The sequence below is a fragment of the Pinus tabuliformis genome, chromosome 9, assembly GCF_031772625.1.
Source record: "Pinus tabuliformis cultivar Carrire ecotype Pingquan chromosome 9, CPIR1, whole genome shotgun sequence".
NCBI lineage: Eukaryota > Viridiplantae > Streptophyta > Pinopsida > Pinales > Pinaceae > Pinus > Pinus tabuliformis.
The window spans coordinates 1843168653-1843240741 of record NC_142307.1 but is presented as its reverse complement, the minus strand read 5'-3'; positions in this window follow the sequence as shown (position 1 = coordinate 1843240741).

Below are 72089 nucleotides of genomic sequence, written 5' to 3'. Positions count from 1 at the left end.
TATTCAGGAGAAGCATGCAGAGTTTGACTTTAAAGGTGGAGCTGACACAATTGCTCACCATAAAAGTGTTGCTGTAGAAAAACTTCCTTCGAAGGAATGTGATGGAGCACTAAATCCTGAAACTGATTTCAAGTTGGATCAGTTGTAATATTCTCAGCAAGCATAATATAGAAATTTTGGAAGAAGAAATAAAGACAACACCAGTACGATCTTCTACAAGGACAGTAGGAAATACATTCAAGTATAGACTTTTGGAAATGATTTCTCACAGAATGCTAGTGTTGCTATTCTGAGTTGATAGATTTTTAAAATTTATCCAAATAAATTTAGATGTATTGCATGATAGATGAGAAGAAATAAGAAAGCATTGTATGGTTTTACTTTTTAATGTTTTTGTACTTTCACTAACCCATGTTTGCATATTCTCCTTCTAAAGATGATATAGACAGCACAGGAAATGATTCTAGTTCATCAGACTCAGGACAATCATAGCAAGCAAAGAAATAGAAAGTGAATCTTAATATTAGCACTGCACTTGGTAAGTTCATGCCAGATCTTCCCTCACATAATATTGCCTCAGCAACTCTATAAAGCCTCATACATTTTTGGAAAGGAACCCTAAGTCTACTTGTTTAGATCAAGGCCATTGTTGTAGTTGAAACCACTTTTGGCTGGAAGAACTTATTATTTTTCTATTTCATGCGTGTTCCATTTTTTGTTGATGGTTGGTATACACAAACAAAGTAGTGGATCATGTCATCCCATCCTATGTTGCAAGAAACATATAGTAAGAGACCATACCAGGCTCATTTCTAGAAACACGTGTTGTACAACCTTGAAACATGTTTTCAGCCACACAAGCGCATCCCACATGTTGGAAACATGTTTCATTGGCTGGAAATGCATTTCTCGGGCCATACCAGCGATTGTATCCATAGTTCCAACACTAAATTTTTCATTTTGACTTGGTTTTTACCTATGTTTGACCAAAAATGCCTGTAGTTATAAGTTTAGCTTAATAGTCCGTCAAACCTCATACCAAAGCTGCCCTTCTGGAAGTCCCTGTTATGCACTCCAGCCTTATATTAAAAATATTTAAGAACATAAGCTTTTGAAGTGTAAATTCTTCGTGTATTACTTCTCTCAAGTATATCCAACAAAATGAAACAAAGTATTGTTACAAATAGGAAGTAAATACAAAATTAAACCCACAAGACATGCAAAGGAGTGTTGCAGAGAATTTTAGATTAACTGGTTGCGTGGTTATTTAGGAATAATCAGAAAATCTATTTTCATCTCCGCAGAAGGGAACCCAATGGAAATTATAATTTTTTCAACCATATCCAACAAAACGAAAGAGAGTCTTGTTAGAAACACAAACTAAGTAGGAAATTAAACCCGGAAAAGAAATCGAATGAGTATTACTCCAAAGGAATTGTAAACGAGTATTGCAGAGAATTTCTATATGAACAACTTACATGGAGATTGAGGACTAATCTCAAGAATTATTTTCCTCAGTAGAAGGAAACCTCGTTGAAAATATAATTTGTTACGAGAGAAGCAAAAACTAAAATAGAATAAAAGTTGTCTGTGAGGACAACTCACTTACAAGGGGAAAATCCAGTGGAGAGCGCTCTGTGATTTTCTCTTCATCAAGTGCCATATGAACAACCAACCTTCTCCTGGAAGTAAGACCTCTACTATTCTGTAATCTCATCAAAGGTGTTACTGAACATGTATGACATCTAGTACATGAAGGTTTGTGAGGACATGGGGAGTAGTAGAGTGAGAACAAGAGCGAAGAAGCCATGGCTATGGCCAGGAAAAGGAGGAACTTGGACACTAATCTTCTACCCTTGCAGCCATATCTCTTCTAACTTTGGCTTATTGCATTTAATCAATTTAGTTTTTATTGATATAATTTCAAAATTTAAATGTGGAGTTATATCAGTGTTTTAATAACATTAAGTTACTTAGTGGTTTATAAGATGGTAAATTTTGAATTCTAATTCAAAATAGAGGATCATAGTTTATTATTGAAAAATTCTTGGTTTGTGCTTAAATAATATTGACAAGAAAGTTAATGTTGTGTACTGATATTATTGAGATTAAATAATTAGGTTGAGATATCTTTATGTAGTATTTAACTTTGGTGTATATGAGATTAGTATTATTTTTCACAAAAAAACCATTGTCTTGTTATGCTATAAGGCATTCCCTCTGGGAAGAACTTCCCTCGATGCCACTTTGCACCACTTTGTAGTGTTAGATCCATTGTTAGATGACTAAACAATTCTTTACCCTCGGATTAATAAAGTTTCAACTATTCACTATCGAATTCTCAAATGCCCACTTTGGCTATTGTGAAGCCTACAACCATGGCATAGTATTTTCATGCTCTGTAACCATTTTTTTGGTCAAAGTGAACGATGATTTTTAATGGATTTGTGTTCATCAGTAGCAGCTATTGTTGTTTATGTGATGTTGTAAGCTTCCATTTCATTTCATTCTATAGGGGCTACACTCTCTTGGAAAGGGGGATAGATCTGCGTTTGAGTGAATTTTCCCTCTATGGCATGCTTTCATAATGAGAGTAAGGGTATTTCAATGTCACAAATTTGGAGCTCATATGATGTATGTGATTTGAATATTGAATGTTTGTTGTATTAGGTGAGTTAATGGTTTGAGAAAACTAACAACAACTGAGTGTAATGGGCCAGGGAAAAAAATTGTATAATATGTGGCTTTCCCTTAATTTTGAGTGTGTCTGTAAAAATTCATTTCTTGAAAGTTGTAAATGTTGGCATTATGAGATAAGTGTTGTCCTTGATGGAAAACCTCACTGATGACAAATCATAGTACAGAAGGTCAGCAGCAAGGAATTGATGATCAGACTATAAGAAGAAGAGAAAGTTCATACACGCAGGTTCGTTAAGCCCAAGTCGCGTGTACACGCAGGTTGGCTTCAGAAAAAGCGCGTGTATGTGGAAAAGTACCTTTGGTCCATGGCGGTTAGTCCTTGGAAGTTGTGCCTATGGTTTCGGACCATTGTGTCTCGACGGGCGTGTCGATCCCTAGTTTTGAAGTTGATGGTATTGGATTTCTATGGTTTTGGCTCTTGGTATTGAACAAGGCGTAAGGCTATATAAGGAGAAGGAAATCATTAGGCAAGTGCATCTGAAATGTCTTGAATATCTGATGAAGTATTAGATCCAGTATGCAGGGTTATGGGTTGATGATGCATTGCTTGATCTGAGCTAAGGAGAGATCTCACCGGTTGATGGAGAACTAGATCTAAGGAGAGATCGGGATCAAATGGTTTGAAATGAACTATCTTTATGATGCTTATTCTAGATCTACATACTGACGCATGTATTGTTCTATAAGTGTTATGAGTATGACTGATGTCTGGTACAGCTGCAAGTTATGAGAAATTATTTTTAGATCTGTACGCGGGATGTCTTTGGCAAAAGCGCGTGTACACGCGGGTTAACTTAACTGAAGTTGCGTATATGTTTCTGAGTATGAAATTGAAAAAGTTTTATTGATCTGATAATACTGATTCACCCCCCCTCTCAGTATTATTTCCAACAATTGGTATCAGAGCCAAGTTCTTTGGTAGAAGCTTGATCGCTTGAAGGAGATCCGTGGAACAATGGGAAAGAAGCTTAAGAAGAAAGCTCATAAGAAGAAGAAGACATCTCAGAAGATCTATGACAGTGGGAGAGTCGATTGGGGATTAGGTATAAGAAGCTCTTCAGATTCAGAATCAGATTCAGAATCATTATCAGGTATGAATGTGTTATCCTCTGATGTTCCAGCTATATTTCCTTGTGAAAGTGATGGAAGTGATAGTGAAACTACTGAACATGCTTTTATGGGTGAGCAAGAAAAGTATCAAATAGAGGCAGTATTTAGAAGGCTTACAGACAAAGTTAAAGATCAACAAGATCTATTGAACAAAAGGGAATGTGCTTTCAAAGAAGAAGTTACCAAACTAAAGGCCCAACTAGAAGAAGGAAACAAGGTAAGAAAGCTACTCAAGGACAAGGAAGACCAATGTCAAAAATTGCAGCATGAAGTGACATCATTAAGAAAAGAAGTCAACGAAAGAAGCACAACCATCAAGAAACTCAAAGATAGATCCAGCTACTATGAAAATCTTGAAGCTACGATCCTCTCACTAAAGGAAGATCTTGAAGAATCCAAGAAGCAGAATGAAGATCTACACCAAGCAATTGAAAAGCAAGACAACGAAGTAATCAGCTTAAAATCACAGTTGGAATGTGCCTTCAGAGTTCGTCAAATTCAGCAGGATCTGTATGAAAAGCAAGAAAAGGAGATACTCAATCTAAGGCAACAAATGGAAGAAGGAAGAAAAGATGGAGAAGACATGAAGAAGCAATGTCTAGAAAAGGAGGAACAACTTCAAGTTGAGGTAAATATCTTGAAAGGTAAATTAGAAGAAAAGGATAAACTTTTGAGATTTCAAGATAGTACTAAAGCCTTGGATGATATTCTTAGTAGTCAAAGGTCTCCTGCAATCAAGACTGGTCTTGGTTTTCATGAATCTGTTGAAGGTGAATCTAGCTCACAAGGTGAGGCAAGGAACTCTAAAGAGAAATTTAAAATGATCAACAAGGAGATGAAAGGTCAACCCCATCAACAATCAAGGAAAGAGACTCCTCAAAGAAAATCTTTTACTCCTCCTATGAATAATGTTGAATGTTATGTATGTCATAATCTTGGACATGTTGCAGCTAGATGTGGAAGAAGAAGGGTTCAAGACCATCATGTAGAAAGATCATCACATTCAAGGTACTTTAATGGATATTGTTTTGCTTGCAATACGTTTGGTCACAAAGCTGCTGATTGCTACAGGAGGAACATGAAACATGTTAGATGTTATGCATGTAACAAGCTTGGACATATAGCAAAGGAATGCAGGAACAAAGGATGGACATCACACCAAAAGAAGAAAACCTCATCACACTTGAAGATATGGAGGAAGAAGGAAGTACAGTCAGCACAATGTACTGAGACACAGCACAGCACAGACATATCAGACTCAGGGGGAGCTGAAAGTGTAAAACTTCAGTGTTCTGAATCCCATACGCAAGTTTCTTAAAGGGAAATCGCGTATATACGCGAGTTAGACACTGCAAAGTCGCGTATATGTCAATCTGAGGAAAAGCAGTGGGGACAGGATCAGAAAAAGGATCTGATATGATTCAGTCTATTATTTGCTCTATTGGTTACAGTCTGTTGAGGATGTGTGGAAATGTTTTGTTACTTGTATGATGTCTAGAAGTGTTTTGATCCTAACTTGAGGATGATGATGTTTTGATGCTTATTGTTGATATATGCATGATCAGATCTAACAGATGGTACTGGTTGAGGGGGAGCATATGCCTTTAGAAATTCATTGTTGGCATTATGGTTAATAATCCTTGGTGATGATTCTTATATGGCTAAATGATATATCTTGCTATGATATGATGTTGTGAGTTGTCTATGATAAACTCTCATATGATTCTTGAAGTTACATAGTAGATGTTCAGATCAGATTTATGGTTGATCCTTTGATGGTGCTTACATGCTGATCTTCATAAGGACAAGGAGAAGTACAAAGCTTGAAAACACATCTTCCTCATTTGATGATGAGTCACTTATATACTGCTGTTGTCATATGCATAAAGATCATACAGTTATGATGCAGGCACTCTTGTGGACAAGGATTGTTGCTGTTGATGATATCAAGAAGTTTTGTCAAAAGAGCTTGAACTCAAGATACATAGTGCTGATACATGGATGACTACTCAAAGTTGCTTTGTTGGAGACATGGTGATGAGTTCATATGATGATAGGTTGATACTTACATATGTTGACTGATGCAGATGTTCCAAAGTAATGATACTTGGATCATGTAGATCTTGACGTTGATGAAATGGCTATGGTGGTTTCACATGTAATGTGAATGATTTCATGATGATGTTTAAAAGGAGGAGTTGACATCTATGTTCAGACATACCTTGCTGCAGGACATTTACAGGTTGCTGATATGAAAATAGTTGTACGCGAGTTTCATGAGGCCTATCCGCGTATATACGCTTTTTTATATGAATGCAGGCGCGTATATGGATTTTTGAAGGAAATCAGCAGGGACAGATGTTGGTTGCAGAAAGTCTGATAGGGGTCTGACAGAGATCATCTGGCACAGGTTCAGGGGGAGCAGATAATCTTTCAATGATGCATTGTTGGCATTATCTTAAAGCCTTTTGGTTCTAGTTCACATTCGTTGTTGATCTCAGGTGGAACAAAGGCGAAAGGAGAACAGAAGGATCTCTTGGTTGCTGATCTGAATGGTGATTATCAGATGCTGCTAGTGACTTTCATAAGTCTTGGTCTAGTTCTTTCGTCTCTATGTCATATATCTCTTTTGTGGTATCTCTTTCATGGTGTCAAGGTCATGTAACGGCCTATTTTGGTTTCCCCACTATGCCTGGGATGATTGATGCAATGTGATTGGTTGTCATATGTAAACTTTTGATGTATTCCCACTTGGTTGGGTGGATGAGTCAATTTTTGTATATCCTCACTTAGTTGAGAGATGGATGTATGTATGAGTCTTTGGTGATAGGAAGGTCTTTTATGATGTATAGAGTCATGTTCTTCTTGAAGAACATCTTTTGCAGATCTTGCCTACAGTCAGGAAGAGCATGAACAGCACACTTCAGAAGGACAGAGATTCAGCATGCACTCTGAGGGAGCATTGACAGATTGGTACACCTTGGCATATACAAAGGGGGAGATTATTCAGAGATTTCAGCAGGTACTCAGGGGGAGTATGGACAGTGGAATGATTCAGCAAAGGAAGAGAATATCTTGGCCCACCCTTTGCCCTTGATGTCAAAGGGGGAGAGTGATTTGGTGTTGTTGCCATCAAGTCCAAAGGGGAGATTGTTGGCATTATGATGCATGTGTTGTACTTGATGGCAACCCTCTCATAGAAGAATATCTCACTTATGTATAACTGGGTGAATCTTCAGAAGAGATATCAGATGTGACTGATGGAGGACAGCTCAAAGGAATCAGATGATGAATCTTCAGAAGAGATATCAGATGTGACTAATGGAGGACAGCTCAAAGGAATCAGATGATAGTTCTAAGTGTGACAAGTTAGCTTTGCCATCAAGTCCAAAGGGGGAGATTGTTGGCATTATGAGATAAGTGTTGTCCTTGATGGCAAACCTCACTGATGACAAATCATAGTACAGAAGGTCAGCAGCAAGGAATTGATGATCAGACTATAAGAAGAAGAGAAAGTTCATACACGCAGGTTCGTTAAGCCCAAGTCGCGTGTACACGCAGGTTGGCTTCAGCAAAAGCACGTGTATGTGGAAAAGTACCTTTGGTCCATGGCGGTTAGTCCTTGGAAGTTGTGCCTATGGTTTCGGACCATTGTGTCTCGACGGGCGTGTCGATCCCTAGTTTTGAAGTTGATGGTATTGGATTTCTATGGTTTTGGCTCTTGGTATTGAACAAGGCCTAAGGCTATATAAGGAGAAGGAAATCATTAGGCAAGTGCATCTGAAATGTCTTGAATATCTGATGAAGTATTAGATCCAGTATGCAGGGTTATGGGTTGATGATGCATTGCTTGATCTGAGCTAAGGAGAGATCTCACCGGTTGATGGAGAACTAGATCTAAGGAGAGATCGGGATCAAATGGTTTGAAATGAACTATCTTTATGATGCTTATTCTAGATCTACATACTGACGCATGTATTGTTCTATAAGTGTTATGAGTATGACTGATGTCTGGTACAGCTACAAGTTATGAGAAATTATTTTTAGATCTGTACGAGGGATGTCTTTGGCAAAAGCGCGTGTACACGCGGGTTAACTTAACTGAAGTTGCGTATATATTTCTGAGCATGAAATTGAAAAAGTTTTATTGATCTGATAATACTGATTCACCCCCCCTCTCAGTATTATTTCCAACAATTGGTATCAGAGCCAAGTTCTTTGGTAGAAGCTTGATCGCTTGAAGGAGATCCGTGGAACAATGGGAAAGAAACTTAAGAAGAAAGCTCATAAGAAGAAGAAGACATCTCAGAAGATCTATGACAGTGGGAGAGTCGATTGGGGATTAGGTATAAGAAGCTCTTCAGATTCAGAATCATTATCAGGTATGAATGTGTTATCCTCTGATGTTCCAGCTATATTTCCTTGTGAAAGTGATGGAAGTGATAGTGAAACTACTGAACATGCTTTTATGGGTGAGCAAGAAAAGTATCAAATAGAGGCAGTATTTAGAAGGCTTACAGACAAAGTTAAAGATCAACAAGATCTATTGAACAAAAGGGAATGTGCTTTCAAAGAAGAAGTTACCAAACTAAAGGCCCAACTAGAAGAAGGAAACAAGGTAAGAAAGCTACTCAAGGACAAGGAAGACCAATGTCAAAAATTGCAGCATGAAGTGACATCATTAAGAAAAGAAGTCAACGAAAGAAGCACAACCATCAAGAAACTCAAAGATAGATCCAGCTACTATGAAAATCTTGAAGCTACGATCCTCTCACTAAAGGAAGATCTTGAAGAATCCAAGAAGCAGAATGAAGATCTACACCAAGCAATTGAAAAACAAGACAACGAAGTCATCAGCTTAAAATCACAGTTGGAATGTGCCTTCAGAGTTCGTCAAATTCAGCAGGATCTGTATGAAAAGCAAGAAAAGGAGATACTCAATCTAAGGCAACAAATGGAAGAAGGAAGAAAAGATGGAGAAGACATGAAGAAGCAATGTCTAGAAAAGGAGGAACAACTTCAAGTTGAGGTAAATATCTTGAAAGGTAAATTAGAAGAAAAGGATAAACTTTTGAGATTTCAAGATAGTACTAAAGCCTTGGATGATATTCTTAGTAGTCAAAGGTCTCCTGCAATCAAGACTGGTCTTGGTTTTCATGAATCTGTTGAAGGTGAATCTAGCTCACAAGGTGAGGCAAGGAACTCTAAAGAGAAATTTAAAATGATCAACAAGGAGATGAAAGGTCAACCCCGTCAACAATCAAGGAAAGAGACTCCTCAAAGAAAATCTTTTACTCCTCCTATGAATAATGTTGAATGTTATGTATGTCATAATCTTGGACATGTTGCAGCTAGATGTGGAAGAAGAAGGGTTCAAGACCATCATGTAGAAAGATCATCACAGTCAAGGTACTTTAATGGATATTGTTTTGCTTGCAATACGTTTGGTCACAAAGCTGCTGATTGCTACAGGAGGAACATGAAACATGTTAGATGTTATGCATGTAACAAGCTTGGACATATAGCAAAGGAATGCAGGAACAAAGGATGGACATCACACCAAAAGAAGAAAACCTCATCACACTTGAAGATATGGAGGAAGAAGGAAGTACAGTCAGCACAATGTACTGAGACACAGCACAGCACAGACATATCAGACTCAGGGGGAGCTGAAAGTGTAAAACTTCAGTGTTCTGAATCCCATACGCAAGTTTCTTAAAGGGAAATCGCGTATATACGCGAGTTAGACACTGCAAAGTCGCGTATATGTCAATCTGAGGAAAAGCAGTGGGGACAGGATCAGAAAAAGGATCTGATATGATTCAGTCTATTATTTGCTCTATTGGTTACAGTCTGCTGAGGATGTGTGGAAATGTTTTGTTACTTGTATGATGTCTAGAAGTGTTTTGATCCTAACTTGAGGATGATGATGTTTTGATGCTTATTGTTGATATATGCATGATCAGATCTAACAGATGGTACTGGTTGAGGGGGAGCATATGCCTTTAGAAATTCATTGTTGGCATTATGGTTAATAATCCTTGGTGATGATTCTTATATGGCTAAATGATATATCTTGCTATGATATGATGTTGTGAGTTGTCTATGATAAACTCTCATATGATTCTTGAAGTTATGTAGTAGATGTTCAGATCAGATTTATGGTTGATCCTTTGATGGTGCTTACATGGTGATCTTCATAAGGACAAGGAGAAGTACAAAGCTTGAAAACACATCTTCCTCATTTGATGATGAGTCACTTATATACTGCTGTTGTCATATGCATAAAGATCATACAGTTATGATGCAGGCACTCTTGTGGATAAGGATTGTTGCTGTTGATGATATCAAGAAGTTTTGTCAAAAGAGCTTGAACTCAAGATACATAGTGCTGATACATGGATGACTACTCAAAGTTGCTTTGTTGGAGACATGGTGATGAGTTCATATGATGATAGGTTGATACTTACATATGTTGACTGATGCAGATGTTCCAAAGTAATGATACTTGGATCATGTAGATCTTGACGTTGATGAAATGGCTATGGTGGTTTCACATGTAATGTGAATGATTTCATGATGATGTTTAAAAGGAGGAGTTGACATCTATGTTCAGACATACCTTGCTGCAGGACATTTACAGGTTGCTGATATGAAAATAGTTGTACGCGAGTTTCATGAGGCCTATCCGCGTATATACGCTTTTTTATATGAATGCAGGCGCGTATATGGATTTTTGAAGGAAATCAGCAGGGACAGATGTTGGTTGCAGAAAGTCTGATAGGGGTCTGACAGAGATCATCTGGCACAGGTTCAGGGGGGAGCAGATAATCTTTCAATGATGCATTGTTGGCATTATCTTAAAGCCTTTTGGTTCTAGTTCACATTCGTTGTTGATCTCAGGTGGAACAAAGGCGAAAGGAGAACAGAAGGATCTCTTGGTTGCTGATCTGAATGGTGATTATCAGATGCTGCTAGTGACTTTCATAAGTCTTGGTCTAGTTCTTTCGTCTCTATGTCATATATCTCTTTTGTGGTATCTCTTTCATGGTGTCAAGGTCATGTAACGGCCTATTTTGGTTTCCCCACTATGCCTGGGATGATTGATGCAATGTGATTGGTTGTCATATGTAAACTTTTGATGTATTCCCACTTGGTTGGGTGGATGAGTCAATTTTTGTATATCCTCACTTAGTTGAGAGATGGATGTATGTATGAGTCTTTGGTGATAGGAAGGTCTTTTATGATGTATAGAGTCATGTTCTTCTTGAAGAACATCTTTTGCAGATCTTGCCTACAGTCAGGAAGAGCATGAACAGCACACTTCAGAAGGACAGAGATTCAGCATGCACTCTGAGGGAGCATTGACAGATTGGTACACCTTGGCATATACAAAGGGGGAGATTATTCAGAGATTTCAGCAGGTACTCAGGGGGAGTATGGACAGTGGAATGATTCAGCAAAGGAAGAGAATATCTTGGCCCACCCTTTGCCCTTGATGTCAAAGGGGGAGAGTGATTTGGTGTTGTTGCCATCAAGTCCAAAGGGGGAGATTGTTGGCATTATGATGCATGTGTTGTACTTGATGGCAACCCTCTCATAGAAGAATATCTCACTTATGTATAACTGGGTGAATCTTCAGAAGAGATATCAGATGTGACTGATGGAGGACAGCTCAAAGGAATCAGATGATGAATCTTCAGAAGAGATATCAGATGTGACTAATGGAGGACAGCTCAAAGGAATCAGATGATAGTTCTAAGTGTGACAAGTTAGCTTTGCCATCAAGTCCAAAGGGGGAGATTGTTGGCATTATGAGATAAGTGTTGTCCTTGATGGCAAACCTCACTGATGACAAATCATAGTACAGAAGGTCAGCAGCAAGGAATTGATGATCAGACTATAAGAAGAAGAGAAAGTTCATACACGCAGGTTCGTTAAGCCCAAGTCGCGTGTACACGCAGGTTGGCTTCAGCAAAAGCGCGTGTATGTGGAAAAGTACCTTTGGTCCATGGCGGTTAGTCCTTGGAAGTTGTGCCTATGGTTTCGGACCATTGTGTCTCGACGGGCGTGTCGATCCCTAGTTTTGAAGTTGATGGTATTGGATTTCTATGGTTTTGGCTCTTGGTATTGAACAAGGCCTAAGGCTATATAAGGAGAAGGAAATCATTAGGCAAGTGCATCTGAAATGTCTTGAATATCTGATGAAGTATTAGATCCAGTATGCAGGGTTATGGGTTGATGATGCATTGCTTGATCTGAGCTAAGGAGAGATCTCACCGGTTGATGGAGAACTAGATCTAAGGAGAGATCGGGATCAAATGGTTTGAAATGAACTATCTTTATGATGCTTATTCTAGATCTACATACTGACGCATGTATTGTTCTATAAGTGTTATGAGTATGACTGATGTCTGGTACAGCTGCAAGTTATGAGAAATTATTTTTAGATCTGTACGCGGGATGTCTTTGGCAAAAGCGCGTGTACACGCGGGTTAACTTAACTGAAGTTGCGTATATATTTCTGAGCATGAAATTGAAAAAGTTTTATTGATCTGATAATACTGATTCACCCCCCCTCTCAGTATTATTTCCAACAATTGGTATCAGAGCCAAGTTCTTTGGTAGAAGCTTGATCGCTTGAAGGAGATCCGTGGAACAATGGGAAAGAAACTTAAGAAGAAAGCTCATAAGAAGAAGAAGACATCTCAGAAGATCTATGACAGTGGGAGAGTCGATTGGGGATTAGGTATAAGAAGCTCTTCAGATTCAGAATCAGATTCAGAATCATTATCAGGTATGAATGTGTTATCCTCTGATGTTCCAGCTATATTTCCTTGTGAAAGTGATGGAAGTGATAGTGAAACTACTGAACATGCTTTTATGGGTGAGCAAGAAAAGTATCAAATAGAGGCAGTATTTAGAAGGCTTACAGACAAAGTTAAAGATCAACAAGATCTATTGAACAAAAGGGAATGTGCTTTCAAAGAAGAAGTTACCAAACTAAAGGCCCAACTAGAAGAAGGAAACAAGGTAAGAAAGCTACTCAAGGACAAGGAAGACCAATGTCAAAAATTGCAGCATGAAGTGACATCATTAAGAAAAGAAGTCAACGAAAGAAGCACAACCATCAAGAAACTCAAAGATAGATCCAGCTACTATGAAAATCTTGAAGCTACGATCCTCTCACTAAAGGAAGATCTTGAAGAATCCAAGAAGCAGAATGAAGATCTACACCAAGCAATTGAAAAACAAGACAACGAAGTCATCAGCTTAAAATCACAGTTGGAATGTGCCTTCAGAGTTCGTCAAATTCAGCAGGATCTGTATGAAAAGCAAGAAAAGGAGATACTCAATCTAAGGCAACAAATGGAAGAAGGAAGAAAAGATGGAGAAGACATGAAGAAGCAATGTCTAGAAAAGGAGGAACAACTTCAAGTTGAGGTAAATATCTTGAAAGGTAAATTAGAAGAAAAGGATAAACTTTTGAGATTTCAAGATAGTACTAAAGCCTTGGATGATATTCTTAGTAGTCAAAGGTCTCCTGCAATCAAGACTGGTCTTGGTTTTCATGAATCTGTTGAAGGTGAATCTAGCTCACAAGGTGAGGCAAGGAACTCTAAAGAGAAATTTAAAATGATCAACAAGGAGATGAAAGGTCAACCCCATCAACAATCAAGGAAAGAGACTCCTCAAAGAAAATCTTTTACTCCTCCTATGAATAATGTTGAATGTTATGTATGTCATAATCTTGGACATGTTGCAGCTAGATGTGGAAGAAGAAGGGTTCAAGACCATCATGTAGAAAGATCATCACATTCAAGGTACTTTAATGGATATTGTTTTGCTTGCAATACGTTTGGTCACAAAGCTGTTGATTGCTACAGGAGGAACATGAAACATGTTAGATGTTATGCATGTAACAAGCTTGGACATATAGCAAAGGAATGCAGGAACAAAGGATGGACATCACACCAAAAGAAGAAAACCTCATCACACTTGAAGATATGGAGGAAGAAGGAAGTACAGTCAGCACAATGTACTGAGACACAGCACAGCACAGACATATCAGACTCAGGGGGAGCTGAAAGTGTAAAACTTCAGTGTTCTGAATCCCATACGCAAGTTTCTTAAAGGGAAATCGCGTATATACGCGAGTTAGACACTGCAAAGTCGCGTATATGTCAATCTGAGGAAAAGCAGTGGGGACAGGATCAGAAAAAGGATCTGATATGATTCAGTCTATTATTTGCTCTATTGGTTACAGTCTGCTGAGGATGTGTGGAAATGTTTTGTTACTTGTATGATGTCTAGAAGTGTTTTGATCCTAACTTGAGGATGATGATGTTTTGATGCTTATTGTTGATATATGCATGATCAGATCTAACAGATGGTACTGGTTGAGGGGGAGCATATGCCTTTAGAAATTCATTGTTGGCATTATGGTTAATAATCCTTGGTGATGATTCTTATATGGCTAAATGATATATCTTGCTATGATATGATGTTGTGAGTTGTCTATGATAAACTCTCATATGATTCTTGAAGTTACATAGTAGATGTTCAGATCATATTTATGGTTGATCCTTTGATGGTGCTTACATGGTGATCTTCATAAGGACAAGGAGAAGTACAAAGCTTGAAAACACATCTTCCTCATTTGATGATGAGTCACTTATATACTGCTGTTGTCATATGCATAAAGATCATACAGTTATGATGCAGGCACTCTTGTGGATAAGGATTGTTGCTGTTGATGATATCAAGAAGTTTTGTCAAAAGAGCTTGAACTCAAGATACATAGTGCTGATACATGGATGACTACTCAAAGTTGCTTTGTTGGAGACATGGTGATGAGTTCATATGATGATAGGTTGATACTTACATATGTTGACTGATGCAGATGTTCCAAAGTAATGATACTTGGATCATGTAGATCTTTACGTTGATGAAATGGCTATGGTGGTTTCACATGTAATGTGAATGATTTCATGATGATGTTTAAAAGGAGGAGTTGACATCTATGTTCAGACATACCTTGCTGCAGGACATTTACAGGTTGCTGATATGAAAATAGTTGTACGCGAGTTTCATGAGGCCTATCCGCGTATATACGCTTTTTTATATGAATGCAGGCGCGTATATGGATTTTTGAAGGAAATCAGTAGGGAGAGATGTTGGTTGCAGAAAGTCTGATAGGGGTCTGACAGAGATCATCTGGCACAGGTTCAGGGGGAGCAGATAATCTTTCAATGATGCATTGTTGGCATTATCTTAAAGCCTTTTGGTTCTAGTTCACATTCGTTGTTGATCTCAGGTGGAACAAAGGCGAAAGGAGAACAGAAGGATCTCTTGGTTGCTGATCTGAATGGTGATTATCAGATGCTGCTAGTGACTTTCATAAGTCTTGGTCTAGTTCTTTCGTCTCTATGTCATATATCTCTTTTGTGGTATCTCTTTCATGGTGTCAAGGTCATGTAACGGCCTATTTTGGTTTCCCCGCTATGCCTGGGATGATTGATGCAATGTGATTGGTTGTCATATGTAAACTTTTGATGTATTCCCACTTGGTTGGGTGGATGAGTCAATTTTTGTATATCCTCACTTAGCTGAGAGATGGATGTATGTATGAGTCTTTGGTGATAGGAAGGTCTTTTATGATGTATAGAGTCATGTTCTTCTTGAAGAACATCTTTTGCAGATCTTGCCTACAGTCAGGAAGAGCATGAACAGCACACTTCAGAAGGACAGAGATTCAGCATGCACTCTGAGGGAGCATTGACAGATTGGTACACCTTGGCATATACAAAGAGGGAGATTATTCAGAGATTTCAGCAGGTACTCAGGGGGAGTATGGACAGTGGAATGATTCAGCAAAGGAAGAGAATATCTTGGCCCACCCTTTGCCCTTGATGTCAAAGGGGGAGAGTGATTTGGTGTTGTTGCCATCAAGTCCAAAGGGGGAGATTGTTGGCATTATGATGCATGTGTTGTACTTGATGGCAACCCTCTCATAGAAGAATATCTCACTTATGTATAACTGGGTGAATCTTCAGAAGAGATATCAGATGTGACTGATGGAGGACAGCTCAAAGGAATCAGATGATGAATCTTCAGAAGAGATATCAGATGTGACTAATGGAGGACAGCTCAAAGGAATCAGATGATAGTTCTAAGTGTGACAAGTTAGCTTTGCCATCAAGTCCAAAGGGGGAGATTGTTGGCATTATGAGATAAGTGTTGTCCTTGATGGCAAACCTCACTGATGACAAATCATAGTACAGAAGGTCAGCAGCAAGGAATTGATGATCAGACTATAAGAAGAAGAGAAAGTTCATACACGCAGGTTCGTTAAGCCCAAGTCGCGTGTACACGCAGGTTGGCTTCAGCAAAAGCACGTGTATGTGGAAAAGTACCTTTGGTCCATGGCGGTTAGTCCTTGGAAGTTGTGCCTATGGTTTCGGACCATTGTGTCTCGACGGGCATGTCGATCCCTAGTTTTGAAGTTGATGGTATTGGATTTCTATGGTTTTGGCTCTTGGTATTGAACAAGGCCTAAGGCTATATAAGGAGAAGGAAATCATTAGGCAAGTGCATCTGAAATGTCTTGAATATCTGATGAAGTATTAGATCCAGTATGCAGGGTTATGGGTTGATGATGCATTGCTTGATCTGAGCTAAGGAGAGATCTCACCGGTTGATGGAGAACTAGATCTAAGGAGAGATCGGGATCAAATGGTTTGAAATGAACTATCTTTATGATGCTTATTCTAGATCTACATACTGACGCATGTATTGTTCTATAAGTGTTATGAGTATGACTGATGTCTGGTACAGCTGCAAGTTATGAGAAATTATTTTTAGATCTGTACGCGGGATGTCTTTGGCAAAAGCGCGTGTACACGCGGGTTAACTTAACTGAAGTTGCGTATATATTTTTGAGCATGAAATTGAAAAAGTTTTATTGATCTGATAATACTGATTCACCCCCCCTCTCAGTATTATTTCCAACAATTGGTATCAGAGCCAAGTTCTTTGGTAGAAGCTTGATCGCTTGAAGGAGATCCGTGGAACAATGGGAAAGAAACTTAAGAAGAAAGCTCATAAGAAGAAGAAGACATCTCAGAAGATCTATGACAGTGGGAGAGTCGATTGGGGATTAGGTATAAGAAGCTCTTCAGATTCAGAATCATTATCAGGTATGAATGTGTTATCCTCTGATGTTCCAGCTATATTTCCTTGTGAAAGTGATGGAAGTGATAGTGAAACTACTGAACATGCTTTTATGGGTGAGCAAGAAAAGTATCAAATAGAGGCAGTATTTAGAAGGCTTACAGACAAAGTTAAAGATCAACAAGATCTATTGAACAAAAGGGAATGTGCTTTCAAAGAAGAAGTTACCAAACTAAAGGCCCAACTAGAAGAAGGAAACAAGGTAAGAAAGCTACTCAAGGACAAGGAAGACCAATGTCAAAAATTGCAGCATGAAGTGACATCATTAAGAAAAGAAGTCAACGAAAGAAGCACAACCATCAAGAAACTCAAAGATAGATCCAGCTACTATGAAAATCTTGAAGCTACGATCCTCTCACTAAGGAAGATCTTGAAGAATCCAAGAAGCAGAATGAAGATCTACACCAAGCAATTGAAAAACAAGACAACGAAGTCATCAACTTAAAATCACAGTTGGAATGTGCCTTCAGAGTTCGTCAAATTCAGCAGGATCTGTATGAAAAGCAAGAAAAGGAGATACTCAATCTAAGGCAACAAATGGAAGAAGGAAGAAAATATGGAGAAGACATGAAGAAGCAATGTCTAGAAAAGGAGGAACAACTTCAAGTTGAGGTAAATATCTTGAAAGGTAAATTAGAAGAAAAGGATAAACTTTTGAGATTTCAAGATAGTACTAAAGCCTTGGATGATATTCTTAGTAGTCAAAGGTCTCCTGCAATCAAGACTGGTCTTGGTTTTCATGAATCTGTTGAAGGTGAATCTAGCTCACAAGGTGAGGCAAGGAACTCTAAAGAGAAATTTAAAATGATCAACAAGGAGATGAAAGGTCAACCCCATCAACAATCAAGGAAAGAGACTCCTCAAAGAAAATCTTTTACTCCTCCCATGAATAATGTTGAATGTTATGTATGTCATAATCTTGGACATGTTGCAGCTAGATGTGGAAGAAGAAGGGTTCAAGACCATCATGTAGAAAGATCATCACATTCAAGGTACTTTAATGGATATTGTTTTGCTTGCAATACGTTTGGTCACAAAGCTGCTGATTGCTACAGGAGGAACATGAAACATGTTAGATGTTATGCATGTAACAAGCTTGGACATATAGCAAAGGAATGCAGGAACAAAGGATGGACATCACACCAAAAGAAGAAAACCTCATCACACTTGAAGATATGGAGGAAGAAGGAAGTACAGTCAGCACAATGTACTGAGACACAGCACAGCACAGACATATCAGACTCAGGGGGAGCTGAAAGTGTAAAACTTCAGTGTTCTAAATCCCATACGCAAGTTTCTTAAAGGGAAATCGCGTATATACGCGAGTTAGACACTGCAAAGTCGCGTATATGTCAATCTGAGGAAAAGCAGTGGGGACAGGATCAGAAAAAGGATCTGATATGATTCAGTCTATTATTTGCTCTATTGGTTACAGTCTGCTGAGGATGTGTGGAAATGTTTTGTTACTTGTATGATGTCTAGAAGTGTTTTGATCCTAACTTGAGGATGATGATGTTTTGATGCTTATTGTTGATATATGCATGATCAGATCTAACAGATGGTACTGGTTGAGGGGGAGCATATGCCTTTAGAAATTCATTGTTGGCATTATGGTTAATAATCCTTGGTGATGATTCTTATATGGCTAAATGATATATCTTGCTATGATATGATGTTGTGAGTTGTCTATGATAAACTCTCATATGATTCTTGAAGTTACATAGTAGATGTTCAGATCAGATTTATGGTTGATCCTTTGATGGTGCTTACATGGTGATCTTCATAAGGACAAGGAGAAGTACAAAGCTTGAAAACACATCTTCCTCATTTGATGATGAGTCACTTATATACTGCTGTTGTCATATGCATAAAGATCATACAGTTATGATGCAGGCACTCTTGTGGATAAGGATTGTTGCTGTTGATGATATCAAGAAGTTTTGTCAAAAGAGCTTGAACTCAAGATACATAGTGCTGATACATGGATGACTACTCAAAGTTGCTTTGTTGGAGACATGGTGATGAGTTCATATGATGATAGGTTGATACTTACATATGTTGACTGATGCAGATGTTCCAAAGTAATGATACTTGGATCATGTAGATCTTGACGTTGATGAAATGGCTATGGTGGTTTCACATGTAATGTGAATGATTTCATGATGATGTTTAAAAGGAGGAGTTGACATCTATGTTCAGACATACCTTGCTGCAGGACATTTACAGGTTGCTGATATGAAAATAGTTGTACGCGAGTTTCATGAGGCCTATCCGCGTATATACGCTTTTTTATATGAATGCAGGCGCGTATATGGATTTTTGAAGGAAATCAGCAGGGACAGATGTTGGTTGCAGAAAGTCTGATAGGGGTCTGACAGAGATCATCTGGCACAGGTTCAGGGGGAGCAGATAATCTTTCAATGATGCATTGTTGGCATTATCTTAAAGCCTTTTGGTTCTAGTTCACATTCGTTGTTGATCTCAGGTGGAACAAAGGCGAAAGGAGAACAGAAGGATCTCTTGGTTGCTGATCTGAATGGTGATTATCAGATGCTGCTAGTGACTTTCATAAGTCTTGGTCTAGTTCTTTCGTCTCTATGTCATATATCTCTTTTGTGGTATCTCTTTCATGGTGTCAAGGTCATGTAACGGCCTATTTTGGTTTCCCCACTATGCCTGGGATGATTGATGCAATGTGATTGGTTGTCATATGTAAACTTTTGATGTATTCCCACTTGGTTGGGTGGATGAGTCAATTTTTGTATATCCTCACTTAGTTGAGAGATGGATGTATGTATGAGTCTTTGGTGATAGGAAGGTCTTTTATGATGTATAGAGTCATGTTCTTCTTGAAGAACATCTTTTGCAGATCTTGCCTACAGTCAGGAAGAGCATGAACAGCACACTTCAGAAGGACAGAGATTCAGCATGCACTCTGAGGGAGCATTGACAGATTGGTACACCTTGGCATATACAAAGGGGGAGATTATTCAGAGATTTCAGCAGGTACTCAGGGGGAGTATGGACAGTGGAATGATTCAGCAAAGGAAGAGAATATCTTGGCCCACCCTTTGCCCTTGATGTCAAAGGGGGAGAGTGATTTGGTGTTGTTGCCATCAAGTCCAAAGGGGGAGATTGTTGGCATTATGATGCATGTGTTGTACTTGATGGCAACCCTCTCATAGAAGAATATCTCACTTATGTATAACTGGGTGAATCTTCAGAAGAGATATCAGATGTGACTGATGGAGGACAGCTCAAAGGAATCAGATGATGAATCTTCAGAAGAGATATCAGATGTGACTAATGGAGGACAGCTCAAAGGAATCAGATGATAGTTCTAAGTGTGACAAGTTAGCTTTGCCATCAAGTCCAAAGGGGGAGATTGTTGGCATTATGAGATAAGTGTTGTCCTTGATGGCAAACCTCACTGATGACAAATCATAGTACAGAAGGTCAGCAGCAAGGAATTGATGATCAGACTATAAGAAGAAGAGAAAGTTCATACACGCAGGTTCGTTAAGCCCAAGTCGCGTGTACACGCAGGTTGGCTTCAGCAAAAGCGCGTGTATGTGGAAAAGTACCTTTGGTCCATGGCGGTTAGTCCTTGGAATTTGTGCCTATGGTTTCGGACCATTGTGTCTCGACGGGCGTGTCGATCCCTAGTTTTGAAGTTGATGGTATTGGATTTCTATGGTTTTGGCTCTTGGTATTGAACAAGGCCTAAGGCTATATAAGGAGAAGGAAATCATTAGGCAAGTGCATCTGAAATGTCTTGAATATCTGATGAAGTATTAGATCCAGTATGCAGGGTTATGGGTTGATGATGCATTGCTTGATCTGAGCTAAGGAGAGATCTCACCGGTTGATGGAGAACTAGATCTAAGGAGAGATCGGGATCAAATGGTTTGAAATGAACTATCTTTATGATGCTTATTCTAGATCTACATACTGACGCATGTATTGTTCTATAAGTGTTATGAGTATGACTGATGTCTGGTACAGCTGCAAGTTATGAGAAATTATTTTTAGATCTGTACGCGGGATGTATTTGGCAAAAGCGCGTGTACACGCGGGTTAACTTAACTGAAGTTGCGTATATATTTTTGAGCATGAAATTGAAAAAGTTTTATTGATCTGATAATACTGATTCACCCCCCCTCTCAGTATTATTTCCAACAATTGGTATCAGAGCCAAGTTCTTTGGTAGAAGCTTGATCGCTTGAAGGAGATCCGTGGAACAATGGGAAAGAAACTTAAGAAGAAAGCTCATAAGAAGAAGAAGACATCTCAGAAGATCTATGACAGTGGGAGAGTCGATTGGGGATTAGGTATAAGAAGCTCTTCAGATTCAGAATCATTATCAGGTATGAATGTGTTATCCTCTGATGTTCCAGCTATATTTCCTTGTGAAAGTGATGGAAGTGATAGTGAAACTACTGAACATGCTTTTATGGGTGAGCAAGAAAAGTATCAAATAGAGGCAGTATTTAGAAGGCTTACAGACAAAGTTAAAGATCAACAAGATCTATTGAACAAAAGGGAATGTGCTTTCAAAGAAGAAGTTACCAAACTAAAGGCCCAACTAGAAGAAGGAAACAAGGTAAGAAAGCTACTCAAGGACAAGGAAGACCAATGTCAAAAATTGCAGCATGAAGTGACATCATTAAGAAAAGAAGTCAACGAAAGAAGCACAACCATCAAGAAACTCAAAGATAGATCTAGCTACTATGAAAATCTTGAAGCTACGATCCTCTCACTAAAGGAAGATCTTGAAGAATCCAAGAAGCAGAATGAAGATCTACACCAAGCAATTGAAAAACAAGACAACGAAGTCATCAGCTTAAAATCACAGTTGGAATGTGCCTTCAGAGTTCGTCAAATTCAGCAGGATCTGTATGAAAAGCAAGAAAAGGAGATACTCAATCTATGGCAACAAATGGAAGAAGGAAGAAAAGATGGAGAAGACATGAAGAAGCAATGTCTAGAAAAGGAGGAACAACTTCAAGTTGAGGTAAATATCTTGAAAGGTAAATTAGAAGAAAAGGATAAACTTTTGAGATTTCAAGATAGTACTAAAGCCTTGGATGATATTCTTAGTAGTCAAAGGTCTCCTGCAATCAAGACTGGTCTTGGTTTTCATGAATCTGTTGAAGGTGAATCTAGCTCACAAGGTGAGGCAAGGAACTCTAAAGAGAAATTTAAAATGATCAACAAGGAGATGAAAGGTCAACCCCATCAACAATCAAGGAAAGAGACTCCTCAAAGAAAATCTTTTACTCCTCCTATGAATAATGTTTGGACATGTTGCAGCTAGATGTGGAAGAAGAAGGAGTTTTATTGATCTGATAATACTGATTCACCCCCCCTCTCAGTATTATTTCCAACAGTAAAAATCCCCACATTTAAATTTCTTAGGTAGGGGAGATTCTTGAACTTGAAACTTGTCTTCTTCTATTAAATGTCTTGCATATCTACTTCTAAAGGGTTTGAATGTGAAACTCATATTTTTGTGACAATTTCTCTACATCGTTAGTCACTTTCCATCTCCATTTAATATAGGTAGACTTATGAGTTGTACCACAAGTCATTCATTTTCAGTAATTGACATGAATTAGAAGTATAGAGATAGCAATGTGAATTAATGAAGGAAGAGAATCAGAATTAGCAACAATCTTTGAGGATGAAGAAGGGAATGGGGATTTGGACGGATGAAAATGAATATGTGCTGGTTTCAAATTTGATTGTTGGACATCAACAACCTTTTTTGTAATATTTCTGCATTTTCGAGTTCATTATCCTCATCCTACTACTATCCTTTTACTTCATTTGTTGTGGTTTTGATCTGTTCCCAGCCACAACAATTTGATCGATTTTATGGTCTATTTGTTTTTTCTAAAGGATTCAGATCATGGACCTGTAGGAATGGGGGAACATTTTACGACAAAGCATGCCAGGGTCAAATGGGTGGGGTGAAATAGATAAATGGCCATTTACAAGTCCAGGAAGAAGAATACTTCCAAGGGATGTAAATTTATAAGTCCCTAATGTGCATATCCGAAGAAGATTATCAAGAAATAATTGTTGAATATGCATTGGAACAAATAAGAGATGATATTCAATAAAATTTTATTTCTTCTCTCATTTATTGAGACTCTTCTTTGTTGTGCATATTCATTTATTCACTATCATCTGTTCTATTCACCATCATCTGTTGTGAGGTCATGGGTAATAATATATTTTTCTCCCACTTCTCAATTCTTTGTTCTACACCACCATAATTTGTTTGTTCATTTATATGGATGGAATATGAATGTGTGTTAATCTTTTCCCTTTGGTTCTACATATATGGAGACATCGAATTTTCTTCATTAGGTACTACATATATTGTGCAATTTACATTGAAAATATTGGTTGCTACTTATTTTAGGTGTAATTAACATCTCAACTTAAGAGTCTAGGTTTTATGATTTACTCAGTTTAGCCATTTGATAAATGCTAGGGTATATTACCACCCTCTCTCAGTTGTTGGCAGCCTACTTTTCCCAAGTACAATGTTTAATTTATTCTTGGGATTATTATTATACTTACAGTTAAGTAGATAAGAGGCATAGTGCCAGGTTGCATGGTGTTTTTTAATTAATGGAATGGTTAGATGTAACCTCCAACTTGGTTTCTAAACCATCATTTTCATTTATAAACTAGAAGAGTCTACAACATCGCGCCAATATTCCCTCATTTTGATTTATAAATAAGAAAATTCTGCAACAACCTACCAAGAGTCAAACTTCTGGTCACTAGAAAATCAAATGTAACTATACATGAATCATAGCTACACATGAGCTTCCTTTGGGTCTGTGAGACCTTCATTTTCAATAGATATTCCAAGATCAATATAGTACATATTTCTCAGCATTTGTGGAATGAATTACAAGTACCATTTTCATTATAAATTTAAACAATGGTATAGATAATGTTTATGCCAGTGTAGATTTATATGTCACATTAAATTATTGTACACTTAACCCATAATTCCAAGGAAATTGTAACTACAAGGTGTACAAACTCAAGTATATAACATTATTCAGAGGTCAAGCAAACTAGTTGTAATTAAGTGGGTAGTTATTATAATGTTGAATCACTGTAGATAAGTGTGTAACTATTATAATGTTGAACTTTAATGCTTGGAATTAAACTATTCATTTTGGGGAATCTTTCTTTTTCATAGCAACTTCGTCTAAGGTTATTAAAGGTTGATAACTTTTGAAGTAGGTTTCTATTTATTTGAATTTATCTTTTTTCTCTCTCAGATGCTACAATCTAGTAGTCGTTGTCTCATGGTGGCCTCATGGGAACCTCATCTCAAGAAGCTAAGAAAGAGGAGGGGGATTAAGGGGAAGTAGCTCCTGGTCTCTTGCTTACAAAGTTTTTGATATTTTAAGTTGTATTTTATTTGTGCTTTAGGCATTGTTAGGATATTCTGACACATAGGAAATAGTTAAGTATAACTTGGTCTAGTGTACAGTTAGGTAAAGTGTGTTTCTTTACTATGTACTTTTGTAACTTAAAATCCGACGGTCATGATATGTAGTGATCTGATGATTCATTCTCTTTTCAGTATTACTGACACTTGATCCGTGGCTTAACACTCGATTGGTCCATGATCTCTATTTAAAGAGCATGGAGGGTCATTTGTAGGGTAACCATTCATGAGAGAAGCTTATGTAAATTTTCATTCTTTTATTAATAAATTGCCTGAAGTGGCCATGTTGGCTCAAGTCGTGGACTGTTTCCTTCTTTGAGTGTTTTAACCACATCAAGTATACTGGTTTATTGATCAGTGATTTGTTTGTTAGTGGTGTCCTTTGGTGTTCTGTCTAAGGAACTTACCCTGTAAATTCCTACATGGTATCAAAGCTATTTGAGGGCCGCATCCGTTGGTGATCCAAATTTGAAGATGGTAGAATTGCATCCGACTATCATTTCCTAGATCTATTATTTCTTACTACTTTCGAGCCAAGAGGACTGCTCTATTGTGTTAGGAGCATCTGTTCCAGTGAGGAACCCCTTTCGTTTCATGCGAAAAGGTTTCCAGTAGCCCTAGCTACGTCATTTTTAAGATCTAGAGGTATACAATGTTTAGTTGCAGTTTTTAGTTATTTTCTCTCTGTTTATTTATCTCTTTGTTTTTTATTACCATATCTATACCTTTCATTTCTGTGTATTCTCTTTGCCCTGTGACTCTGTGTGATCTGGGAAAATCAGAAATAGAAAGGAAGGATTTTTCTCATGTGTATGCTCTTTTCCGTCGCGCCTTAGTGTGATCTTGGAAAATCATAACATTGAGGAAAATTTTTAGTTTTCAGGTAAAGCTAACTTCAAACCATAAGGTTTTTTTTGGTATGTCCATGTTGGATTTTGTGGTTTTTGTTTTGTAGGAAAAAAAGAGCTTTCTCAAGTAAGCATGCACCCTAAAGCTTCAATGACTAAAAAAAACCCTCCTTCCTCTTTTCCAAAAATTACTAACCTTTTAAACTAGATCACTTCATCCAAAGTTACTTTATGTAAAAGATTTCTCACCACTATAAAAAGTGAGTCACTTAAAATTCTAAAGTCTCTTTATCTTTTATTTAAGTTACAATTTGTGGGTAGCTCATAAAGTACCATTGTAAAAGTGACTTTCACTTATTTATAAAAGTGAGTCACATAATTTTTTTTTTAAAGTGAGCTAATTAAATTTATGTTTGGAAAGAGGGGGGTATTTTTTTTAAATATAACATTATCATTCATTTCTGCACATTCATGCACTTCGTCGACATCTTCAACAACTTTTCTTCAAAAAGCCATAACTTCTTCATCCAGAAGCCGTTTTCAGAGCCGTTTTTTTTTAATCAGCCTAATTTTTCGAGATCTTTCCATTGGAACACTTAATTTCAGCATCTACAGCTTCAATTTATGTTAAAATGGAAATTCCATGCCAAGTTATTCTTGACAGCACCAACTACTTCCAATGGTGGTCCTACATTGTGGATTTACTTAGAAGTAAAGGTCTTTACAGAATAGCCTCAGGCCAAGAAACCAAACCTCAAGATGAAGATAAGGAAGCCAAAAGGGAAAATATGCAAGATTAAGCACGTGGGTTGATAGGGATGTCTATTTCTTTAGACCTTAGATTCCATATCATAGAACTTGATACTCCTCATGAAGCTATGAAACAACTCACTAAATTTTTTGGAATTAAAAATGAAATTAGAGCCCATAAACTCAAAAATGAGTTGCTTACATTGGACCCCAATAATTTTTCTTCCATTGAAGATTTTTTTTCCAATTTCAAGACCCTTAGAATTCTCTTGGAAGGTGTTAAGGTTAAGAAAGAATATTGTAGTCTTATCTATTCCATTCTTACTAAGTTGCAACCAGCATACTTTATGTTTGTTTCCACCTTCCATTCTACTAGGGTAGCCTTTATTTCTCAAGGAAAAGACTACAAGTCCCCCTCTTTTGATTCCTTTTGTCATTATTTAATAAGAGAACAAGAAAAGCTCTAATATCTTGGTCTTCTTAATCTTGGAAACTCTTCTAAGAAAGCCTTAGCTGCCTAGCAGCAACCAAATTCAAAGAATCCTAAGAAGCAGTATCCTAAAAAGAATGGTACTAAACCAAACAAGGGTCCTAAGCAATTTTACCCTCAAAATGAAAAATCATTTCAACAAGATGATAAGGCAAATAAAAACAAAGGGAAGAACACTGATAGACATTGCCACTTTTGTAATCGAGATGGCCACTTAGAATCCAAATGCTTTAAAAAGATGGAAGCCTTGGAACCAACAATGAAGAAGCATAACATCCATTTGGAGCACTCTTCAGCTTCAACTTCATCTTTAGGAATAACACTTTATGCATGTGGTTGTCAAGCATCTCGGTTTGGTTATGCACTAAATGTATCTTCTTCTTCTCATTCTCATGAGTAGCTCATTGATTATGGAGCTTCTTATCACATGGACAAAACCAAAGCCATGTTTTCTTCTTTAAATGATTGTAACACCAAAAATATATATGTTGGTGATGATAGATCTCTTAGTGTTGTAGGGACTGGAACTGTTCATCTAGACAATGGTCAATTTAATGATGTATTATGTGTTCCAAGCTTATCCTGCAACCTTCTATCTATATATCAGATAACTCATTCATGTGAAGGTAAAATCGTTGAATTTTCACCTCACAATGTTGTAATTAAGGACCTAAGAGATCCTAGACAGATTTTAGCTACTGGCACTGCTGATGATTCTACAAGGTTGTATAAGTTTAATAATTTTGGGTCATCAAATCTTCCCTCGGTATTTTTTGTTCATATTGATGAAGTGAGCAAACTTTGGCATGAGCGATTTGGTCACTTAAACTATCACTCCCTTCAGAATCTATGTAAAGAAAATATGGTGACAAGTATTCCAATGGTACCTTGCAGAGATGGTGTTTGTTCCGGATGTGTACTCGGAAAACATCATCGGGATAGTTTTGAAAAACGTGTCTCTTGGCATGTCTCAGCCCCTTTACAGCTTGTGCATAGTGATTCATGTGGTCCACTTCCAATTTTTCATTCTCTGGCTACAAGTATTTCTTAACTTTCATTGATGATTTCTCTAGACGCACTTGGGTATACTTCTTAAAACTCAAGGGTGAAGTATTTAACATGTTCCTAGCCTTTAAGGCCTTTGTTGAAAAACAATTTGGACATCAAATTCTTAAGCTAAGATCTAATAATGCCGGAGAATATGTTAACAACAAATTCATCAACATTTGCATTGATAATGGAATTCAAATGCAACATATTGTTCCATATACTTCACAAAAAAATGGTGTAGCTGAAAGGAAGAATCATACCTTAAAGGAAATGGCTAATTGTATGCTTCAATATAAAGGACTTAGTCTTAATTTTGGGGCAAAAGCAATTAACTGTGTGAATTACATAGTAAATCACACTCCTACTAAGGTTTTAAAGAATATCACTCCAGAAGAAGCATGGAGCTCAATTAAACTAGATGTAAGTCACTTTCGTGTTTTTGGAATTGAAGCATGGGCCCATATTCCATATGAGAAACATAAAGATTTAGAACCTAAGACTGAAAAATGTATTTTTGTTGGATATTCTAAACATGTCAAAGGATATAGACTTATTCCACTTAAGTCCAAAAATGTTATCATTAGAAGAGATGTAAAGTTTACTAAAAATACATCAGCCTACGAGCCTAGATCGACGGATGTGCCACCTCTCTCTATCCCTTCTACTTCTAGAAATATTTCTTCTTTAGATGAGGACAGCGAGGATGACAATCCTCCCCCACCTTCTCAGGATCCTCCTTCAGCTCCTTAGCTTCCAAAATGGGTCCATGCTACTCGGGATGCAACAAGTGCTCTTGCCGGTGATCCTATAGATCAACGACGTACATGTTCTCAATCCTCGCTCAACAAGGCATACCGATATGCCATCAAGGTCAAGCAAAAGTTTAAACAAAAGAAGTGAGACTTTGGATCTGCGAATCCGAAGCAAGGGAAAGGTGCCCCCAAACCACAAAACAAAGGACAAAACCAAGGCGGGGTGGCCCAAGACAACCCGCCAAAGCTGCAAGCAAATAATAGCACCGCAAAGCCGAAAAAGGACACAGGAAAATGGTGTGAGTTCCATAAGAGCTCTACTCACAACACAAGTGAGTGTCGGGCCAAGCAGTCACTGGTGGCTGAGCTAAAGGTTTCAGAATCAGATGCATGTTCCAACTCTGATTTAGAACTTGACAAAGGGAATGACAAACGGAAGAAGATTATCGATGCGGAGCCCAATGCCACCGTTGCCACCACAAAGATCTAGAAAGAGGAACCATAAGATCAAGAGGAGGAGGAGAGTCTCTTCCACTCCCAGATGTGGGTAAATGGATCCCCGCTGTAGTTCATTGTCGACAACGGGAGCCAAAAAAACCTCACTTCAGCAGAGTTCATGAAGCGACTGGGCTTACTAACCACAACACATCCACAACCGTACATAATCGGGTGGCTTCACCAAGGACGAGATCTTCGCGTGAGCTAGCAGTTTCGCCTTCCATACAACATCAAGCCCTTCATGGATGAGGTATTGTGTGACATTTCTCCCCTTGAAGTTTGTGATGTATTATTAGGACAACCATACTTGTGGAAGCGACATGCTGTGTATGAATCAAGGCCCCATGCTATTATTATTACTTTGGGAAATAATATACAGGATACCGGAGGGGGCACCACCTACCGCCATCTCTTTGGTTACTGCAAAAAAATGCAGTAAGCTCATTTCCAAAATTGGGAAATTTGTTTTCCTGATGATACACCCTCAGGAAAAGAAGAAGACGGTGGCCACGACCTCCAGACAGGGCCCCTCCACACGACAACTACAAATGGACAAGGTCGTGGAGGAGTACGAGGACATCTTCACCTACCCCGAAGGGGTTCTTCTACACTGTCAGGTCAAGCACTCCATCGATCTGATCCCAGGTGCACCGCTGCCCAATGGACCAATCTATCAGTGCTCCGTTCTAGAGAATGATGAAATCAAGAGGCAGATTCAAGAGCTGCTACAAAAAGGTCACATCCGTCTGAGTTCATCACCCTGTGGGAGCCCGATCATGTTGGTACAGAAGAAGGATGGGACTTGGAGACTTTGTATTAACTATCGGGCACTGAAGAAGATCATTGTTCGTAATAGGTACCTAATCCCACAGATTGATGACCTCCTGGACCAACTGAAGGGGGAAAATATTTCAGCAAGATCGATTTGAAGTCAGGATATCACCAGGTACCAATTGAACCCTCTGATGTGTGGAAGACTACCTTCAAAGCCAAGGAGGGCCTTTTCGAATGGTTGGTTATGCCTTTCAGATTGATGAATGCTCCTGCAACCTTCATGAGGCTAATGGATGACATCTTGCGACCATTCACCAACTCATTTGTAGTGGTATACTTGGATGACATCCTGATCTTCAGCCAGAGTTGGGAAGAGCACCTCCACCACATCCGACAGGTTCTCCAAACACTGCGGCAACACAAGTTATGTGCCAATTTGAAGAAATGCACTTTTGGCATGACCCAGGTTTAGTATCTGGGATACATTATTGATGAACAGGGGGTGCATGTGGATCCAATCAAGATCCAAGTCATTCGGGATTGGTCCTCTCCAACCACTCTAACGGAGCTCCGCAGCTGTCTGGGTCTTGCCAACTTCTATCACAAGTTCGTTGGGATTTTCTCATATCACTTGGCCCTTGAGTCAAGTCACCAAGGGAGGAGCGAAAGCAAAATTCTTTTGGTTTGAATCTCAACAGAAGGCATTCACAGAGTTGAAAGATCGCCTCTGCTCGGCACCAGTGCTCACATTGCCAGACTTGCAACAACCATTTGAGGTCGAGACAGATGCCTCTGACTATGCTATTGGGGCAGTCCTTACTCAACATGGGCATCTAGTGGCATGTCACAGTGAAACACTTTACGACACATTCCGGAAGTATCCCACTTATGACAAAGAAATGTATTCCATTCTGCAGGCCTGCCGACAATGGAAACATTACATTTTGGGGAAGGAAACAGTCATCCACATAGACCACCAACCCCTCCAGTTCATACAAACCCAAGGGAAATTGCAGAATGATCGCCATCAGAAGTGGTCCACATACCTGCAATAGTTCCATTTGAATATCAAGTATAAGAAGGGCAACACCAATAATGTTGCAGATTGCCTCAGTGGGCCACCGATCATGTCATTAACCACCGTGCTCAAATCTTGTGGGCATGAGACTGCTAATTGGCCACTTCTCTACAAAAGCAACCCAGAATTTGGCCACACATACCAGACACTCTTGGAGTGTTGGCATGTTCCATATTTTCACCTCCAGGATGCCCTGTTATGCCACCAGCGTCACCTTTGTGTTCCTACAAGCGAGCGTGCCAAGATGATTTGGGAAGCACACTACAGTCGGGCTGCTAGGCATTTTGGGGTCGAGAAAATGGTGGCAGTACTACAGAAGTATTTCTATTGGCCGAATCTTTGACAGGATGTCGGGAAGTACATCAGATCACGCATGGCCTGCGCCATTGCCAAACCGACAGTCAAGAAGCAAGGCCTATATACCCCACTGCCTACCCCTAGTCGACCTTGGGAATCCATATCCATGGATTACATGTCAGGCCTTCCTTCCACTAAGCATGGAAACGACTGTGTTTTTGTGGTTGTCGACAGGTCCTCAAAGATGGCCATTATGGCAGCCTGCAAGAAGAATATCATGGTAGAAGCCAATACTAAACTCTTCTTTGAACAAGTGTGGGTACACTTTGGGATTCCACGGACTATCATCTCAGATCGGGACAACAGGTTCCTCAGTACAATTTGGTCTAGTCTCTGGTCAATGCTGGACACCAAACTCACTAAGTCCACAGCCTTCCATCCTCAAACTGATGGCCAAACAGAGGTTGTTAACAAGATGATTGTACACATTTTGCGCATGTACAACTCAAAGCATCCACGCACACGGGATGAGAGCCTCCCCTATGTTCAGCACAGCTACAATCGGGCTCTCCATAGCTCGACTGGCCGTAACCCTTTTCAGGTGGGCTTGGGATTCCAGCCACTATGTCCCATTGATGTCGCCATGCCATTTGTAGCTACTCATGCAGGTTCGGCTCATGTCCAGTCCGAAACAGATAAGGAAAACATGTTCATTGAGCACATCCAACATATTCGCCAGCAAGTCCATGACATTCTAGAGAAATCAAATGCCAAGTACAAGCAGCGACATGATCAACATCGGGTGGCACACAAGTTTCAAGTGGGCGACAAACTCTGGTTGCATTTGCAAAAGGAACGCCTTACCGGAGCCTATCGAAAACTTAGACCACTCCGATATGATCCTTACACCATTACCAAGGCTATGCGATACAATGCATTTGAGCTCAGCATTGCCCCATTCCTTGGTTTGCACCCAGTGTTCAATGTGGACCACCTTAGGCCATACTTTCCACCATTACTAGACACATCCGACATTGCAAAATAGCTCACACCCATAAAGCTAAATCCAGATTGCATGGATCAAGATGCAACTGATTGGATCATGGAGACACAGATCAAGCACACTCGCCAGCAGAACATCCAACTGTATCGAGTTGTCAAAGCAAGCCAACTCCTTCACTAGGGCAAGTGGTTCACCAGGGACCAAGTTCAGCAGAAGTTTCCTCATCTCATCGAGGAACTCAACGCAATGGGGACCATTGCTTCCTAAGGGGGGAGGAATGATCCAGGTGGATATTGGTGGCCACCCGCCAAGTCCACTTGGACCCCCACCATGGTTTCTTTTAGATTTTCAGTTTCCTTAATTGTAGCACAATTTACTATTTTTAGTAGTTTTTCGGGTCCTAAACTTCCAAAGTCGTTTTGAGGCCCTAAACGACGTTTTCTGGGAAATTTGGGAGCAACATCAGTCAAAGTTGTAGTTCTCGGATAGATCTTTCTGACGAGATATTATATGTGTCAAACGGAGATCGTATACCAAAGTTACGACCCCGGGAAGTTGATGTACCAATTTACCCAAACGGGGCCCACAATTTGGCGTTTCATCTTCTAGGGTTATGTTTTTGGATGTTTAGGGTTTTCCATTATTTCTCAACAATAAATAGGCCTTCGAGCCTCATTGTAACATAGTTCAGAGGCATGTAGCCACCACATCTCTTCTCAGAGATAAGCTACCATCGCCCTAGCTATTTATTTCCATTTTCTATTTGTAAGCATATCTCAGTATTTTACATTAATGAAATGAAGTATTATTTCCATTGCATCTTTGTGTTTATGGTTATCTCTGTAATTTTTTGCGTTCTTGTTTAAATCCGGATCAGCGAACCTGCATACAAATCTGTAAATTATAACTTAAACATACAACTATTCCAAACTTCAATTATACCCAGATCATCACATTTACAGAATAAAACATGCGTCAGTATTTAGATCTAGACTGTTCAAGATCAAACCACATAATGATAATACTCTTAAGCCTTTATGATCCTGGTCCATCATCCTTCATCAGCCTTATAGGTGCATCCTTAGATCAGATCAAGCAAACCATCAGAAGCTCATTAACCTGCATATATGATTCAACACTTCATAAGATATTCAGATCCCTTGCACACATTGGCCTAATGATCTTCTCCTCTTTATATAGTTTTAGGCCTTTCTCAATACCATGGACCAAAACTACTTAGGACCAATACCTTGGACCAAATACCTCGGACCAATTACCTTGGGTCAAATACCTTGGACCAAAAACTTTGTTTTCCCAAGATATACGCGCTTTTCCTTCTATGAAAGTGCATGTGTACGTATATGCTCTTTTTGTTTAGTAAACCTGCGTGTATACACAACTTGGTCAAGGTGAACCTGTGTATACCTCTCTTTCTTCATTCTTTGTAGTCTGAGTTGTAATTATTTGTTGTTGACATGCTGCACTGTGATTTTTCATCTGAGTGAGTTGCCATCAAGGACAACCCCTGTATCATAATGCCAACAATCTCCCCCTTTGGACTTGATGGCAACAACAACACCAAGTCACTCTCCCCCTTTGACATCAAGGGAAAAGGGTGGACCAAGATATTTTCTCCCTTTGACATACATTATGTTGTTCATGCTCCCCCTGAGTACATGTTGAATTCTCTGATTGAGCTCCTCTTTGCATTGATGCTGAGATGCGCTAAAACCGTACATGCTCCCCTTGAGCACAAGCAAAGTCTGCAAAAAGATTTTCTAAAGAATAACATGACTCTATAACTCAACTATGTGAGGATGACCTTCCTATCACCAATGACTCATACATACATCCATCTCCAAACCAAGTGGGGATATACCAATTGTTTATACATGACAAAAACAAGAAATATTACATCATTTGTCCAAGAGGACTCATTCAAATGTATGAGAAGACATATCACACCCTAGACTTTTACATGACTTGAGCAACAAATGGTATAAATATCTGAATCCATAGTTGGACTCAGCAACCATAATGCCAACAATGCTAAATGTACGTGAAGGTTAATGCTCCCCTTGAACCCGTGCTACCTATGCATTGTTAACAGGTCAATGATTAAGGCATCTTTTTCATTCAGATAAAATTAATGAACATAGCATATCGATAGACATTAATCATCAATATCAGTTAGAGCACCCATATCATAGCCCGCCCCACTGTTTTTCTTGTTTGAAAAACATATACACTCCTTGACCCACAGAAACCCGTGTGTGTACGCGACTATACTTCATGAAACACACATATAATAACCTTTCTCTGAAAATTTGGTTTTAACATCAGGATGATGCAGCATCTACTCCCAGCTTTTGTCTGAGATATTCAAATGTATCTCTGGGCAGTGGTTTAGTGAATATATCAGCAACCTGTTCTTTGGAGGGAACATACTCCAATTTGACCTTTTGTTCAAGCACTTGTTCACGTAGAAAATGGTATTTGATGGGTATGTGCTTGGTCTTGGAGTGCATGACTGGATCCTCTGAAACACTGATGGCACTTGTATTATCACATAGAATGGAGATGGGTGGAGTAGATGTGATCTGAATGTCTTACAAGGTTTGCATCATCCAAAGTAGTTGTGTGTAGTAAGATGCAACAACCACATATTTTGCTTCAACTGTAGATAACGCAATTGAACTTTGTTTCTTGCTGAACCAAGACACTAACCTAGAACCCATATAGAATGCACCACCACTAGTGCTTTTTCTATCATCAACACTTCCAGCCTAATCTGCATCTGTATATGCATCAAGAGTAAGATCTGTATCTCTAGGATACCATAAACCAAAGTTCTGTTTTCCTTGAAGATATTTGAAAATCCTTTTGACTGCCTGAAGGTGTGATTCCTTTGGATTTTCTTGGAATCTTCCAACTATTCCTACTACATGCATGATGTTAGGTCGAGTACCTGTTAGATAAAGAAAACTGCCAATCATGGATCTGTAAATTGGTTGATGTACTGCTGTTGATTCATCATTTGAGCTAAGACTGCATCCTGTTACCATTTGGGTACATAGAGGTTTAGAATCTTCCATGCCATACCTTTTCAAGATCTATTTGAGATATTTATTTTGTGAAAGAAAAATACCATCTTTATTTTGTTGAACTTGTAGACCAAGAAAATATGTAAGTTCACCAAGCAAGGACATTTCAAATTCTTGCTGCATTACTAAAGCAAAATTCTAACTCATGGATTCTTCATTGCTACCAAAAATGATATCATCAACATAAACAACAATAATTAGAAATTTATCAGTGTCAATATTTGTATATAGATTGCTATTTGCTGACCCTTTTGAAAAAACTTGTTGGTGTAGATATTTGTCAAGGCAGTAATACCAGGCCCCTGGAGCCTGTTTTAGATTGTAGACAGCCTTTTTGAGTCTACATACAAGTTTTGCATCATTTCCAAGAATTAATCCTTCTAGTTGTTCAATATAAACTTCTTCTTCTAAATCTCCATTAAGGAAAGTAGATTTTACATCCATTTGGTATACTTTGAATTTCTGAAAGCTAGAAAGAGCAAGAAACATCCTTATGGCTTCAAGTTTAGTAACAGTTGCAAAAGTTTCTTCAAAATCTATACCTTCTTGTTGAGCATTCCCTTTACAAACAAGTCTGGCCTTATTTCTAATGAATTCTCCATTTTCATTCAGCTTGTTTTTGAATATCCATTTAGTTCCTATAATATTTTTTATCATGAGGTCTAGGAACTAATTCCCAAGTATTATTCTTTTCAATTTGCTCAAGTTCTTCATTCATGGCCTTGACCCAACATTCATCTTTGCATGCTTCATTTACATTTTGAGGTTCGGTGGAGGATAGTAATGCTAGATAGCTTGAGGTTTTTGTAATAGTTATTCTTGTCTGTACACTTGCCTCTTTTTCCCCTAAAATTTGAGTTTCTGGATGATTTTTCTGAACATACCTGGACGGAGTATTTTCTTCTACCATTATCTCTTCTTCTGGTGCTTCATTGGTTTCTTCTTTAGAATCATTGTGATTTGATTTGGTAAAATAATCCCCATCTTCTTCATTGTTATAATCTTCAGTTTTTATCTGTTTTGGATTTTTGCATGCTTCATCAACTACAACATCAATACTTTCAACAATTTTCCCAAGTATTTTATTATAACATTTATATCCTTTACTTCAGGAAGAGTAACCAAGAAGAATATCTTCATCTACTCTGGGCTCAAACTTACCAAGTTTTTCATTAGTCCTTTTGATATAACATTTGCTTCCAAAAGCTTTAAAGTATTTTACAGTAGGAGTCTTACCATACCAAAGTTCATGTGGAGTTTGAGTGCTATTTACCCGAACATTTACTTGGTTGAGAATAGTTACATCGGTGAATGCGACTTCAGCCCAGAAGGTTGCAGGAGTTCCAGATTCATATAGCATAGCTCGAGCCATTTGTTGAACAGTTATGTTCATTCTTTCTACCACTCCATTTTGCTGAGGAGTCCTTGCGGTGGAGAATTTCCTTTTTATTCCATGTTGTTCACAAAAGTCAAAGAATTCATCCGAGGTAAATTCCCCTCCTCGATTAGATCTGAGGCATTTGATTTTGCGATCTGATTCATTTTCAACCAAAGCTTTGAAGGCTTGGAACTTTTCAAATGCTTCATCTTTATGCTTTAGAAGACCTATCCAACACATTCTGGAAAAATCATCAATGAAAAAAATAAAGTATTCTTCTCCACGAGGTGACTTTTTCCTTGATGGTCCACATAAATCAGTATGGACAAGTTCAAGAGGCTTACTAGCTGACCCTTCTTTTTCAATGAAGTGAGCTCTAGTTTTCTTATTGATTTGACATGGTTTTCATATTGTATTTTCAGGGATGCTGATATCTGGAAGATCACGAACAGCCTTGAATGTGCATGCTTTTCTTATTTGAGAAAATCTTAGATGTCCCAATCTTCTATGCCACAACCAGTTTTCATCATTTTTGCTTAGATAGCACTTTTGTTGTCCTCCCTTGAGTATGTATAAGTTTTTTGGAGTTCTTGTACCTTTGATCATGGTATCTCATGTATCAAGCTCATGAACAACACATCTGTTTGATTGAAACACCACTTCATTTCCTTGATCACACATTTGACTGACACTCAACAGGTTATGCTTTAGACCGTCTACATACATAACATTTCCAGCTTTAACCTTTTCTTTCAAGAAAACATAGCCTTTACTTTTTATGATAGTAGGAGTGTTGTTTCCAAATGAGACATTCTTTTCCTTTTCTAAAGCATTATATGAGTGAACTTTTTCTTTGTCACCTGTCATGTGTTTTGACCATCCACTGTCGATGTACCACTGATTTTCTTGTCCTTCTGCATACAAAGCTATACCACATCTTTCTGTTTGAGATTATTTCCTTCTCCATATCTTGGGATTTAATGGAGTTTGCTCCTTTTAAGATGTTTGCCGAAATTTTCCCCTGCATTCAAATTCGTCATGACCAAAGTTGTTACAAATTGAGCATTCTATTTCATTTTCAAGAAGAGAAAAGTTATTATAGGAACTTTTCTTGATCCCTGTCACATTCCTTTGATTTCGTGCTTCTCTAGTCATGATGGTTTTGTAAGAAACACATTGAGCAACTTTGTGTCCAAAATTATGACATGAAAAACATTTCCCATTGAAGAAGTTCCTACGACTATCGAATCTATTGAGCTACTGATTGTATTTTTATTGATATTCATCTTTGGAGCAAATTGAGTATGATTTAACTGAGGTTGGTTGTGGCTTATATTCATCCTTGGAGAAAATTGAGCCTGATTTACCTGGTAATCTGCTTTATGCCTTTGCTGACGATTGCCATACTGTTCATTGTTCTTTACTGCATCAAGATAGCTTTTAGTGGAGGTTGACAGCTTCTGTGATTGAGATGCTTCTTCAGTATATCCAAGACCTGTCTTTATCAGAGGAGACCACTACACTTTAATAATTTCATTTAAAGTTTCTCATCCTTTAGCAAATCTAAGATTAAGAGATTTCGTTTTCTTAAGATCCTTTCTTAGACCCACAATTTCACATTCTAGTTTTTCATTGTGTTTTTCTTTTTCTGCAAGTTGGTATATCAAGGTATCTATAATCATATTCTTTTCTTCTAAACAAATTTTTAGTTTAGATATTTCTTCATGAAGGTAATCCTCTTCTAAAGCATCCCAAAAATTATCATCGTCATAAGCCATTAGAAGTCTATAATCACTATTGTTTTCATCTTCATCACTATTTGATAAACCATCGCATCTTCGTGAGTATAGTAACTCCTTTTATTTACAGCTTGTTTTCTATTCCATTTTTCATATTCCTTCCCTTTTTCATATTTATCTTTATGAGGCCATTTGGCAGCATAATGACTGACTCTGCCACAGGCAAAGCATTTGAAGGGTAGCTTACCTATAAATCTTCTGGAACCCCATTGAAGCTTCTTGACAAAGTTTACCTCATCTTCTTCTTCTAAAATATGTCTTGATTCATTGTGTTCTTCCTTTCCTTTTTCTGAAGCTTTAAATGCAACTTCCCTCATATCTGATGGTCCTCCTTTTCTCATCTGAAAGGCAGTTAAGATTCCATGAAGTTGTGTCATAGTGATAGTCTGCAGATCCTGTTTTTCTTCTATGGCAAACACTTTTGATTCAAATTTAGTAGACAAGGATCTCAAAACTTTCTCAACTAAGGTAACTTCCTTTATTTCTTCACCCAGATTCTTCATACAATTAACAACCTTATCTATACGTAAGAAGCAACTAGCTATACTTTCATCACTGTGCATCTTAAGAGTTTCATACTGAATTCTGAGAGTTTGAAGCTTAGCACGTTTTACCTGAGAGTCTCCTTCGTAGCTCAGAACGATTTTGTCCCATATTTCTTTGGCTAATTTGAGCTGCATGAATTTGACAAATTCTGATTGTGATAGACTTCCCAATAAAGTATTGACTACTCTGGCATTTGTCTCATGTTGCTTTTTACCTGCCGTATTTGTAGGAATTGATGTTGGAAATGTATATCCTCCTTCCACAATTTCCCAGACATCCATTCGGAGTGATTGTAGATAGGTTGTGATTCTTATTTTCCAATGAACAAAATTGCTCCCATCAAAGATTAGTGGTTTGATGGATCCGACGCTTTCTTGATTACTCATGACGATGGATCTCCCTTCAAGCGATCAAGCTTCTACTAAAGGACCTACTCTGATACCAATTGTTGGAAATAATACTAAGATGGGGGTGAATCAGTATTATCAAATCTATAATTTTATTTTCCAAACAGATTTATATATGATACTTCAATGAAGTGAACTAGCGTGTACACGCGACTATACTTAAAGCAACCAATGTATATGCAGAGAAATTTTGATTTAGACAATTAATCATGTATTGAGCTTAAACCAGTATATCAGAGATTTATTAGATAGTGTAGTAAAATCAGTATAAAGCATCACACATAAGCAACACACATGAACACCAAGATATAAGGTGGAAACCCAATGTGGGTAAAAACCACTTGCTGTTGTCGTCTCTGTATTATTTTTAATAATAAGAAAATATGTTTACAATCTTGTACTGGTGCAGACTCATACCAGTACGCACGCACACACCTGCAGATGGCTACAACCTTCTCTCGTTCTCTAGCTACTACTGGAAGGGAGCTACAACCCCCTAGCTCTTGTACTAGCCAATATGTTTACTAGTACATAGGTGCCGGCCTACAGAAAAATCCACTCTTCCATCAGGGACCACGTTTCATGAATTTTCAGACTAGATACTCCTAGAATACAACACCACAATCTGAAGGCCACGTTTCATCCAATTTTCATACTGGACCCATCAACAACATTGAAACTCAGAAAGTCATATCTACAATATTACCATCAAATACATCTGCATCAACCAATCACTGAAACCCAATCATCACTTTCTGAATCAACCATAACTAAATCAATCAATCACTTTACAACCCATCATCACTGAAACAAATCACAATCAATCTGATCATTCAAAACTCTGTCATCAGAATACAGTCACTAGAACACAAAGCAGAACCCAGAACTCTGCAACAGCAAACAAAAACAACTACAACTTTAAACATCAGACTTCATAAGGTATACGCTACTTCCATGTGCCGAACTAGCGTGTATATGCACTTTTACCAAAGGGAACCAGTGTACAGATCTGCAAATTCAAATTTATGATGTATACGCTACTTTGATATGCTGAACCAGCGTGTATATTCTCTTTTACGAAAGCGAACCTGCGCACAGATCTACAAATGATAACTTAAACATTACAACTATTCCAGACTTTAGTCATACCTAGATCATCACATTTACAGAATAAAACATGCGTCAGTATTCAGATCTAGACTGTTCAAGATCAAACCACATAATGATAATACTCTTAAGCCTTGATGATCTTGGTCCATCATCCTTCATCAGCCTTATAGGTGCATCCTTAGATTAGATCAAGCAAACCATCAGAAACTCATTAACCTGCATATGTGATTCAACACTTCAAAAGATATCAGATCCCTTGAACACATTGGCCTAATGATCTTCTCCTCTTTATATAGTTTTAGGCCTTTCTCAATACCATGGACCAAAATCACTTAGGACCAAATACCTTAGACCAATTACGTTGGGTCAAATACTTTGGACCAAAAACTTTGTTTTCCCAAGATATACACGCTTTTCCTTTTGTGAAAGTGTGTGTGTATGTATACTCTCTTTTTGTTCAGTAAACCTATGTGTATACACAACTTGGTCAAGGTGAACCTGCGTATACCTCTCTTTCTTCATTCTTTGTAGTCTAAATTATAATTCTTTGCTGTTGACATGCTGCACTATGATTTTTCATCTGAGTGAGTTGCCATCAAGGACAACACCTGTATCATAATGCCAACACAAGTCATGATGTTTGTTTTGGGGACCTGTTGGGTGCGGGATCTCCCAATGGTAGTTTTGGGGCTAAAATCCCATATTTGGTCCAATTTTGTAATCCAAATGTAAAGACTCCACATTTTGTGGTCGTGGAGCACGTAGATGTTAAAGAGTCATAGGGTTGTCCGCCCTTATTTTGGAAATGTAATGTTGGCTGTAAAAGATCTACCCATGGTCTGCGAACCATGGGATTGTATAAATAGAGCTAAGCTCTAAGTAGTTAGAGGCAATGAGGAAGATTGAACATGTATGAGAGATAGCTTTAAAGAAGAAGTCTAAGTTTTGGATCATAGCGTAGGTAGAGGCTCTGCAAATGAGTGTGCAAAGACCTAGAAGTCCGTAGTTGAGTGCGCGGACCCTGCAACTGAGTGCGCAGGGCGGGTCGAGTCTGTAATTGTCTAGAATTATCAATAAAGAGAAGTATTCTATAATTTCTGTGTCTTTCTTTCCTGTTTATGCATCTGTTATATTGGGTATGAATTTCACTTATAATTCTTATATGATGCACGAATGTATGTAAATGTATCAGTTAAGTGAACGCAAGTAAGAACATCTATTTACGCGAAGCTAATTAAGATCTGTTAATAAGATAAGAAAGACACTTAGCCTAGTTTGGGATATATCACGCAAAAGTATATCAGCCCCTAGTTAGGGTTGTGTGGAAGATGATTATACCCTTTAATGAAGGTACTAAAGGGTGGAACAAAGGGCTAAGCAACCTGTGCGAGGGTAGGTATAGCTAGGATAAACCGACATCACAACCATCTCAAGGGTGTGGAAACTTGGTTCCAGCATCCCCCCATACTACTTCGGGTGAGACTTCAGTCCGCGCTATGCAGGTTGATGCCAAAAGGGCCAGTAGTGTAGGGATTTTCTTGGCTAACTAACGCTGAACCTGGGTTAGGCCCCCACAAGCCAACAATACATTATTAGAAGCATAGAAAATGTCCCCCCTAAACTTGTGCCATATTTGTAGGCTGTAGTCAACCAATTCCAAAACCAGAAAGCAATATTGGAGCTTGTTTCTTCATCATACCAAGATATACGTGACTGTTTAGTTTAGAACTCACATATATGCGTGACTTGTATTTATAGGACCTGTATATAGAAAGTGAATTACTTAAACCTCCTACCTTCAACTCCTCCTGAATCTGTTCTATCTGTTCATGTGTACTATTACTACACTAGAAGAACTGTCAGTAGTATAAGTAAGATGAAAATGAAAAACAACCTTGGGAGTCATCATCAAGACACATATGTATTACTCCCCTTGAGATTACACAACATTGATCCTGAGGACCTGGTAGTCATCTTTTTTTCTCATCAGGTCAAGTACCTCATACCACTTATGCAATCACTATTTGAAGTATTATTTTAAGGAATAATGGACTTCAATGGGCACCATCTTCTTTTGCGTTGAGTCTAAATATATTTGTGAGAATTCCTTTCTTCAAACACATATAATTTGTCTAGATTTCTATATCCTCTTGTTATGGCTTTTCCAGTTACTTCATTCATAACCTTACACTTGGTTGATGTAAACACAATTATATTTCTCTTATCTTCCATTTGACCTACACTTAGAATATTCTTCTTTAGCCCTTGAACTAATAAAGCATCAACTAATCCTCTAGTTTTATTGATTTTGGATTTACCTTGTTAGATTACTTTTGTTGAAACATTAGTTCCAAGAATAACATCACCATGTTGGTTTCTCCTGAGAGACTCCATTTTACTCTTATCTCTAATCATGTGATGAGAGCATCCACTATATATGTACCATTCATATTCATCTTCAAATGAGCATAGAGAAATACCACACCTTATAGGTTCTTCTTCTTCCTACTTATTATGAGAAATGTTGGTGGATCCATATTTTTCAGGTCTTCTGACATTAATGTTCTTATTTGGTTTCTTACCATGTTTTCTGCAGTGATCCATGGACTTGTTCCTGCATTCTTTTGCTACATGCCCAAACTTGTTACAAGAATAACATCTTATATGTTTCATATTCCTTCTATTGCAATCAATGGCTTTGTCACCAAATATATGGTAGGCAAAACGATATCCCTTAAAGTACCTGGAAGATGATGATCTCTCTAAGAGGCGGTTATTAGCTTTAAACATTCTACTTCTGCAATTGGCTACAATGTGTCCATAATTATGACATATAGAACATTCAACATTATTGATCAGAGGAGAAAATCTATTAACACTTATATAGTTAGGAGAAAATGGTTTCCTTTAAAGATTTTCTTTCCTTGGTTGTTGATGAGGTTAGCTTCTTATCTCTTTGTTGAGAATTTTAGATTTTGCATTAGAATTCCTTGCCTCATCTTGTGAACTAAATTCTCCTTCAACAATTTCATGAAAATCAAGCCCCGATTTGATGGGAGGATACCTTTGACTACTAATAATATTATCCAAAATTTTAGTACTATATTGAAATCACAAATTTTTATATTTTTATTCTAATTTACCTTTTAGGATGTTTACCTCAACCCAATATTTCTTTTCCTCTTCTACATACTTCTTCCTCATAATTTCTTCAACCTTTCTTTCTTCCTCCATTTTTTGTTTTAATTTTGGAATCTCTTCTTTCAGCCCATTTTCTTGTTCTTCAAATGCTTGAAGTAGTTCTTAATTCTGCTTATCTGATTTTTCAAGATATGCTCTTAGAGAGATGACCCTGGCTTCAATACCTTCACAATATTGGTTAGATACCATACCAACATGATCCTTGTTATCATAAGCCTATAACTTATCTTTAAGATTAACAATCTTTTTCAAAGAAAGATCAAGTTTTGTTCTAAGATAAAAAATTTCTTCTAAACTGACTTCTTTCGAATTAGCAACTTCATCTCATTTTGGACACATTGTTAGATATAGGATTTCCTAGTAGATCCCTCTTTGGGATTTCTTCATGGATTGCTTGTATCTTATCCCATACTTTCTTTGTAGATGTATAATGCATAACCTTATTTAATGTTGAATCAAATATGCTACAAAAGATATTACTCAAAGCCTTATTGTTCTTTTGCACTTCCTTGTCTGATGGAGGAAACTTGGTGTAACAATTGCACACTAGATGCTAGACATCGAGATTCATTAGATTATAATTCATATTTTCTTTCCATTGTTGATAATTATATTTTCTTAGCATAGGCACATCTGCATTGTCCATTGATTCTAACTTTCCTTGATCTGTTGCTTCAAGAGGCATCATTTTTTAATCTCTTTTCTCTTTAGAGTGCTTACTTTCACTTTTACCCATAAGTACGAGCTCAGTGGTTTCACTATCATCATCACTATAATTATTGCATATACACGTAAATGGATCAAATTTTGAATAAAAACCCATACATGATGATGCTTCGTTTTATTCATTCTTGATAAAAAGAAAGCAGGTTGCTCCCAAACTTGAATATTTGTTGACATCTGTAATTGTCACTGCATATGATATATTCTTGTTGAAGTTTTCAATAAAAGTACCATTTTATTCTAGGACATCAAACTCATTACTAATTTATCTTCAAATTCCATAAGTAAGTGACAATCTTGGTCAGACTCACCTTCCTCACCATTTGAAATATTATCACTGTCTTCATGTGTATAAAAACTTCTCTTGTTTTCAAACCTCTTCCTATTTATTTTTGCAACTTCTTTTCCTTTCTCCTAATTTTCTTTATAGGGACTCTTAGTAGAGTAATGACCAACTCTGCCACAAGAAATTTTTTTGAAAGGAAGCTTACCTCTAAATTTCCAGTACCCACTTGGAGCTTCTTTACAAGTTTTCCCTCTTCTTATTTTGATACATAACCTTATTCTTCCTTTTGTTTTCCTTTTGCAGTAGCTTTCATGTTTTAAGGAACACCTTCACTCATCTCAAATGTTGTCAATATTCTATGGATTTGATCAAGTGTGAGACTTTTTAGATCCTACATTTCTTCAATGACAAAGACTTTAGAGTCAAACTTCGGAGTCAGAGATCTCAAAAAAAATTCAACAATAGTAGCATCCTTTATTTCTTCACCAAGATTTCTCATAGAATTAGAAATTTCATCTACTTTAAGAAAAAATGTTGCAATGCTTTCATCATTATTCATTTTTAATATCTCATACTGTATTTTGAATGTTTGAAGTTTAGTACTTTTTACTTTAGTGTCACCCTCATAACTTTAGATAATATTATCCCACATTCCTTTTGCTGTGTTTAGCTGCATAACCTTCACAAACTCAGACTCGGTGAGACTTCCCAAGATTTCATTTACAACTTTTGCATTGGTTTTATAATGTTTCTTTCCTACAGTATCTGAAGGAATAAAGGCTAGATATTAATATCCACTTTCAACGATTTCCCATACGTCAACTCCTAGTGCCTGCAAGTATGCTCTCATCCTAACTTTCCAAAAGACTAAGTTTTCTCCATTAAATATAGGAGGTCTGATAGAAAATACTCCTTCGTGACTACTCATCTTGATGGATCTCCTTCAAGCGATCAAGATTTTGCCAAAGAAATTGGCTCTAATACCAATTGTTGGGAAAAATACCGGGGGGAGGGGTGAATCAATATTTTCAAACCATTAAAATTTTCAATTTCATATCCTGATTTCTATACACGACTTTACTGAAGGGAACCCACGTGTGTACGCGATTGTTGTTCATACAACTAGTGTATATCTAGTACAACATATTTTTCAGTTAATTTATTTTTGTTTACCTTGAGATAGTAACCTTGAGATAGTGCATCAATACTTCATTATGCATTAAATAAATAGTAACCATATGCAGTAAGAAAAAAATAAACCATCACACATAACCATCACACATGAACACTAAGATTTAAGGTGGAAACCCAATGTGGGAAAAAACCACTATTGTTGTCGTCTATGTCTTCTTTTTATTATAAAGAAAAACTTCTTACAATCTTATATTAGCATAAACTCATACTAGTATGCAAGCTACCTCCTATAGAAGGTTACAACCTTCACTTGTTCTCTAGCATCCACTAGAAGGGAGCTTCAACCCCCTGATCTCATTTACCAGCACCCATAGGAAGGGATCTCCAACCCCCTGATCTCATTTACCAGCTACCACTGGAAGGAAGCTTCAACTCCCTCACTGAAGGCTCCAACCTTCAACACCTTCGAGGACCACCTTTCATAAATTTTCATATTGGATCCAACTGATACAACACATCACAACAATAGGCCACGTTTCATCAAATATTTAGACTGGACCCACTACCAACAATAAAGCCCAAAACCAAATATCAAAAATAAAATTGATCTCTGCAACAAATTACTCAATCATCAATTGAAACAACCATCTCAACTGAATCAACCGAATCAACCAAATTAATCCACCTAAACAACTTGAATAGACCATTGTAACCAGAATACCAATGAACATATGTCACATGACAGAAACCATATTTTGTTACCACAAACCTTGATCAACCATATATCAAAATATATACGCTACTTTATAGTAGCAAACTCGTCTGTGTACGTTCTTTCCATGAAGCATACCTACGTACATATATTAAACCACTGAATCCTGAAAAATGAACCACTATCACTCTGAAATAAATACTAAATCATACACAGATCCACTACATAATTTTGAAACAATCTTAAAACCTTCTCTGAACTTCAATCACAAACAGTAAGTATCTTCAACATTCTTCAATCAGTCAATTCATCTTTTAAACAATAATGTTAAGCCCAGATCATAATTAAGACTTCATTGAAAGACATCAGAAACACAACAAGACTGATTAAACTAACCATACATCCTTTTCATGAAAACCCTAGTTTCTGTATGTGCTTTCCTAAAAAAAAACCCACGTGTATACACGCTTTTCAGGAAACAAACCCGCATATAGATCAATATATATACGTAAATTACCAGAATCAAACATGCATGTATACACACCCTTCAGGCTGTAAAACTTGTGTACAAATATGTAATTACTGGCTCAAACCTTTGCTGTAACACAAAACTTCAGACATACCTAGATCTTGGCATACACAGAAAAATCACACATCAATACACTATCAGCACATATTAAATCACCTCATAATTAAGGTTGTCATCTCATATCTATTGGATCTAATCCATCATCAAATTCTCGGGTGCATACTTAGTTTTAGATCAAGCAAAACATTAACAACCCATTACATGGATATCTTCTTAATATCTAACTATTCATAAAATACTCATCACTTGCACACCTCTAGCACTTTGATCTTCATCTCCTTATATAGCTTAGCCTTTATCCAATACCACAGTTCAAAACCATAGTAATTCTGATGGTATTCTTAGACGAGATCAAATATCTGTTGATGGGCTCAGTACCACAGGGCAATACCATGGTAAGTACCCTTCGAGTTTAGAATACCATGGTGCAGAAATTGTACATGCCTTTTCTTCTTCATAACCTCATGTGTACACAAATTTGCTTAATATAACCCACATATACTTCTTGAAATATCATCTTTGTCATTCCTCTAGCTCTGAATTGTTATCCCTTTATCCAAAATCTCTGTCACATTTGTAGACACATCCTATTGATATCTGTATCAAGTTGGATTCCATCAAAGGACAACTCATCAAGTAGGTTTCCATCAAGGACAACACATAAGTAATAATGCCATACATTAGTGATAATGCCAACACTTTCAATGCATATTATTTAGAGAGGCATTCAACTTTGAGGAAGCCATGCTGAATTGGTCATTGTTGAATAAATCATCTCACCTGCTTTCTTCTGAAAATTGATTTGATAGATTGGATGAACCTTTTTGGTATCAATAGAAAATACTGAAGCTTTGTAGTCTTCTGTACTTCTGGGGACTAAAACTATAGGTTCTAGGAAAGCTAATTGAAACTACCCCTTTTTTGTGTCAAATGCAGACAACAACATGTGTTGAGTGGTGGTAGTTTGTTTCCAGAATTATGAATATGTTGAAGCCTTCAAATATTCATTCTTCTTCTTTATCTCCCTATATCTGGAAAAAATAATCTGCTTAGCTGGAATCTAAGATGTAGAAGGCATAGGTGACACAGTAGTCTCCTCAACATATGGGAAGTAAGTGGTGGGAATACTTGTCATAACTATTGTATTTTGCTCCTATGCATCCTTTTCTTCTGAGGATTCTTCTTGAATATTTATTACCTCTGGATCACTCTTAGTATCAATCTTAGTATTGGCCTTTGGATCCTTCTTTCTCCTCTTGAAGACACGAAAGTATGCATCTTGAGCTTATGAATCTGTAGGGGGCATACTTTCCCTTGGTCTCTTGACTTCTTTGTTTTTTGGAATAGGAGTTTGCAGAGATGATTGACTAACAATTTACTCTTCAGCCTCCTATACTGTGTTCTTTGTCCACTACTCCTAATTAACATACTACTCTATCTCTGGCCTAGGTGTATGTGCATATGGAGTGGTCTTCTACTTAACTCTCAGCTTTAAAATTATCCCTAATGGATCATAATAAAATGTGAAGCTTATTTTAAATTTCATCTGCTTTAATATTCCCTCCACTTAATTTTTTGTTTCTCTTGTATTTACAATATAAGGCCCAACATGTTCCTTCAATTTAAATTTTTCTTTCTTTTTATTTGATACAAAATGTAATCCATCCATGTTTAATGTCTGTCTAGTGTATTCCAAAGTTAAATTTCTTACTAGTTCAAAGCTCACACCCATAGATCTGAATCTCTATATCATTCTAGTAGAGATACCAGTCTTCAACTTTAGCCTGTTTTGAAATATGAAAAACTTTCTTGATCTCTAGTGAAATCCTTGGTATAGCATAACTGCTAAGTAGAAATAAGGATGTATATAAAACCTGATCCACACAATCACTGAATGATTAATCTTCTTAATTCCTTCTAACAAAAGAAGTCCATTGAATGCTTGATAATGGACCTACCTAATCATCCATATTCTGTATCTAGAACTTGAACCTATCTGCTTGATATAATAGCATCGAATATGCTAAGACTGATTGGTGTTTGAATGCACCTTCATCTTTAAACTTGAGAAACTACTCATGTATAACATATGATAATTATTTACTATAATTGAAAAGAATTGAAGGCTTCTGACCAACTAAAAATATTGATAAAAACCCTAACACTACCTTATCTACCCACTAGTATGTGTGATAATATAATAGACAAGTGACCATGGAAATGACTTATCTTGACATCTCAAGGAAAATAGAAGTAGTGTATGGGGGATTTGTTCTATGCAATTCAGAATTTTCAGGCAGAAAACATTTAAAAATATGGGCTCACTGAGGGAAAGTAAGAATTTTGTATATTTCCATGAGTTCATTAGTGGAAAATGGGTGTGAAGAGGCCTAAGGATTTATCTGAAGAGCTTGAAAAATTCTTTTTGGGGTAATTGAAAACAGGAGTTCATTGTTTTAAGAAATTACTACTTTCTCGCTGGGGAGGTACTTGAGATGACACTAGGTAGTGAATTCTGGGAAAATATGAGTCATGGGAAAGATAAGCTAAGGCAAGAGTGATTCCCAAATACTTAGATCATCATTGTTATCCAAGAACATCTTATTTGCCCAATTTCAAAGCTCATATAAATCAAATTCACATTGGGTTTTTGTTATCTTGTATTGGGTATCAATCAAATGGGACCTATATAAATCAGAGATAGGAGATGCCATAGGATTCTCATTACGTATCTTTCCCTTTCTTTTGTGTGAAGACATTAAAAAAAAATAGTGTTACGAGGTCGCAATTTGATTGGTTGCAGAAGGGGAAAACTTTGTAGAGGGTGCTGGCGAGCCTGGAAATATTTCAGTTTGAACCCGCATGGATAAAATAACAAAAAAAGGGGATAAAACAAGATGATACAGGATTTTATAACGACAATTGAGGGTGATTAATGGGATTCTTACCATTTTGGAGCATAGCATTTATGACCTTTTAGACGTTGGCAAGAGAAAATTTAATGGCTAACGATTATATGACTATCGACGAGAATTCTGAATGCTAATGGTTACATGACATGGAGTATGGGTGAGGTGTAAAGAGTAGTGGATGATGGGTTGCGAGGATGGAGCAAGAGAAAATAGGCAAAAGGAGCATCAAATGGTGGTTTTTGGGGGGTAGGAGTGGTAGGAAGTAAAGGGAAGGGACCCCCCTGAAATAAAAATGGATCCACCACGTTATCTCAAGTGGTTTTATTGTAAACAACATTTTGGACACCCCCCCTCGTTAAGTCCTGAAAGGTATGATGGGGTCCGAACATTGTCCCGCACCATTGATCTGGGCGGGGATGATCTAAGCCCTCCAAAAGCAAAAGCACTTCATGGAAAACGAAAAAATAATCAAATCACCTTTATTCTAAACTTTAAAAAAAATTAATATAATTTGACAAATTTGCAGCATTTGAACTAGCGCACCTCTTTAGGGCTTTATTATTTTTCTTTTCCCCTTTAAGTTTTTATTTTTTTCTTTTCTTTTCTATTTTTCTATTTTTCTTTTTATAGACTGTACAATCTTAAAATGAAAAATAATTAACAATATCCTAATGGGGTAAATGGCTAGATAACCATACCTTGACCACTATATTTATAGAACCCTAATAGTGCCTCCAATGGGGATGACATCCTCCCTGTAAAGTGTCAAGAACACCGTAGTATAGTAGCCTTATCCATTAGGCATTTATTTAATATTCAAACAACTAAGACTAACCTGATTAACTGAAAACTCATTATATATGGTAGAAATTCATTTGAAACTTAGGGCCTTCACTCTGGATTTCAATTTCTGATGACAAACACCCACACCTATAGTACTTGAAACAATAGTATGGTATATACAATGATGCTTTTTTAAATTTTCTGAATTTAGGTAAAGTAATGTTTGAGTAACCTTCCATTAATAAGCCCTCCAGCAAGTGATTCTCTTGTTAGATCCTTTAACAAAAATATATTGGTTCCATGAAAAGCTTCAACCATATAAGGTCCTTTCCACAAAGTCAAATTTTCCATGTTCCCCTTTTCCTCATTTCTAGCATCCCACTTTAACACAAGATCATTAAGCTGAAAATAATTAGATTTCACTCTCTTATCATGAATCCTTTTAATCTTATCCTGAATTATCTGTGTGTTGTTGTATACTTCTTCTCTAGTCTACTGTAATTGTACCATTTGATTTATCCTTCTCGTAGATCATTTGATTCAACTTCTAATTCTTGCAATATTTTCAACACTAGAATTCCAAGGGAGGTAGGGAAAACTGCATCAACTCCATAAAGAAATTGTAAAGGTGACATTCCAATTGATTTCTTAGTGCTCAACCTATCATCCCATAGAGCATTTATCATTTTTTTTATGCCAAGAATTCATGTTTTCCTATAAGAACTTATTTATTATGTTGACAAAGCTCTCTTTAGAAGATTCTGCTAACCCATTTCCTTCAGGATAATAAGCAATAGAATGTACTAAGACTATATGATATTTATTGTAGAAATCTACAATATTTTTAGATTTTAAAGCAACAACATTATCAGTGATGATTTTATGAGGACAACCAAACCTAGAAAGAATATTACCTTCCATGAATTGAATAATTACTTATTATGTGGCCTGCCTAGTTGGAACTACTTCTATCCATTTGGTGAAGTAATTTGTAGTTTTCATAATCCACTTGTGTTGGGCTAAAGAACTAGGATCAATATCCCCAATAAAATCCAAACCCCACTACTGAAAGGGTACTTCTACTGAAATAAGCTTCAAAGGCAAACATAAGAGTTTCATTTTCCCTTCAAAAATTTGACAATGATGACAAGTAGAAACCCTTTTATGCACATCAACAAACAAAGTAGGTCTGTAAAAACCATCTCTCAAGATTTTATTTTTTGTAGTCTTCCAGAAAACATGCCCTCCAAAATCACCTTTATGAAACTCTTCCATCATCTTATCTACTTTGTGCTCTAACAAACAATTCAATTCAATTATAGAATGTATAATTTAACAACCTTTAATATAAGAAATCTTGCTTTAGTTTTTGTCAAACCTGGTGGAGCTTGTAAATGATACAAAAGATAAACAATGTTTGTGTACCAATGAGAAGTAACAAAACTCTCTGATACTTTTTGGACAAACTCTTCTTCGCCATCTAGACCAACAATAAAATTGATGTCCAATGCATGTAAATTTGATTCAGCCATTAATTTGGCCATTCCCTAACCCTTAAAAATATTTGTGGGCTTAATCTCAATATCGTATTCTAAAATAACATTTATCCACTTACCTCTTCTTCCTTCAGGATCATTTTGAGTAAGTATGTCCTTTACTACTTCATTGGGAACAAACACAATTATATGAGAATGCAAGATATACACTCTGAAATATTTCAAAGCTTTTACCAAGGAAAAAGATTGATTTTCTATAATATTCTATTTCAAAGAAGAATCTCTTAATCCCCTACTGAAAAAGGTTATGGGATGTTCATATCCCTCCTTATTCTTCTGCATTATTACTGTTGCAATAGTATGTTCTGAAGTAAAAGAAAAAATAATAAAATCCTTAGTGAAATCGGGACTCGCCAAAACAGGAGCATGAATCAAAATTGACTTTACCTCACGGAATGATATTTTTTCTTCTGCATTCCATTTTATTTCATTTTCCTTTCTCAACATGATGGTGACAACACTTAAAATATCAGTTAATTTGGGATAAGCCTCCTCAGAAAATTAATTCTGCCAATGAAAGACTACACTTCCTTTTTGTTTCTTGGGGGATCAATTTTCAGGATAACCTCTATTCTACTTGGGTCGATTCAGATACCATCTTTGGAAATTATATGACCTAGCAGTTTACCTTCTTCCAGACCAAATAGAGACTTTTTAGGATTCAAGGAAATACAAAATTTTCTACATTTTTCAAAGATAATTTTTAAATGAAACAAATGATCTTCATGAGTTTTAGAAAACACAGTGATGATATCTAGATATATTACAATAAATCTGTCCTTTTCATCTGCAAAAGAAATATCCATTTCTCTCTGAATATTTTCCTCTACATTCATAATTCCAAAAGGCATCTTCACATACATGAAAGTCACCCATGGTGTTGTGAAGGTTGTTTTTTCTTCATCATCTCAATGCATAAAATCTAGTCATAACCTGAAAAACCATCAAGCAAAGAAATTCTACTAGAACCAACTACCTCTACAGAATATGATCCATCTTTGGTAAGGGATCATTATCTTTGAGAGAAACTTTATTAAGGTTTCAGAAATCAACACACAACCTTATTTCTCCAATCTTTCTCCTCACTCCTACTAGATTTGATAAACATTTAGAAATTATCAAAGGTACAATAATCTTGGCATCAAAAAGCTTGCTCACATATTTTTCAATTAAAGTTAACATAATAGGATTCAGTCTCCTTATATTCTATTTAAAATGTTTCTGGTGCTCTTTGTTAGGAATAGTATGTTGAATAATACTAGTATCATCGGCCTCTAAATCTTCATATACCCATGCAAAAACATCATAGTAATATTTCAATAAATCAATGTATTTATGTTTCTCTTCAGGAGGTAAGGACTTAGAAAACTTCACAATATTTGGATTGTATGTAGTCCCTATGTTACAATCATCTACTTCAACTCCCATAGGCCGCATTTTGCGCTTTTCAGCCACATCATTGAAATCAAATAATTCTTCAAGTGGTACCAAACCTCTTGGTATTAAATTATCTTTTAACTGCAGGAATACATTTTGATTTCTAGGAATCAAAAGACAACTGATACTCTGGAAAACACTCTAAAAAATCAAAGACAACATTTTTACATGCCCTCAACTTAGGATGCTTAGCTGAATACTCACCTTTGATTTGATTTATGAAGATTTCTAAATCACCATGGATTGCAATTCTTTTATCTCCTAATCTCTTCAATAACTGCAACCCAAAATAACTACCTCATACTCAGCCACATTGTTGGTACATTGGAAAGCAAGCTTGTAGGGATACGTCTTTGATATGCCTGATTTTGTGTCTAAGATCCATACACCAACTCCTACTCATTCCTTGCTTACTACCCCATCAAAGTCCATATGCCAAAGACCTTGATCCATATCATCTTGTGTTTCGGTCTTTAACTTCACATCCTCTATTTTACTTGATTGAATTTCCATGTATGACATTACCTCTTCTAAACATAGGTCATTATATAAAATGAAAGAATCCATGTGTGGATGTATATAATAAAGTGGGTAATTATTGGGCTTGTCGTGCCTTCTTGCCATATATTTCATCATAGTCTCCATGTAAAACCTCCTTTGTTGCCCAAAAATAGGAATATTTGCATATGTCATATCCATCTACAAGGTGCCTTGCAACTTTTATCCCCAAGATCTTGAAAAAATCATTCCATATTTAAGAGGTATATTAGCCACAAAAATATCCATGACCACACTTTTTGTTAGGATTTGGGCCAGGGTTACACATAAATCCTTGATCATACCTAAGCATCTTACTCTACTTGAATCAAAAGAGAAAAGCTCTTTATATGGCCTGGTTATATCTAATCTGAGTTTCTCCATAATCACTTTGGGCATGAGATTATGTGAAGCACCTGAATCCAACATGGCATTATGAAAAATGAAATCATGAATGTTAAGACTAACATAAAAAGGTGGCACATTACCATCTTGTGATTTTCCGTCAACTTCTGGTCCAAATAACAATTTAGGTTGGTCATCACTTAAGTTCACAGTATCTGTTCCCTCCTCTATCTTTAGTGCTTTTATAACTTGACTTTTATACACATCCTTTTTCATCAATTTAGTGAGAGGAACATAAATTTTAACCTTTGATAACTCATTTTCAATGTTGAAGGAAGGTTGAGGATTTTCTACCTCTTTCTGATTTGTATCTTGTTTTTGAGGGGTTTCTTTTGGAGGATCAACTTTTGCTTGACTTGTAGAAGGTGTATCAATTTGAATATTTTTAGGAGGATTTGCTACAGCTTTCTTACTTCTCAAATTATATGTTTATGTACTTCCATAATAGCATTTTGATAGCCCTTTTTGTAATCCTCTGATTCTATAGGTATGACATCTTGTTGTGCTAATAAAAACAAATATTTTTCTTCTTTGTTTAAGAAAACATTATCTATTTCTCCCTCACCAAAGAGATTTCTCTGATTCTCTTTTGGTTCATCTATTGTACCATTTTCTTCATCTACATAATTTTCCTGAAAAGGAGGTCTGGTTTCTAGTTGCTCTGCTATGTTTCTTGGCTCTGTTTGTTTAATTTGGGGTTATTGTCTTCTGAAATTTGGATTCCTGATCTAAGGAGTCCCTCATGGTTCTCTTGGTGGAGTTCTATCTATTAGATCCATTCTTTCCATCATTCTCTCCATATTTTTAACCAACGTATCTAGTTTCACATCTGATGATGAAGGAGGTTCGTCTTTAATAGTCACTCTCTTTTTAGCTCTGAGTTTGGATTTATTGGAAATCTAATTGACCTCTACACTAACATAATTCTTTTGCATCTCTTCTAAAGTGGCTGGATTTATTTCTCTCAACTAATAGGCCATGTCAACATCAAAACTATCTGGATATCAAAGTAAATCCAATCGTCAAGGAGGCTTTATTTTTATTCGAATAGAATTATAAAGGTTGTTGAATCTATCTAAAGAATCTTGAACTGGCTCTCTTGGAGCTCTTCTTAAACTTTCATATTATGCAAGAATCTGAAGTGGATTCTTCTTAACCTCCCAATGAGAAAGAAAGAATTGATGAAATTTTTGCAAGTTGGCAATAATGCCTACTACTAATCCCCTATACCATTTTATTTCTTCACCAGTCTAACTTTGAGAAAAAAAAACTTATTCGAGCATCATCATCATCATCATCATCAACCTCTTCTAGGTCTCCAAAATCATTCATCTTATCGATGTGTTGTTGAGCTGTTGTGGGCCCAATGCCATCAAATTGTGCTATATGTTGTGAATAATTTTGTGGCATAACATTTAGTGGTTGTTACAAAACCAAAGGGGCATAACGAGCTGCCATGATTGGAATATGAGAGGAGGATGAAATTGTAGTTTTGCTTGATGTTTGGGGTGGTAATGGAGGTGGATCTGTGACCTGCTGAGTTGCTATAAAATGGGTATGAATGAGAGATGAAATGGGGATAGTAGAAAAATGGAAATCACAGGGGCAGACAATGATGGGGTAAAAGAAGAAATGGTTTTTTGTTGAACTACAAATGGTTTTTGAGCAACCTGATTCAATTGGGTTACTAAATCTTCAATATTTTCAAACTATTGTACAACATATTTATCAGAATCTAAAATGACAGGCTTATGTTCTAAGATATGAGGATTCAACATGGATTCATCAAAGATTGTTTTAGGGACAACTTTCTGATTTGTTTCTAAAAAGACTATGATCAAAGGGGAAATCAAATTCAATATCCTCAACTGTTATAAAAATTTCTGGGAGTGAATTAGATCTTGGCAAAGGATTATTTCTTGCTTGACTTTCTGTAAAGATTTTTTTTATAATCAACTCCTCGGGATTATTTACAACTTTTGGAGGATTAGGATCTGGATGGGATCGGGCGTAAAGATTTCTAGAAGCCAAATCTTAAAAGAAATTATTTACAGCTGGGTATATATACAACTTCTAGGTGAAGAATTCAACCCAAAGACTTCCTAACTCACTATCATCCACACGAAATAGGTTTAAGTTTTTGTAATCAAAGATACTAGGGAAGAATTTCTTGAGTATGGTCGCCAGAATGTTATCACTTCATAGTTTTCCCAGGCTGAAAAGGAAACTGCAGAGGTAACCACAAAACACTTTTAAAGGTGAGATCTAGCCCTTCCAGCTTCAGAGAGGGATCTCTATGTATGATTTTTAATCTTAATGTTTATATTTTAGGTTAGATATGAAAGGAAAAGACTAAATTTTTAAAGTTTTGGTTGTAAAATGGAAGAGAATTCCATTGGGCATGGAGTCATAAAGTTTTTAGTTTCAATTAAAATAAAAAGAGGAGCAGAAAATAGGGAAAGGTAGGCAAACATATGGATCTCATAGAGATGTTGTGGTGTGGATGAGATGAATAAGAATTAGGATCAATTAAATATAGAGCATACATAGATGAATTCTATATTTAATAAAAGAAATAAAACATTAATATTGCTTAACAAGTTAGAGCAAGTATAGCCAGTAAATTCGACTCTTAATATTCTTGTAAACAACTTAAGAAGGAAAACATTCATGTGAAACTTGAAAGGAAAACATATTTACAAAGAGGGAAACATCACCATTTGCTTGACACAAGAATCCTGAAACCAAACTACCCTATATTACTGAATTGATTACTTCAAAAATATATTCCACTACTTACAATCATAGAAAAATATTTTCTTCTTGCATAATCCAACCCTTACTAATTCTTTTTACAAAATATTTATAGAGTTTTTCTCAAATTAATTCGTACTTCAAATAAAATTTATTACAAAATAATATTTACTTGGAAAAAAAGAAGAAGAAGAGTATATATTTCAAAAATAGAACTAATTAATAGGAAATCTAGACTATTTCTGATTTTTTGTTCAGACTTTGAGGTGAACTGTTGTTGAGTGTAGCTACTTTTATGCTTCTTCTGTTTACCTTCTCCACAAATTGGATTCTTGTTTTCCCTTATTCAACAAGCTCCAACAATTTATCCCACCACTCTTAAGGCTGGGAGCCCTTTCTCCTGCAATAAAGAAAATTTTTGGTTAAATATTTTAACCTACAGTTCCAATTCTTTGCATTTATTTTCTAGTTGCACCATGATATTCCTCTTTTTTAATACTCTTTTTACTTCCATCATTGTGCCTATTCTATCTTTAATCTAGAGTTATTCAAGGTCTTCCTTAGTTTTAGAATTCAATGTTTTAATAATTCTATTTTCTTCTACTTGATTGTGCTCTATTTCAATATTTGTTTGTTCAATTGCTATCTTGACATTCTGCACTAACTCTTCCTGCTGAAATATGATTTCAATGGATGAGCATAATTACGTGATGTTTGCATTTATGTTATGCCATATACTCCTTTTGGCCTTTGCCAACATATGAGCTGTTAGAGACTGATTCTCATACTTTTGAATTTGTTGTATCAATTTGAAGTTCTTTTTCACCTATTCTAGGTATGCATTATCTGATTTTATCTTATTTTCCTCCATCTTTGTGAGTGTTGTTGTTAACTTCTCAGTTTCCTTATTTGTTTCTCCTAAATCTTGGAATAACCTCTTAGAAGAATCTGATGTTGATGTTTGTGTTGTTTGTTGTACTTTCTGTTGTGCTGATGTACCTGTTGCTGATGTACCTGCTACTTCCAATTGTTCCTTTTCCTTAAACAATTTTTCTACAATTATTCCATGTCATTTTCCATCTTCTGGATTTGAACATTTTTTTCAACTATTAATTTGAACAACATTTCTTCTCCATTTCCATATTGGTTACTTCTTTGGCTTGAGGGTCCTCTATGGTTGGAAGCTTAAGCTTTTTCAAGAGGGCTTGAATATCTGCATTTTTGTTTTTAATTATCTCCTTGGCTTCCTTGACATTACTAGGATCATATCCTAGTTTGATTATTAAATCTTCTAAAGCTTTAATTTCAGTGTCTTTGGCTAGAGAAGACATTCGTTCTATTTTCAACTGTGAATTCATATTATTTAGAGAGGCTTGAAACTTTGAGGTAGCCTTGGCTAAACTGGTCAGTGTTGAATAAAACATGTCACCTACTTGCTTATGAAAATCAATTTGGTTGATTGCATGAACCTTTTTGGTATCAACAAAAAATATTGAAGCTCTGTAGTCTTCTACACTTCTAGGGACTAGAACTATAGGTTCTAGGAAAGATAATTGAAATTGCCCCTTTTTTGTGTCAAATGTAGACAACAACCTGTGTTGATGTAGGTTTTAACCCCATACATAAATTACCTGCATATGAATATAAAACCAAAAAATAAACAATGGCAAAAGCATAAAACATAAACCATATATACACAGAGATATTCCCCTGGATCCCAAAATTGGGACTACCAGATTGATTTTTCATTATATTCCTTTCAATGTTACAATAAATTTATATACATGTCGAAGCATCCATAAACCCCAATCCATTAACCCTAGATTAGAAAATCGTAGTTCCCTTCACTGGATCTACAAAATACCATGGGAATAAAACCATCATGCCCAAAACCATGTGCAAAAACCATGTACGAAACCATAGGTAGGTTCGTCCATGAAGACAAACTACTGTTGGCTTAGGGGGTCCTGACCCAGGTTCAAATTTAGCTGTGCCAACCAAAAAAACCCTACACTACTGGCCCTTTCCGTAACAACCCGCGTAGCACAGGCTGCAGTCTCACCCGAAGCAGTATGGGGGGATGCAAGAACCAAGTTTCTACATCCAGAGACTAGTGTGATGTCTTCCAACGCCTCAGATCTACCTTCGCACAGATCGATACACTCTTAGGGCACATTGATACAACCCTATTAAAGCAGCCTTCAAACCTTCGTGAAGGTCTATGAGCAGTACTTGCGGACCTCTGACAGTCAATTCGCCTAGTGCATCAGAGAGCAGTTCTAAATTAGTGTTTGCACAAATTTATGTAAGTCAATTCTCTTGAATTGCATAACATTCAATCAATATTTCATAAACAAATCATTCATCAGCATTATATAACATTAACAGAGATAAATAGAATACTCAGGAATTCTTCGAAACCACTGTCTTTATTGATCTTCAAGTCAAGGTTACAAACTCAAACTATCCTACACACACAGCTGCAGGGGTCCGCGCACTCAGCTACAGACTCTACCTAGGCCTCCGCACACTCAGTTGTGAAGCCTTTCTTTCCCTATCTAAGTGTAGGAAGCAAAGCCTTCCTTCCCTAGACTCTTGAATCACCTAATTCTCTCTTTTCCCCTTCCTCCTCTTCTAAGTCTAAGTCTACTTTTCCCTTCACTAAGACTCACTATTTATAGGTTTTTCATACAATGCCATGGTCCGCGGACCATGAGTGAATCTCAAAACTGGCTCAAAACTTTATATAAAACAAGGGGCTAAACCCCTTTGACTCCTATTTATCTACGTGCTCTGCATCCACAAATCGCAAAGACTTTACATTATTTACAAAATTGTACCAAAACTTGGGTTATCTTAACCCCAAACTAAAGTAGGGGACCCCATCCCAACAAGCCCCCAACACAAAGATCATGACTCACCCTTGAGTCACTCTGTTGGAATTGCAATCTTACTATGAAGACCCCCTAGCTCCACTTGGATTACTACAACTTCAGCAGCGCTCTGTGCCACTGCCTGTTGAACCTCCTTGATCAATTTTTCAGTGGTTGGTCCTTCTAGGACTAACTTCATCATTTGTTATGTTTGCTGCAATCCTTTAATATTATCCTGAATGGAATTCATGACCTGATAAGCCTCCTCCAACCAAGGCTGCAACCTGGCCTTTACCAAGGCCTCCTTCTTCTGTGCGTCCTCTAACTGTGCCAGTATCTATTATCCTTCCTGTAACTTGGCAAGGCGCTATGCTGGTGTTGAGGAGGGTGCAGTCACCCTGACCTCATCATATTGGTGTTGCAGATCCCTTACCTCTGTGTTCAATGTCTGCAGGTTCAAATCCTCCTGCAGATTGGTCACTAGCTCCATAGCCTGTTCGAACAATGTTGCACAGTCAGTGACTGTGGCATCCAAGGTAGCCATGCCTTCCTTAATTGCAACTCCGTGCTACTCCTAGACCTCAGGCAGAGTTGTGGGATACAACTTTAACTGCAACTCTGTAATCTGCATGTTGAACTTGAAAGTGACTCATCCAACTTCTACTTTAGCCTTGCACACACTAGTGGCTAGTTTTCTGATTTTGGCTTCTGGTTGTGCATCCTCTGGGATGTGAAGCTCAGACACTATTTTGCATGCCTCCACTACTACTGACTCCATATGTGAACTATGCACCTGAAGTGCCTCCTTTTCCTTCAGATCCTGTGTCTTTTCAACGAACATTTGTTCATTGTTGACTTTTTACTCACTTATAAGGTTGAGGGCGCACTGCTCCCTGGTTCTCAATTCATCTTCCACCCTTGTATGCAATGCGTGGAGGGTTTTGTTGGAGAGTGCTGCTACATTCAGTCTTATGTTCTTGATTGTACTAAGTATAATACGATCGTCAGTGAACTTTGCGCGAATGGATCCGTCGGGCAATGGTATAGTTCTGAGATCTAGGGTCCTTACTAGATCTACTGCTTGGCTTGTCCCTAGTGTTATGCTCACTTGCTCCATGCTCACTTGTCCAACACCCACCTGTATTCTGCTTGTTGAGATCTACAGCTCGCTCAAATCCTTCTGGACGCTACCCAATGTCTGCATATATTGTTTCTCAAACTGTTGTAGCACTTTTGTCGTTGTATCCCTCATTTTATTGCCGATCTCATCCAGATCACTTTTTTTCAACACCATGGGATTAACCTGAGTTTTGATAGATTTTTACTTTTTCCGTGTGCCACCCTTCTGCTCCTTGCCATTTATTTTCAAATAAATGGGATTCTATGCCCTTCATCACCTCGACCACCTTGTCCTGAAACCTATGGTTCCTCTGTCTCTGGCAAAGGTGACTTATCACCATTTTGGGACTCATGCTGCTCTTTTTTCGCCTGCTCCGCAGCAGCGTGTTCCTACGCAATGCGAGCCTTTTCTGCAGCTTCCTTCTTACGCTGTTCTACGAGGGTATGCACAACTTGCTTAGTTTCCTCCTTTCTTTTCTGTGTAGAAGAACTTCTCATGCCCATGCTAGTGCCAACATCTACTTCTGACAAGGTGCGCCATTCTATAGGCCATTACGCTACAACCTCTTGCACATCCATTTCCTACACCAAATAGGGAAACTAGTGCCATTTTTGCTCTGGATCCTTTCGCGCTTGGATATAGACTCTGTGGAAGTCAACCTTGAATTTCATGTAGGCTGATAGCTGTGTGAACAAGGTTGGGGACAACCTCGGATGCTGATTGATTGCCATACGGAGATCCATTTCCGTAAGAACCCAAAATATCTTCATCTTTGTAATCTGCATGGCATCCTTTGTAGACCATAAGGAAGAAAATTGTGTTGCCTCTGACAATCCTTCCTCAGGCGGAGGAAATTGGCTATCCTCCGGCATTCTCTAGGCAATAGCACAATTGACAACAACAGCCAAGCATATTGGAATGGCTTGGTTTCTTCCTGGGTTTCTTAGCAGTTCGCTAGGAACTCCTGACAGAGGTACCTGTTGTGACCACCAACAATCCCCCTCCTTCTTTAGTATTAGCAATAACACTAAAGGAGTGGGGACCCTTAGTAAAAAATCCAAAAAGATTTTATAAAAATTTTTGTATTATACTCCTCAAAAATACATCGCACGGAGAAGAGTGAAACATTTCTTTATGAGCAATAAAAAACTACGAAGAAGCGACGCGAAATTCATCGCATTGCATACATTAAGAAGCGCCCATAAATGAAAACCTTAAGAAATCTCCGATGGCCGATATGCGACATCGCATATTGCAACATCGCATAAACAGCACACAATAACTTAACAAATTGCAACGATATGCGATCTGCGATCTTGAGACAAATGCAATCTGCGATCTTGCGATCTTGCGACAAATGCGGTCTGCGATCTTGCGATCTTGCGACAAATGCGATCTGCGATCTTGTGATCTGCGCGATTCTCCGCTAAACTGATTAGGAAACTCTGCAATGACACATCTTGATAATGCGATAAACGCGATGTTGCGATGCGAGTCGCAGAAATCACCCATCGCAAATTTTCCTCGGCTTAGCATTCAAGAAAAGCTATCCCTAAACCAAAAATTGGGCGCGTGCCTTAAAGAAAATTAATGAATGTACGCCAAGGTATTCATGAAGGACAGTTTTGTGTTTTTCGAAGAGTCAGTTCACTGTGGGTGTCATGATTTTATACATTCATAGAACTTAAAGCTTTCGTGTCAAAATTTATTATCATTACTCTTTTCCTTTGCGTGAAATGCAGGAATAAAAACAGGAAACAACATGAAGCAATCTGCAGGAAACATCTAAGGAAAAAGGGAAAGTGTCAATGCTCAGAGAACAGAGAAGAGATGCCCTCATAAACGGATACCACATGCAATAAAAACGCAGATTTCAGAGTATTACTGAACAGATGCTGATATCAATAGGCGATTTGACACCCAAGGTCAAAAGCTCACAAAAGCAGCATGTTTACAAAATTCTGAAGCTTATGCCCGGTAAAGGAAAAAGTGCTAAAGGCGGAAAACGCACCAGAAAGGCCCGGATCAAAGAACAGAGGCAGTTTTTTAGGCGCTAATCGCACATCGCTAAGAAAATTGTTCAAAAATCAAAGTCCCTAACTTGCTTAGTCATCCACGAGTCCGGAAACCAAGATAGCAAAAGCAGAGGCAATTTAAGAGGAATTTGGGTTGTTACCAAATATATGCGCGGTAAATCCGCCCAGCCAGAGGATGATTCCCAAAAATATCTTCTAGTTTATTAAAAAGTGGTGCCAGCACTTGCCATTTCTATTTTCGTAGTTCAAGCAAAAGCAGAAGACAACCAGCCGACTCTTCCCAGGCGAATGTTGAATGCTCGCAACATTAAGGAGCAAATACAGAAATAGTTAGGAATTAGATTCAATTTTTAGAAATAAGTTTGCTTAGATAAAGGGCGGTCATTTAAATCGTATCCGAAATTTATGTAATTAAGTTATTTAGTTAGCAGTATTTAAACCCTTCTCATGCATTTAGAGAAGGGTCCACAAATTTGTCAAAAACTTGTCATCAGAACATGCACTTTTGCACCCTCAGAGGAGGTTTTGATGAATGAATGGATCAAGGTTTATTAATGTTTGCATTTGATATCTGCTGCTGATGTTGCACTTCTGTACTCTTAGTAGATATTAGAACAAGTAGAGATAAATCATTGTTGCTTGAAGCTTATGAGTAGGACCAGTCATAAATGGTACTTTTATCTCTTGATCATTTCTGCTTATATTCTTAAAGTGATATACAATTTTTAGTTGTTTATATGTTATTGCATGAATGTTTGAGTTACCATTTGGCACTTTTGTACGGTGGAGTCATTTATTTATGTTTGATATATGAATAACTTATTATGCGATATGATGTTCACAACTGTTTTGCCTAACTTTTTATGCAAAGTGGTTCATCTTAATTGATTTCCATTCTTATGATAGCTGAATGATCTTTATTACTAGTTATTATTTGAAATCTCTTTAGATCGCATAATAGAAGAAATACATCCCAGGTTAGCATAGATTAGATGTGTTGTTTTCATTAGATTATAATAGCATAGAATTAGATTAAAGTAGCTTAGATTAGAACTCTTAGATCAGCATCATCCAACTCTGCACACACACACACCCTTAGATTGGGAAACTGGTCCCATTATCCCCAGTCGGACCCGCTACACCAAACAGATAAGGAGCTGCCAACCAAGGTCCGGACTGGGTGGGTATCCCCCTCGTTGTCGACCCAATTTTCGGGGCTTCAACAGTACCTTGCCCAATTAAATTGTATGCCTTTCGTGCACTGTGCAACAAGGGAAACCACTGGTGCTAGAACTTCATCCCCGCTAATTTTCACATCACCTTCCCTACTAAAATCTGGGTAGCCATTTGAACTGGCGGGTCTATTATGGAATGAATGGAATACCCTCACATCTTCTTGAGGGGACCGTAATCCCTCTTCATCCTCTCTGCAAGATCTTTCTCCCCAGACTTTCCACTAAACTCCTTAGCTAGGTTCGCACCTTTGTAAGGCAGGTGTGTAATTTTGTGAATTAGCATGTCCATAATGGGGATAGGCCCTCCTATCCATAAACATCCATCATGCACCAGTGTGAGGAGCTGGCACACACATATCATATTAATGGGGGTGCGTTGATAATGTGGCACCCACAACAGATTGAGTAACCATAATTGCTCAACACCCCGGACCCACTCCTCCGTCTCCAACATTGTAACACCTGTTTCTTCATATTAGACCCTCCACATATATTTGTCTGTTGCCAAGTGTAGGAATTTATCATGGTCTGCGAGGTCCCAATCCTCCATTTTTAACAATGGGACCCTTATGAACCGAGGACCTTCAAAAGGGACCTGCTCATGTAGAAGGGGTGTGGATATTGTAAATTTCTCAGAATTTGATTCCTTTATGACCTTTGATTTTCCCTTCCGTGGAGGGATATACTGAGGTAGCCTTGTCATGGGTTCCACTCCTTCAACATCAATATCCTTTATTCCCTAGAATTCTTCCACCTCTTGGTCCACTACTCTCTCTAGCTGCTTATCTTTCTTATGTTTTGCCTGTGTGTCTGTATTCTTTCTTGGGGAAGCGCGCATCGACTTCTTCTGCTTGTCCTTCACGGATTGCTTTTACTTGGCTGGTTTTGTTTCTCTGGTAGGGGTATCCTTTAGCCTAGGCAACCTTGGTTCCATAGGCACAAGAGCCAAAGCTTCCATATTTACAAATTCCAGGGCGGTTGTGTTGAAGACAACATCACCAGTACTCACAGTTTCAGCATGAATTGGTGCAGACATTTTCTGAAGAATAAGATTCTGGTTTATCTCAGGCAATTCGGCAAAAACTGGGCTCACAAATAAATCTTTCCAAAACGCTCGATTTGTAGGCAACATATAGTCAAATTCACTAACAACTCTTAGAGCACAAAGTGTTCTTTGTTGGACCGGCACACATAATTTATAGGGGGTTTTGAATGAAAATCTGACCGTTCCCCCCAATTCCTAATAATAAATGTTGTTTTGGTGGCAGATCTTCAATAAATGCTGCCACCCTGCTCCACTTAACCGTCTTCTGGCCGTCAAGTCAAGAACAATAACTCCAATAGTCATTTTCCTATTGTGTTGCGCGGTACCTTGTCCCATGGCGCAACATACTAAGCGCAACTTCCTGGGTTGTATCTCTGTCATTATCCACACAGCCTAATTGATGTGTTGTCCTTCCAACTAGGCAGTGTAGTTTATAGTCCCGCGCTCCCTTGTAACTGCCTAGATCACTAAGACTATCCTGTTGCCATATAGTCATTGTGAAGGATCCCTTGTATATAGCTTCAACCTACTCCCATTCACTTTTCCCGGGAAGGGTTCCCCATTCAACTTCACGAGTTGAACTGCACCTCCATCTGTAATTTCTTTGACAATATATGGCCCTAACTAATGAATCTAGAATTTACCCAGAAATTTAGTGAATTTACTATTGTATAACAAGACAAGATCATTTACCTTGAACATGCGAAGCTTGATATGGTGATCATGCCATGCTTTTTCATGTTCCTTCTACACTTGTTGATGAAATCCTACCAAAAATCAATCTTCTTCAACCTCCATGAGTTGTGTGAGTTGTTCCTTCAAGGCCTCGTGATCCACCATACCCGTCAGAGCTTTTATGTGCAGACTAGGCACAATGTACTCCATCGGCATTACAGCTTCAACCCCATATACTAATGTAAACAGTGTTTTCCCTATCATCTTCTTACAAGTAGTCCTGTAAATACCATAGTACTGCTGGTATGAGCACATCCCAGTCATTCTGTTGCGTGTTACAGATCTTTGTCAGCGTGTTCTCAAAATTTTTGTTAAAAGCTTTGACAATTCCATTTGCCTACGGGTGGTATGGTGTACTCTTCTGATGGTAGACCTGGAACTCTTCAGTCAACGTGTTGATCATTTCGTTCAGAAATTGCATACCTCTGTCACTCATCAATACTTTCGAGCAGTCAAATCTAGTTAAGACATACTCAAACAAGAATTTTTTTGTCGTAGCCCCTGTACAGTCGTTAATGGGTCGTGCTTTCGCCCATTTGGTTAGATATTTTGCTGTAGTGATAATATAGCATGCACGCGCACCCGTTTTCTTTCCAGGGGGCTGAATTGGCCCAAGAAAATCAATCGTCCATTTCTCAAAGGGCTGCAAAGGTACTTGAGCATGCAGTGGTAGCTCATCTCTTTGTGATGGTCTGCCATTTCTTTGACATGCATCACATGCCTTACAATACGCCTTGGAATCCTTGTGCAATGTTGGCCACCATAGACCTGTGCGCAAAATCTTTTGCACAGTTTCCTTTCCTGCATAATGGCCCCTTATAGCTCCCCCATGAGCTTCACCGAGAATGCTATCCTACTCAAATTCTGGCACATATCTTCGCAATATTTCATTTATACCCATCTTATACAAATGTTCTGCAATAATTGGAAAATCAGCCGCGCACACTACTAATTCCTTCTTTTGCTTGTCTGTATATGATTCATGTGCCATCCCTGTAGTCAAGAAGTGAATAATGTCTGTAAAATGATCATTTGCTACACACATTGTAAAGAGTTGTGTATCTGGAAACCCTTCCTCCAGATTATTAGGCTCCTCTCCTATTTCGATCCGCAACAGATGGTTAGGTCCCGCATTTAACCTTCCTGGCTTCACAATGACTTCAAAGTCATACTCCTGAAATAATAGCAACCATCTGTAGATCTTCCCCCCCCAACACAAGCTTGTTGACCAAGTATTTCAAGACAGAATGATCTATGTACATCTTGAAATGCCCTCCTAACAAATAATGCCTAAATTTTTGCAGCGTGTACACCATGGCCAACCCTTCGCGCTCAATCATTAAATAATTTTCTCGACCTTCGATAAATTCCTATTTGCAAGGACTATAGGATGGTCCATTTCTCCTTCACCCGCCTACATTAACACTGCACCCAATGCAATGTAAGAGGCATCCACATGTACATGAAACTCCTTTTTCCAATCAGTGAATATCAAGATCGGTGCAGTGACCATTTTTTCTTTCAACTCATCTAAGTCTTGTTGGCATTCTTCGTCCCAACAGAATGTTGTGTCCTTATTTAGTAGCTTCTCCATGGGTGTAGTAATTTGAGTGTAATCTTTGATAAATTTTCTATAGTATCTCATATGTACCAGCATCGCGCGCATCTACTTGATGTTCCTAGGGGCCTCCAAATTCACAATTACTGCAATCTTTGCAGGGTCTACCATCAATCCTTGCTTGCACATGACATGACCCAACAAGATCCCAAAAGGGAAACAAAAAATGCATTTTCTCAAATTCTGTGCGATTTGGTATCTGTGACATGTAGCCAACATTAGGCACAGACTTGCTACATGGCGCTTCACTAATCCAAACACTATCCACTCATCAAAGTATACTTCCAGAAACTTATGAATGAACTCCTTGAACGTTGTTATGACTACGTGGGAAAATATTGCAGGCACATTCTTGAGTCCAAATGGCATCACAGTGTACTGAAAACAACCCCACTCCATTGCGAAGGTCATTTTTCTCCTATCCTCTAGCACGATCTTGATCTGATGATACCCAGAAAATCCATTAGTAAAGGAATAGGCCTCTTACCCTCCAACATTGTCTAACACTTCGTCTATAAACGGCGTTGGGAATGGGTCGTGAACACACACATCATTAAGCTTCCACAAATCTACGCAAATCCTTATTTCACCCTTTTGTTTCTTCTCTTGAACCACCATCGGGCTCACTTAGTTAGATTCTTCAACAGGTTCTATGATGCCTTCCTCTAGAATTTTATCCAGCTCTTGGCGAACCTTTTCCTTGTATTTAGGGTTAAGTCAATAGGACGTTTGTTTAATAGGCTTCACGTTCGGCTTCAAAGTGATCTTCATAATGCCCAAATCGCCAACTACACCCTTCAAATCCGAAAACTTAGTGGGGAAGCGATCCTGGTATTCGCGGAGTAACTCAAAAACTTTATCCACTATAGCATCGTCCCAATAATCTCCAACTTTCACAAACTTCGGTTCTTCTTTAGTGTCAATGTTTACTTGCTTTATCTTCAAATGTGTAGAGATGTTCTGGTTTTCTATTTGAGGGCTTTCGACTTCGCGATGCCCTTATGCCTTCGGAATATTAATGTTTTGTGGATCTTCATCTTCCTCTTTAGCGGTTACATTATAGCACTCCAACGCATGGCGCAGCTGGGTGCTCCAGCCTGGTTGGATCCATTCCATAGGTTCCTTCGGTGTTCTTAAGATAACCGCCTTAATCCCTTGTAGCACTTCATCGATTCTTGTGAAGTTTTCTTCAAAGATGAAGGTCAATAAGAACGCTTCCTTCAATACATCCCATTCCACGATGCCATGGTGGAGCTCCGTTTCCAGATACCAGTCCATGGGAATTGTATCCAAAGTATGGAAAACTATGTGTACCCATTCTCGTTGTGGTTTTGTTCCCCATGCTTTAGTCCATTTCGCTAGGTGATCGCGTGGATCGTCCCTTCCAATATATTTCTTAGTTATTCTGGTGTTAGCACGCCCAAACTGTAACCTCATCATTCTTCGGTAATCTCGCCATCCAGCAAAACTATCCTTATGCATACCCCACCATCGTGCAGGCGTAGCGCGCAGTGCCAACTATAATGCTTGGAAGCAGTGATCCTCAAGGACTTCATGCTCAAATTCATCCAAAAACAGATCTACGTCAGTTAAACCATCATAATAGGGTAATTTCCTTACCTCCAACGAAACACAGTGCAGTGAATTCGTCATCATATTGCATCGCAATGTGGAAACTTCATGCAAGTGATTATGCCAATACTTTAACTCTTCGTCTAAATCAGAGGTGCAGGAACTCTCCCGGTCCCAGGAAATCCGTCCATCTATCGTCGAATTGATCCAGTCCTGATCCCGCACTATCATCTTGTAAATCTAATCAAGTTCCTCATCACTTTTGTCATAATCGCGGACCAGTTCAATATAGCGCGCTCCTTCTGCAGGATCCAGTGGCACTATAAATCGCAACAACTTTCTTTCAAATGACATCGACCTCTTTTTAAAATTAATTACCCCATCGTGTCAATAGCCTAGTCAATTCCCAAGAGCGCAGGGTAGGGATTACTGTCATCAACAATTTCTATAACTTCAAAGTCTGCTACTGTGCTCACACCTTCAATATCAACTATTACTCCATATAACCGTCCCATGGGGATGATTTTCTGTTGGTTCACCATTCTAAGCTAAATCGGAGACCACTGCAGCGTAAGTCTCCCCATCCTTTCCCATGTTTTCTTCGATAATACGTTCGCATCGAACCTTTTTTTGGCTTAGGGAGTCTTGACCCAGGTTCAAAGTTAGTTGCACCAACCAACAAAACCTTACACTACTAGCCCTTTCGACAACAACCCACGTAGCATAAGCTGCAGTCTCACTCAAAGCAGTATTGGGGGATGCAACAACCAAGTTTCTACATCCAGATACTAGTGTGATGTCTTCGAGCACCTTAGATATGCCTTCACGCAGATCGATACACTCTTAGGGCACATTTTTGTAACTCTATTAAAGCAGCCTTCAAATCTTCGCGAAGGTCTACAATCAGTCCTTGCAAAGCTCTAACAGTCAATTCACCTACTTACATGCATTAGAGAGTAGTTCTAAATTAGTGTTCGTGCAGATTTACTTAAGTCATTAGTAAACATAAGGGAAATCACCAGAGTCTTCGTGATAGTATTTAAACATGCATTGCGTACATTATTAATACTTATTCAAGAGAATCGCGTAACATTCAATCAATATTTCATAAAAAAATCATTCATCAGCAGTATATAACATTAACAGAGATAAACAAAATACTCAGTAATTCTTCGAAACAACTGTCTTTATTGATCTTCAATTCAAGGTTACAGACTCAAACTATCCTGCACACACAGCTGCAGGGGTCCACACACTTAGCTGCAAACTCTACCTAGGCCTCTGCGCACTCAGCTATGGAGCCTTTATCAAAGCCTTCTTTCCCTAGACTCTTGAATCACCCAATTCTCTCTTTTCTCCTTCCTCCTCTTCTAAGCTTAAGTCTATTGTTCCCTTCGCTAAGACTCACTATTTATAGGTTTTTCATACAATTCCATGGTCTGTGGACCATGGGTGAATCTCAAAACTAACTCAAAACTTTATATAAAGCAAGGGGCTAAGACCCTTTCGCAGAGACTTTACATTATTTACAAAACTATACCAAAACTTGGGTTATCTTAACCCCAAACTAACCCAGGGGACCCCATCCTAACAACTATTGGGGCCAGTCATAGAATGAATATAACACACACCCAATATTCTCCCACTTATTGTTTTCTTTCCACAGGGGGCCATAGGATAGCGTAGTCATTGGTCCAACCCTGCAATGCCCATTGTTTCTCTACACCAAGTGATCTTCTTAGTGCTCACAAACTTTTTCAATTCATCTACAGTATTCTTCAAAGTGTTCACCAACAACACCTTTTTTTACTCAACCACATCCCTCACAAAGTGATACTGAACATCAATGCGCTTTGTCTTTGAATGATAAGTAGGGTTCTTTGCCAACAAAATTGCACTTTGGCTACCACAATCTATCCTTATAGCTCTTTGTACTAACCCCATACTTGAACACAGTCTCTGCAACCAAACTAATTCCTTTCTTGAATGAGTGGCTACCACTACATATAGTCTCTTACTCATCCAACTCACTACACCTCCAAATAGGTTAAACACATACCCACTTGTAGATATTCTTTGATACAGATCTTGAGCCTAGTCTGCATCGAAAATCCCTGGATGTCCAAAACTTTGTCCAATCCTCGTCTTCCTTGGTAGCACAGACCATAATCACTAGTGCCACACAAATACCTAAAAACCCACTTCACTATTGTCCAATAATCCTTCCCTGGTTTGACATAAACCTTCCCAATACTCCCACTACATGTGTAATCTCTGGTCTAGTACAAACTATTTCATACACCAGGCTACTGACTACACTTGCATATAGAATACGAGACATGTCCTCTTCCCCTTCTTGTGTCTTGGGACACTGTTCAACATGTAAATTTACACCTAGAGGAATAGGAACCTTCAT